Here is a 72,089-nt window from a genome sequence, read left to right on the forward strand (position 1 = left end):
AGATAAAGTTATTTGAGCACAAAATATCATTTTTATATGTTGCTGGATTAATTCTGCTAGTATCTTGTTTAGGATTTTTGCATCTATATTCATAAGTAAGATTTGCTATAATTTTTCTTTCTGATATTGTTCTTGTCAAGTTTGTGTATCAAACTAATTCTAGTTCCTTACTTCTATTGTCTCTTAGCCAATCTAGTTTCTTCCAAAGCACATGTCACTTTACAATATACTATGGAGCTAGTTTACTCTTAGCTTGTATGCTACAACTGTTTTTTAATGTTAACTTTTCTCCAGAAAAATCTGAACGCTTTGAGGACAGGGATTTTTGATTTATGCATTGATATATCTCAAGCAACCAAGTTCCTGGCATATCATAGATTCTCAATAATATTTTACATGATCATTTTGCAATATATAAGTATACCAAACCATTACTTTGTACACCTTAAACTTACATAATGTTATATGTCAATTATATCTCAATAAAGCTGGAAAAAATATTGTTAAACAAACAAGTTGAAAACAGAGATTGTAGTACAAATTACCTTATGGTCAATTTTTGCAAATGTTCCATGTGCACTTGAAAAGGGTATGTGTAAATAAATTTGTAACATGGATTTGACTTTACACAATTGTGGGAGCTGGCTTAACAATCTCTGAAAGGTTATCTTCTCATCTGATGTTAGAGCTTGAAGTCTGCAGGGCAGACATTTGGGAAGGAAAGATGGATGTAAAGTGGGAGAGAGCAGAAACAAGCTGAAATCCACTAACATGAGCTGGAACCGAGGAGGACAGATGGGAACCCACATCAGTTCTCATTGCTCCAATCATAACATAGGTGTCCTGCCAGAGAAAATAGTGCCCTTTGTCCTGAAGCTGAACATACACCTGGCTCAGTAGTTGGAGAACCTGAAGGAGGATCCAGTGGAAGGTGAAAGAGCTGCAGGACTGGCTGCTGCCCCCCACCAACAAGGTGAGCCAGCAAATATGCGACATCTGATGACTCTGCCCCGAACTTGTAAGTATAAAAACACAATATGACTGCTGCTTCACTACAATCCTCCAAATCTCACGCAGAAATGTCCCTTGTGGCCCATCATAACCAGAAACACGCAGAACAGGGAATTCTGGGAAACGTAGTTCAGCTTTGACAAGTTGAACAAAGACACAACAGGATTATACAAATTTAAAGTTTTATGTTTTTCTTATAAATTGAAAGTTTTATCTGTATAAAATGACCCTCTGCATTTCTATAAGTGCTATTTGCCTTGAAATCTATTTAATATAGCATGACTGGCTTTCTCTTGATTAGTGCTTACAAGACATTTTTCCATCTGTTCACTTTGTCTCAATATCTTTATGTTTTAGATCTATCTCTTGTAAACAGCACATAGCGGAATTTATTTTTTTAAACAGCCTGGCAAGTGTTGTCTTTCTACAGGTGTGTTAGAATATCTACGTTATTTATAATTACTAAGATATTAGTATTTATGTTGATCATGTTATTATTGCTTTCCATTTTCTACCTTTCAATATTTCCTTGTTTCTTTTCGTATTCCCTTGAACTGATTCATTTTTATCTCTTTTTTTTTTGGTTTCTCTACTAATTTGGAGTCATATATGCTGTTTCTCTGCTTTTAATGTTTACTCTAGTTAGTGTAACATGCATATTTAACCTTATAAGTCTAAAGTTAATTAATATCTTTATCTTCTTTCTAAATAATAAAATTACCTTTAAGCACTTTAAGTCCACTTACCACCTTTCCTGTATCTATGACAGTCTCAACTTGACAAGACGTTATTATTGTTTATAAAGTCAAAATGTGTTTAGATTACCCATATAATTGTCATGTTACTGGTTCTTCATTTTTTTCTGGTATTTCAGACTTCCTATGTGGAATCACTTTTCTTCTGCCTAAAGTACATATTTTAGAATTTCCTTCACTAAGGATTTGCTCTTGGTAAATATATTCAGTTTTTGTTTTTCTGATAAGGTCTTCATTTTACCTATATTTTTGGAAAGTGTTTACCACTATGTATAAAGTGTTATGTTGACATTTATTTTCACCTACCACATCAAAGATATACTTCTGTTATCAAAGATATGCAAAAATGTGCTTGTTGAGAAGACAGCTAATAGTCTGTTGCTTTTTTGAAGGTAGTCTTTTCATTCTCTTTGCTTTTATTTTTAAAAACTTTTAAAAATTGTGAAATATAACATATAGAGAAATGAATAACACTTATATGTACAATTTAACACATGGTGGTTAAGGAAACATTGGCCTTGTATACAACACTAAGATCAAGAATGGAATATTGCTGGCATCCCAGGAGCCCCTTGTATATTCCTTCACAATCACAAAGAGCTCTCTTTCTCCACAGGTAGCCACTATCCTGACTTTAAATAGTACTTTCCTTCCTTTTCTTTGTTTTTCTCTTTAATCTTGTAATATGTTAATTTCATTGATTTTTAGCGTTTACCTTATTCCTAAGATAAATTCATTTTGGTCATGATATATTTTCATTATTATATATTTCTGGATTTTGCCATTTTCTTTTCTAGGATATTTGCATCTATATTTATAGCTTGTAATTTTCTTCTGTAATATTTTCTTTGTTCAGTTTTGGTATCAATGTTATGCTAATCTCACAGTTGAGGTAAGGCATGTTTCCTCTACTTCTGTTCCCTAGAAGAGTTTGTGTAAGATTGCAAAAGTTTCTTCCCTTAATATTTGGTGGAACTTAACAGTGAAGCCATTTGGCCTGATGTGTTCAAGAATAGATTTTTAATCATTGACTCACTTATAAGTGACTTTATAATTATAAGTTTATAAGATTATGTGTCTATTCAGTTTTTTAAATCTTTCTTGAGCCAATTTTTGTTAGGTACATTTTCCAGAATTTATTTATTTTACCTAAATATTTAGATTGATTGGCATAATTTGTTTATAATATTTTCTCTGGTAGTCATTAGAGCTGTTTGCCAAATATATATGGTTCTTTAAACTGCCTGATACGTGATAGAATTGTACTTTCTGCCCCTTTTGTGGTTGGATGCGGCCATGTGACTAGTTTGGGCCAATGAATTGTGAGCTAAGTGATGTAAGTCACTTCTGGGCTGGAGCATTTAATTAATGCAAGACCCTCCAGAGCTCCTCCTTTCCTTTGTAAAATAAATAGTAACATTTTATATGATATCTTCTCTGTTAGCCAGGATCTCTGAATGACTTCCATGAGAAGAGGCCCTCTACCAACAATAGACATGTAATACAAGCAGGAAATAAATCTTTATTGTTTTCTGTTACTGTTGCATCATCTAGCTTATTCTGATAGATGATGCTCTTATCTGTTTAATGTCATTGCAGCATCTGTAATGTGTCCCCCTCTTCATTCCTGATATTTGCTATTCAATCTGTTTCTCTTTCTCCCCTCATCCCCCAGTCTCACCATAATAGATATGTCAATTTTTTTAGTCTTTTCCAAGAAGACACTTTGGGTTTTGCTTATGTTTGTTTTCTATTTTTTTAACTTCTGCTCTCTACCTTCTACTTTTTAAAAAATGTTTAGGTTTTTATTTATTTATTCTTTTGCTGTTCTTTATTTAATTTCTTGAGATGTTAGCTCATTAATTTTCATTCTTTCTTTTTCCTAATATGTGCATTTAAGGCTATAAATTCCTTCAAGATTCAGCTGCCTCCCATAGATCTTGTTTTTTTTTTTTTTTATAATTTTATTTATTTTTTTTCCCCCAAAGCCCCAGTAGATAGTTTATGTCATAGCTGCACATCCTTCTAGTTGCCGTATGTGGGACGCGGCCTCAGCATGGCCGGAGAGGCGGTGCATCAGTGCGCTCCCAGGATCCAAACCCAGGCCGCCAGCAGTGGAGTGCGTGTACCTAACCGCTAAGCCACGGGGCCGGCCCCCTCCCATAGATCTTGATACATAGTATTTGTGTTATCATTCAGTTCAAAATATTTTCTAATTTCTATTATGATTTTTTCTCTGATCCATGGGTCTCTAGGAAGTGTATTTCCTAACGTCTAAATAAATGAAGATGTTTTTGTTACTTTTTTTAGTAAATTTCTGTTCTAAATGAACTATAAATGAAAAGACATATGCTATATATTTTCAATCCTTTGAAAGTTTATATAGTTCTTTTGTAAACTATATATAGTTTGACTTATTTTTTTAATCCAGTGTGATAATTTTTGTCTTTTGACTAGTTAATATAGTCTATTTACATTCAATTTAATTACTGATGTTAGGCTTTCTTTCTACTCTCTTATTTTGTTCTTTACATTTATCATATATGTTCACACTTTTTCTTTCCTTTCTTGATTTTTCTTTCACTGACTAATATTATTTTATCATTATTTTATTCTATTGGAAGTTTTAAACTTTTCTTTCTCTTATTGTGGTGCCTACCCTAGAAATTATAACACATACACTTTATTTATCAAAGTCTGAATTTAAAGAATATTTACCAACTGCTTAGATATACAATGAACATTTTAACTCCATTTATCCTCTTGTTGACTTGTTGTTCAGTATTTTAAATCTATCTCTTTGTTTTTACCCTAACAATACATTATAATTGTTTTATAGAATCAATTGTCATTTCCATTTTGCCAGCTATTTACTACAGTTTTTTCCCCTTGATTTTTCTTGTATTTCAGATTTTCCATCCGGGATCACTTTCTTTATCCCTGAAATTTATCCTTTAGAATTTTCTTTAGTGAATGTCTGCTGATGACAAATTCTCTTGGCTGTTATTTCTTTAAGAACATTATTATTTCAACTTAAGCACTTTGAAGTCCACTGTCGTCTGGAAAGTATTAGTACTGATAAGTCAATGGTCAATCTAACTGTCATTTCTTCAAAGATAATCTTTCTTTTCCCTACGGTGGCTTTAAAGATTTTTTTCTGTCTTTGGTTGTCCTCAGTTTTCCTATGATGCTTATGAGTGTGGATTTATTTTTATTTATCCTTCTTGAGGTTAAGTGGACCTTTTGAATCAATGCATTGAGGTCTTTCCTCAATTCTCAGTCATATTCTCTTCAAATATGCCTTTGGCCCATTTATTCTCTCCATTCCTTCTAGGACTCTAATCAAATGGATTCAAAATGTATTTTCTACATCTCTCACCCTCTCTACATTTTCTACACTTTTTTATCTGTGTTGAATTCTCAATATTTATTTCTGTTCTATCTTCTAGATCACAAACTGTCTTTTGTTTGTATTTAATCTGTTGCTAAACACATCTATCGAGATTTTTAATTCCAGTTATTGCTTTTTTCATTTCTAGATGTTATTTGGTTCTTTTAAAGTCTGTGATTTTTTTATGGCTTCCTATTCATTGTAGAAGTTTTAAAGTTTGCAATTTACTTTTATAACATATTAAGCATAGCTGATTTAAAACATGTGTCTCGGGGCCGGCCCTGTGGCTTAGCGGTTTAAGTGCACTCGCTCCGCTACTGGCAGCCCGGGTTTGGATCCCAGGCACGTACCAAAGCACCCCTTCTTTGGCCATGCTGAGGCTGTGTCCCACATACGGCAACTAGAAGGATGTGCAACTATGACATACAACTATCTACTGGGGCTTTGTGGGGAAAAAAAAAACGGAGGAAGATTGGCAATAGATGTTAGCTCAGAGCCAGTCTTCCTCAGCAAAAAGAGGAGGATTAGCATAGCATGGATGTTAGCTCAGGGCTGATCTTCCTCACACACACACAAAAAATGTGTCTTCACAGATCAATGGAATAGAATCGAAAGCCCAGAAATAAACCCACACATCTATGGACAGCTAGTCTTCGACAAAGGAGCCAAGAACATACAATGGAGAAAGGAAAGTCTCTTCAACAAGTGGTATTGGGAAAACTGGACAGCCACATGCCAAAAAATGAAAGTAGAACATTACATTACACCATACACAAAAATTAACTCAAAATGGATTAAAGACTTGAATTTTCGACCTGAAACTATGAAACTTCTAGAAGAAAACATAGGTAGTAAGCTTTTTGACATAGGTCTTAACAATGTATTTTCAAGCACCATGTCTGACTGGGCAAGAGGAACAATAGAAAAAATAAACAAATGGGACTACATCAAACTAAAAATCTTCTGCACAGCAAAGGAAACCATCAACAAAACGAAAAGACAACCTAACAATTGGCAGAAGATATTTGCAAACCATACATCTGATAAGGGGTTAATCTCCAAAATATATAAAGAACACATGCATTTCAACAACAAAAAATCTAACAACACAATTAAAAAATCGGCAAAAGACCTGAACAGACATTTCTCCAAAGAAGATATACAGATGGCCAATGGGCACGTGAAAAGATGTTCAACATCGTTAACTATCAGGGAAATGCAAATCAAAACTACAATGAGCTATCACCTCACACCCGTCAGAATGGCTATAATTAACAAGACAGGAAACAACAAGTGTTGGAGAGGATGTGGAGAGAAGGGAACTCTCATACACTGCTGGTGGGAGTGCAAACTGGTGCAGACACTATGGAAAACAGTGTGGAGATTCCTCAAAAATTTAAGGATAGAACTACCATACAATCCAGCTATTCCACTGCTGAGTATTTATCCAAAGAACATGAAAACACCAATGCATAAAGATACATGCACCCCTGTGTTCATTGCAGCATTATTCACAATAGCCAAGATGTGGAAGCAACCTAAGTGCCCATCAAGGGATGAATGGATAAAGAAGATGTGGTATATATACACAATGGAATACTACTCAGCCATAAGAAACGATGAAATCCAACCATTTGTGACAACATGGATGGACATTGAGGGTATTATACCAAGTGAAATAAGTCAGAGGGAGAAGGTCAAATACCATATTATCTCACTCATTAAGTAGTAGATAATAACAACAACAAACACATAGAGACAGAGATTGGATTGGTGGTTACCAGAGGAGAAGGGGGGAGGAAGGAGGGTAAAAGGGATAATTAGGCACATGTGTGTGGTGATGGATTGTAATTAGTATTTGGGTGGTGAACATGAGAACATGATGTAATTCATGCAGAAATAAAAGTATAATGATGTACACCTGAAATTTATACAATGTTATAAACCAATGTTACCACAATAAACAAAAAATTAAAAAAATATTAAAAAAATAAAATAGAACATGTGTCTTAAAAGTCCAATATCTGAAGTCTGTGCAGGTCTGTCTCTGCTGACTGTTGTTTATGTTGGTTCTTGCTCATATTATATTGTTGTTTTCTTTTATGGCTCATAAGCTTTGATTGCTTGCTGACCATTGTCCTTAAAAAATTATTTTTGGGCATTTCCTAAGCATAAGATGGATTTTCTGTCCTCCAGGGAAGTTTTGAGTTTGCTTCTCTCAGGTCTCTGGGGCATGTTTAGTTGGAATGACTTCAAACCAAATTTAAATTGAGAGTCACTGGTCCACCTAGGCCTTGCTTACCTGGTGTGCAGAGACATGGGAAACTTGGTCTATCGTCATAACCACATAAAGAGGTTTCTTTTTGCTTTTCCTATTTTTTTCTACTCCTACCTAGTTCAAAGCCACAGAAGCCCATTCTGCAGTTCACAGAGTTTGAAGGAAGTATAATGGGTCAAGCTCTGGTTTGTTCTGACTCTGAGGGTGGGGCTCAATACGAAGACCTCCCATCTGATTCCCCCCACTCCCATAATGGTGGATTCTGTCAAGGAATCAAAACACAAGTATTTGTGATAATAGTTCATACCTTCTGGGCATAGGCAACTTTGGTGCTCTAATATTCCACTTCTGTTTGCCCATTACTAGAACCACAACTTCTAGGGCTGTTTTTAAATTGTTTCCTTTGTTTTTACCCAGGTTGACCATAATATGTCTAAGTGTGATTTTCTTTTTTCCCTCATGAAAGTAATTCATTGGGCTTCTTATTTGTGGATTGAACCATTCATCAACTTGGGAATATTCTCAGCCATTATAACTTCAAATGTTGTGTCTACTATGCTTTGTATCTCCTCTTTCTGAAACTCCAGTTACACTTATGTTAAACTTTCTAACTCTGTCCTCATTGTTTCTAAACCTCACTTTCATATTTTCCACTCTTTCTACGTGCTACTGTTTCATTAGTTTTCAGAGCTGCTTTAACAAATTACACCAAGAAATTCAGAGGTTTCAAACAATAAAAATTTATTCTTTCACAGTTCTGAAGGTTAGAAGTCCAAAATCAAGGTGTCTTCAAAGTTGTTTCCTTCTGGATGCTCTGAAAAAGAATCTGTTCCATGTTACTCTCTTACCTTCTGGTGGTTGTCAGCAATTCTTGGTATTCCTTGACTTGTAGACACATCAGTCCCTTCTCTGCCTCTGTCTTTGTATGACTTTCCTCTATGGGTCTTTTCCTCTGTATCTGTGTTTCAAATATCCCTGCCCTTCCTTTTATAAGGACAACAGGCACTGGATTTAGGGCCAACCCTAAATCTAGAATGATCTCATCTCAAGACCGTTAACTTAATCACATCAACAAAGACCCTATTTCTAAATAAGGTCATATTCAATGGTACTAGGGGTTAGGATTTGGATATATCTTTTTAGGGGACACAGTTCAACACACTATAGCTACCTTCTGATTAATTTTCTCATATAAATCTTCCTGTTTATTAATCTCACTTTAGTTGTATCAAATTTGCTGTTAAACATATTTATTTAAGTTTTTAAAATTTCAATTATTATATTTTCATTTTTCAAAATGCTTAGTCTTTTTTTAGTTTTCGCCTCTGCACATCTTTTAAAGCTGTTCCTTATTTTCTTAGATATAGAAAAATATGGCTATTTATATTTTGTGTCAAATAGGTCCAATATCTGAAGTTTTGTGGGTCCATTCCTATTGTTTGTTGTTTCTCTTGGTTCATAGTGCCTTGTTTTCTCATGTGTTTAGTGAATTTTTACTGTGAGTAGTTTAATTTCATTGAAAATTTGCTTTTTGAGATTCATGGAGACATGGTATTAATGTGGGTTCCTTCAGAAAGTGTGTGCATTTTGCTTCTGCCAGAGCCTGGGATAACTTCATGTTTAAGATTACTTTAAACTTAATTTTTAGTTTTAGAGTTTGGGGAGTGTGTTATGGAGCTACACACAAGAGATATTGTGTCAAGATTTAAATGGGAAGATGTATGTAAAACTCTTAGCACACCGTCTCATAATTGGAAAGACCTCAATAGACATTAAACTTTGTAGTATCAGGGAAACTTCCTTAGAGACAGGAGAGGGTAGAAATTATCCAAACAAAAGGGATCACTGGACGAGTGGGAAAAATTTATTAGCATTGATAAAGCCTGGAGCAACTAAATAAACTTTAATATAAGTAAATCATAGAATAAAAGAGTGAGAATGGAAAAAGGTGATGCTGGAGAGCTGAGAGTGGGACATATCAGGTAGGACCTGGTAGACGTAATAAGGAATCTGAACTTTATCCTAAGACAAATGTAGTTATTGAAGGGTTTCAAGCAGAAAATTATCCTGATTATATTTATGTTTTAGAAATATTTTGGCTGCTGTATGGATAATACGTTAGACGGGGCCAATAGTGGATACTAGGAGAACAGAGAGTGGACTATTGAAGGAATACAGGCAAGAAATGAAATGGGGAGAATGAATGAATTTGATAGTATTTGGTAGATGAAGCCTTAGAATTTCATGACTGACTGGATGTTGGAAGTGAAGGCAGGTTAGAGTTAAGGACAAAGCCCAGGTTTCTGACCAGGGCAACTCTGTTGGTGGTATCACTCACTGATATGAGGAATAAAGAAGAGGAGCAGGCCTGGAAGATATAATGATAAGTTTTATTTTGCACATGTTGAATGTGTGATATTTTAGATGCTTATGATACTCAAGAGAATGTCTCCTCTGCTCTTTCTTTGTGTTAGGGAAATGCAAAAGATGTAGGTTTTGCTATAGACTCCTGCTAAAATGACCAATTTTCCTTTAAGGGAAGTGGGAGATCCTGCACAAAACTTCAAGAACAGAAACTAATTCTTCCATCCCTTTCTCTGATGACTATACATGTTGTTCTGTATTAGATATGTTCTGATTTTTTGCTTTACAAAACATGGTTATCATATAGACGATTTAATTTAGCTTACAGATAATTCAATTTAGCTTCTCCTGACTCAATAAACATGGTGTGGTTGGCCACTTGTAAGATAGCCCCCAATGATCTCCACCTCTTAGTATACACGTCCTTGTGTAATCTTCTCCCCTTCAGTGTGGGCTGAACTTTTTGACTCACTACTGAGGAATAGAATTTGGCAGAACTGACGTGATAGCACTTTTGAGTTAGCTTATAAAAAAACTGTAGCTTGTTTGGAGTGCTTTATTTTATGTTTTCTATTGGATGTCTCGCTATGGGAGAAACCAGCTGCCATGGCATAAGCCAGCCCTGTGGAAAGGTGCTCGTGGCAAAGAACTGAGGCCTACCAAGAGCCATGTGAGAGAGCTTGAAAGTGGATCCTCTTCCAGTCAAGCCTTGAGATGACTGCAGCTCTGGCTGACATCTTGCTTGTAGTCACATGAGAGACCATTAGCCAGAACCCAGCTAAGCTGCTCCCAGATTCAAGACCCACAAAAACTGTGAGATAATAAATGTTGTTCTCAGACACTTAAGTTTTGGAGTAAATTGGTATGCAGCAATAGATAACTAATATACCTGGCTTGCTGGCAGGGCAATCAGACTGAGTCATGCAAAGTGAGTTTGATATAGGAATGAGAATGTAGTGATTGAGATTATAAGCTTTTTTATTTATTGAAGAGTTAAAAGAGTACATTAACAAAACTTTATCTGATAGAGAAATAACACCAGAACTCTCATGAATGTAACTATCACCACCAGAGATACTGGTTCTGCTGAGTTTCTCCATAGTTATGTAATTCAAAGGCTGAAAGATTGGCTGAAGTCAGGATATGAATCTCTAGATTGTTTCTTCTGAAAAGACTTAGAATGAATCAATAAAGTCCTTTAATAAGGAAATTGAAATGAAACTTCACCTTTGAAGAAAGAGTACTCTCATTCCTGTAGCCAAGGCCTCCAGTCAAAAGGAAACAGAGGGTTGTGACAGTGATCCAGTGAGTCTGGTCCCAAAGCTCCCTTCAGCTTGTTTCTTGCTTGACTTTGGAGAGTGGACTGGGCATGATTTAGAGGCTAGAGACTTGTTTGACAATGGGAATATGCAAAAATTCGAGTCCCGGACCCATCCTTTGACCATTAGTCAAAGCCATTAGTGCTACAGATTCTTTTGGCGTCTCATGTTTGAAGAATTCTCAGGTATCAGTGTCATCACTTTGAGGGACACAGCTGCTGCCATGAGTGGGTGAATGCTTGTCTTGCTGCCTGAGATGGGACATGCCTGCCAACATCCTCTTCTATGGTCATGTGAGACAGGAGCCAAAATATGGAAGAGATGGGAGGGGAACAAAGATGCCAGTCCAAGAGGTGATCATTTAGGCTTCATGCTATAAGTGGTTTGGGATTTCCACAGATGAAACAAGTCTCTCCAGCATAAGGTAGCAGCAGGTCACAGCCCTAGGACCTGGCTGGTTTTATCAATCTGGCAGTTCAGGGTCAGTGCAAAGGACATCCCCAACACCTGAGAAAAGAGTTGGGCAAATGTGAGGTCCGTTGTAGGAGGAGCTTTCTTTTCCCACAACCCCTGGGATCAGCCTCAGAGAAAAAGAAAGCATCTGTCACACTGAAGCCACCTTTCCTGCCATCACTTCCAATTCCTTCACAGGAGTTCTCTCCTTTAGCTTTAGAATGGCAGCAGGGAGATAAGTTGGGTGGTATTGGCAAGAAAGGAGAGTATAAAGTGTTGGGACATTTTTTGTCTCCTTATGAAGTCATAGAAGCTCTGCTGCTGGTATAGTCAAGGTCTGCACAAGTCAAAACTTCATGCAATGAGTCATCTCTACCCATGGCCTAGGCCTCCTTGGTTTCTAAGCAGAGAAAAATCATTTCTCTCTTAGCTTCTTGATTAAGTCTTAGCTAATCTGTGATATACCCAAAACATTTGGGTGTAAAAATGGTAGAAATATTGCATAATAAAAAAGCACAAAACTATCCCCAATTCACTCTTGACTTTTTAAACTAAAGCAGAGAAACAAGGCAAAAATTTATCATAATTGACACCATCAACTCCTGCTTAACCTACAAGGCCAATTTTTCAAGTTGAATGTTTCATCCAACACAAGCTTTTCCAGACCAGTGAATGAAGGACCAAACTAGGGATCTGCTTGGTGGCTTTCAATTTGACTATGAAGCACTCATCTCTTTTAGGGATAAGGTGACCAGATAGATCTTACAGAATATTTTCTATAAGACTTGAATTGGTAATAACATCATTTGATACTTGAGTGGGGGAACTCATATTCATTGAGCACACACTATGTGCCTGGTACTGCTCTAAAACCTTACATGACTTAACTCATTTATTCTTCACAATTGTCCTGTGATTAAGCTCTTACCTGGACCACACACACACAGATAGTGATGATTCCGATATACAGGAAATTGGAGTAAAACCACTGTTCTGCTTTTACATAGCAACCCTAGAACAAATTACAAGTACAAATGATACTACTATATTATTCAACCTTATCAGGAAGCTTATTTGGGAAGATAGTTTGTGTTTTGCCTTACGCCAAGAGACTTAGACCATGTATTATATTTTTATTTTCTTTATATGGATGAATAAACAGACATCAAGTAGAGAATATTAAACTAGAGACTTTTCTGGTGTTGTTATCATTACAGTGGCATCTAATGTAGAAGTCCTCGATCCTTACACACTGAGTTAAACTAGCTCCCAGGAGGCATGTAAGTAACAGATGTCTTTATGTTCTTTGAACATTCACTACTGACTTGGGATTAGCAAATGGGAATATAGGCTATAAATCCTAGCATTGGTTGCATTTCAGTTTTGCTTCAACAACTAGTAAACTTTTTATGGCCCTACCAAGCTCCAGGACAGTTACTGGTTGATGGGTGTCCCAGAATTTCATCACAGACCTAAAAAATTGGGGATATTTCCAAACAATCCCAAGAATGGATAACCTGGGTAACAGGATCTTAGGGATTTGGTCCATAAGATGATTTTGGCTTCTTCTCTGGGCCTAGTCTGGAGGTCCAAATTAAGTAGGAAGGTTGTTTCAGCAGTTCCACCAACTCTCTCTCCCCCAGCTCCTCACTCCTTCACATATGATTCATTTTATTAAGGGGCTGGATGCTGCCATCTCCAAGGGGAGAGAGCAGAAAAACAGATAGAGAGAGAAGCTTTTCTACCTCAACATTACAAATTTCACTTTCAACCATAAGAAGACTTATGTCTTGCTGAAGAAAAATCTTGACATAATCCTCTGCCACTATCACACAAACTTCTCCCCTCTAATGTAATAGTTTAGGGTAGCAAGATTCCTAATGGTGTCTCTAGTCTAAATGAGCTTGTTTCCTTTTTTTTCTGATGTGTCTAGTTACCTGGGTTGTCTCCCTGGTCTCTATTTTGTTCAAGATTCTCTGTTTGTGGTTGGGAAGACTAAGTCCTGAATGACTGGAGTTTGTAAGGTAATTAAGTTTAACTAAAGAGGACAATGACAGAAAAGTTGCCCCAAAAGTTACCTTAACTAGTTGATCTTGAGGGCAAGATGATGGTACGCCATGGGTCCAATCACTTCTGTTATTTACACCACAACATTGCAGCTAAAAACCAAACTCAAAAAAATGTGATAGAAAGTCAACATAAAGAAAACTGTCGGTCTTGGAGAAAAGGTGGGCTCTTCAAATCTGACTCTATAGCAGAAAATCCAGCATTGGCCTGACTACTATGGCTCTTCAGAAAAAAATACTTTCAATTCCATTATACCATTTCATCCACATAAGACTCCTTGAAGTAGAGAGGGCATGTTTAATTTATTAAAATTTTACATATCAAAAATTAGACACACAGGGGACTTTTATAATGGAGGGATCAGGCTGACTATACCTAGACCCACCAACCAGTCTTAAGGTCACAGGAAGTAGGACAATCCAACATTATATATCTGCTTGCATGATGCAATAGGAAATATGAGCTATGTTAGTTTCACTACAAATGGAACCTGCATCAAGCCTCCAGATTCATGAGTATGGGAGATAAAGACTCACTGACACTAAAATACCTTAAAGAAACCACTAGCCATATCCAGAAAATGGGGAATTCTATAGGACAAACAACTAATTTCTTTCCACAAATAAATAGCATGAACAAAAAGGGATACTGTTATAGATTAAAACAGATTTAGAGAGACACATCATCCAAATGTAACATCTGGACCTTATTTGGATCTTGTTTTGAAGAAACCAATTAAAACTAATTTTTTGAAGTAATTAGGTAAATTTGATTATAGACCATTTATTAGTATTATTAAGGAATTATTGTAAATTTTCAGGTGTGTCAAAAAGAAGTTATTTTACATGAAGATTAAAATACACACATCTAAATAACAAATGATCAAAGAAGAAATCTCAAGAGAAATTTAAATATATTTTGAATTAAATGAAAATTAAAACACGACAAAAAATTTAGGGGATGCAGCAAAGCAGCACTGAGAGGGAAATTTATAGCATTGAATTTATAGAATTGAAGTTCTTGCTAATGCAAGAAAAGGTAAGAAAAAGAAATAAAAGGTATACAGATTGGGAAGGAAGACATAAAACTGTTTTTGTTCCTAGATGACATGACCGTCTACGAAGAAAATTCTAAAGAATTGACCAAAAAAAAACCTTCCTATAACTAATAATTGATTATACCAAGGTTGCAGGATACAAGGTTAATATACAAAATTCAATTGCTTTCCTATATTCCAATAATGAATATGTGGAATTTGAAATTAAAAACACTACCATTTACATTAGCACCTCCAAAAATGAAATACTTAGGTATAAATCTAACAAAATATGTACAAGATCTATATGAGGAAAACTACAAAATTCTGATGAGAAAAATCAAAAAAGAACTAAACAAATGGAGAGATAGTCCATGTTCATGGATAGGAAGATTCAATATTGTCAAGATGTCACTTCTTCCCAACTTGACCTATTGAATATAGATTCAATGCATCCCAATAAAAAATCCCAGCAAGTTGTTTTATGGATATCAACCAACTGATTCTAAATTTTATATTAAGAGGCAAAAGACCCAGAATAGCCAACACAATATTGAAGGAGAAGAACAAAGTTGGAGGACTAATGCTACTCAACTTCAAGACTTACTATATATATATATATATAAAGCTACAGTAATCAGGACAGTATAGTATTGGTGAAAGAATAGATCAATGGATCAATGGAACAGAATAGAGAGCCTAGGAGCCAGCCTGGTGGCGCAGCAGTTAAGTGTGTGCGCTCTGCTTCGGCAGCCCAGGGTTCGCAGGTTCGGATCCCGGGTGCGCACCAATGCACCACTTGTTAAGCCATGCTGTGGCGGTGTCCCATGTAAAGTGGAGGAAGATGGGCACGGATGTTAGCCCAGGGCCAATCTTCCTCAGCAAAAAAGAGGAGGAGTGGCATCAGATGTTAGCTCAGGGCTAGTCCTCCTCACACACACACAAAAAAGAATAGAGAGCCTAGAAATAAAGCCACATAAATATAGTCAACTGATCCTTGACAAAGGTGCAAAGGCAATATAATGTAGAAAAGATAGTCTCTTCAACAAATGGTGCTGGAACAACTGGACATCCACATGCAAAAAAATGCATCTATACATAGACCTAATGCCCATCACAAAAAAATACCACAAAATGGATCATAGACCTAAATGTAAAACACCAAACTATAAAAGTCCTAGAAGATAATATAGGAGAGAACGTAAATGACCTCGGTTATGGTGATACCTTTTAATAACAACACGAAAGGAACGATCCATGAAAAAAATAAATCGATAAGCTGGATTTCATTAAAATTAAAAACATCTGCTCTGCAAAAGACAATATTGAGAGAATTAGAAGACAAGCTATTTGCAGAATATATTTGGAGAAAATATTTGCAAAAGACACATCTGATAAAGGATTGTTACCAAAATATACAAAGAACTCTTAAAACTCAAGGATAAGAAAACAAACAACCTGATAAAAAATGAGCCACACTTTGACAGACACCTCACCAAAGAAGACATACAGATGGCAAATAAGCATATGAACCGATGCTCCACATCATACGTCATCAGGGAATCAAAAATTAAAACAACAATGAGATACCACTACACACCTATTAGAATGGTCAAAATCTGGAATACTGACACTAAACACTGATGAGGATGTGGAGCACCAGGAGCTCTCATACATCACTGGTGGGAATGAGAAATGGTACAGCCACTTGGGAAGACAGTTTGGTGTTTTCTTACAAAACTGAACATACTCTTACCATATGATCCAGCAGTTATGCTCCTGGTATTTATCCAAAGGAGTTGAAAACTTATGCCCACACAAAAAAAACCATACGTGGATGTTTACAGCAGCTTTATTCATAATTGCCAAAACTTGGAAGCAACCAAGATGTCCTTCAGCAGGTGAATGGATAAATAAACTGTGGTACATCCAGACAATGGAATATTATTCAGCACTAAAGAGAAATGAGCTACCAAGCTATAAAAAGATAGGGAAGAACCTTAAATGCATATTATTAAGTGAAAGAAGCCAATTTGAAAAGGCTACATACTGTGTGATGCCAACTATATGACATTCCGGAAAAGGCAAAACTATGGAGACAATAAAAAGATCAGTGGTTGCCAGGGATGGGAGTAGGAGAAGAGATGAATAGGCAGAGCATAGAGATTTTTAGGGTAGTGAAAATACTCTGTATGATATTATAATGATGGATATATATTATACATTTGTTCAAATGCATAGAATGTGCAACACCAAGAGTGAATCTTGATGTAAACTATAGACTTGGGGGGTGATAATTATGTGTAAATGTAGGTTCATCCTTGGTAAAAGAATGTACTGTTCTGGTGACTGACGTTGAAAACTGGGGAGACTATGCAAGTGTGGGGGCAGAGCGTATATGGGAATTCTCTGTACCTACCTCTTAGTTCTATTGTAACCTAAAATTGCTCTAAAAAAATAAACATTTTCTAAAAAAAGAAGTTATTATCTTTATATTTAATGGGTAAAAATGATATAATGTCTAATATTTGCTTTAACATATTCTAGCAAAAAAAGCATAGGGGCTTAGCTGAAATGATATTGGCAAAATGTCAACTGTTGAAGCTGGGTGATATGTAGCTGGAGATTCATTTTGCTGTTATACTCTTTACTTTCATATATATCCGAAAATGATATAATTAAAAGGCTTCTAAACTGAATTGAAAAAAAAGAAAAGGAAAGAATTGTGGATCTAGAGAGGTTAAGCAACTTTCCCAAGGCCACGTCATCCTGGTCTCTAGACTCTTATTCCTGTGCTAGTTCTTCCACTCCACACTAAGCAGATAGGGCAGGGCCACAGGTGGCTTCATGTGGTCATAGTGGTATCGTCTGAGACACAGACTATGCCAGTGCCAGGCTGGCTTCCTGACCCTTCTTTATCTCCCAACACACCAAGGCAGGAATGCAGAGATAATGTATGTTTGTGGGTGGGGAAAGGGCATGAGGAATGGGGTGCTGGTGGGCTAGGTAACAAGCATGATTTGGGCTCCTCAGGATTTCAAGAGATTTCTTATATTATACAACTTCTGTTTTCAGAAAAATTTTGGAAAATACATAAATTAATCCAGTATGACATGTTTGGGTCTTCCTTACATCTTAGCAGGGCTTAAACAATGAGCCTATCTGAGTTGGTGAAGGATGAAAGAAAGAATGTAGACAACTTTGTACCAATCAGACTGATTCCTATGCTTTCCTGTTTGTGACAGCCAAGCATTATTCTGGACCTCGGGGCCGTGGACCTTAGACTCTGAAACTTTTAGGAAAGGAATTCCCTTCTAGCCCCCAGAGACGAGGCTGAGCTGAGGAAGATCCCCTCTACACTCACAAATGACTGGATGGAGTCCCACGCTGCCTTGGTGCTGTTGTCTGTGTGGTATCGCCGGATGCTGTCCTTCAGGTCTTCAGCCACATACTTACTCAGCTGGGTGGAGCACATTCCAGCGGAAGAGACATTTTAAAAAACAGGTGATTTCAAGGAACAAGGAATTTCTAGTATAGGCTAGTGGTACCATTTGCTCCTCCCTTCCAAATGGCCTACTCAGAGCTAAGGAAGTGAGGAGAGGGAGTTTATATACAGGAAGAAGTGCTGAGGGTGAGATGGCATTGACAGAACAGTGGTCTCTTGTCCTTCCAGAACTCTGGTTTTACAAAGAAGGAAAAGGGACAATCAAAGCACGGGCTCTCTTAGGCACTGAGACAGACATTGTCTACTGCCAAACGCTTGGAGAAAACTACGTAGGAGGAAGATAAACCTGTTTTTACTGTTCTTCCCATTCATCCTTCAAAGGATCTTCCCATTCACCACTCAAATGCAATCTCCTCCATGACTTTTTTTTTTCTCCCCGATTACAATTAATCTCTCTTTCCTCCATCCCTCCAATTTGCTTCTACCTCCATTATAGGACTTATTTTGTGCCAACTTCTTCTCCACTGTCAACAATACAACGAGTTGTGTTCTTTATAACTTACCTTCTGTTCATACACGAAGAGCAGGATGGCCAAGGTCACCTCAGCAAGGAGGATAATCAGCAGCAGGACAAAAAACTGGGGCAAAGGAAAGACATGCTCACAGTACTTATCCTAGTTCTTCCCTCACTCCCACTCCATCCTAGGAGCATCCAGCCGTATCTCTGCAACTGTACAGAAGTTCCTGCTCCTGCCTGCTCAGGCCTTCGTGAGCCTTCTCTTGTTTTGTGAGGAATATGTTCTGTTTTCCTTCAACTAGAATCCAAGACTCTAGAGAGCAGATCAGCTGTCTTCTACTTTGCTCCCTCCTTTCCATTGTGCCTATTGAGCTCCATGGGCATAATGCATATGCAATACCATTTTTTGAATCAATGAAGCAATTTTAGCATCTGCCTATTGAAACAGTTGAGCAAAAGACCAGTAAGCTAAACTATGTGTCTTTAGAGTCCAGGGCCTAGTCCTTTCTGCAAGATCAGGGCTAGGTTGGAATGGGGGACAGGTGATGGTGGAGATTGAGAGGAGCCCTGTACAGATAGGGAGAAGAAGTGCTCTAATCATGGTCCTAATTCATATTTATCTCCAACTTTAGATGCTTACTCTCCTTATGCTAATCACATACAACAGAAAACACACTTTCACTTGTTCCCTCTCCTTCACCTTTTTACCCAGCACTAATTTTGACTGCTTAAAACCTTTCCCTGTGTCTATTATCTTCCATCTTTTGCCATTAGTCTGGGAACTAACCTGAGGTGCCAATACCATGTTCCCAAGATTTCCCTGTGCCTGTAGGTGAGCTGCCAAGAAACATCTTGCCTGAGACTTACGGCATCATGTCCCCCGAGTTAGGGCCCACATCTGCTGCTAGGGACTCACCGACATAAGCAGGCACTTGTTCTCCTTGATGGAGCCCATGCAGCCCAGGAAGGCAACCACCATGATAATGGAGCCCACGATGATAAGCACATTGCCCAGCGTGAGGGAGGGGAGATTATGGAAGAGCACTCCAAAGTTCTTGTGGATCAGGAAGTAGATCCCAAAGCCCAAAACGCAGCAGCCACAGAACTGAAAGAAAGAATCCCACAACATTCTGAGATAAACATGGTTCTTCAACATTTTCTTATATTCTCACTTACTTGAGATCAGAATCATCTTTTTCCATTGGCTCTATCAAGACTCTTGTGAACAATCTTTATCCAGATTTCCCCATGAACCTGGAAAAGAGGCGATCCCAGCTTCCTCCTTGTGATGTCCCATTCACGCCCCTCCTGCCCATATCAGATACTAGGGGAATCTCACTCCTGTGAATAATACAGTCTCTTCATACTTCAGATCCCATACTCCTTGTTTCCTTAACTGCTTACACATGGTTTTCCCTTTGGAAAACACAACCATGTAGAGGGGATTCCTGGTTGAGGAAGTTCATCTTGCTAGGCAAAAAACTAAAGAAGCCAAACTTTTGAGAATTTTCTCATAGGCACATGAGTACCATCTCATCCTATATCTGAAATTCAATTGCTGAATTTGGTACAGTGAAACCTCCTCAGAAAATGTGACTTCCTTTTTAACCAGCTATTCTTCCAAGGGGCCTAAAGGGGGGGAAAAGCTGGAAAAAAAAAGAGGCACTCAATACACAGCACATAGAATCTCAGTTTCTCACCCATAGATATCAGCAGTGAGCAGTAGTAGCCTAATGTCCCCCAAGAGAGAAAGAGCATCCCCATAAATAACTGCACTGGTACTTTTCAGTTTTGCAGGCTTATATTGCGGCAGGAAGGGAAGAGGGGAGGAAATAATTATTTCCTTGTTCTTAGGGTGGGTATGCTGCACATGATGTAGGTATGCGTGGGTTGCAATCCATACCAGACTCTTCATTAGAGGAGACAAGTAGTGTGTAGCTGGGAGGAGGTAGGCTCAGCCATGCTCAGAAAAGACACACTTACCCAAAAGAGCAAGTTGAAGAAAAACAGGACATATTTCAGCAGTTTCAAGCTACTCACGCCCATGTTGGGATGGTCTTGCCCTAAAAAGTGAAAGGAAGAAGAGAGGAACTAAGTGACCTGGCTCTGCAAGGTGGCACCAGAGATCAAAAAGCACCAATGTTCAGGGTTCAAGGATCTCCAGCATCACCTTAGGTTTGAGCTGTGACTCTCCTCTGGAAAGTTTGCCCAAACTCTCTTGTTTAGTCTCTGAACTGAGGTACAAATTGGCTCATTTTGGACACTTGGTTTTGCTTTAATTCAACAAGCCAAAAATGCTTAACATTGAATTAAGCACTGTAGAAGAAAACACTGGAGCCGTTTTTAGAGGGTGAATCACAGTGACACACACCAGGCCAATGCTCAGGGACCAGTGCCTGGGCACTTACTCAGGGGGCAGCCCTGGGGTCAGGGTTAGGCTGGTCAATCAGCTGTGGAAAAAGCCAGTGGCCTTCACCAGCTAGTTCCTTAAATGTCCTGAGATACATATACATACTACATTTGGTCTATAAACCTCTCCACATGAAAGTGGGGGAACATATTTACGTCTTGTTCATTCTTTTACTGAAGAAACATTTATGTTTCTACATGCTGTGGGAGATGCAACCATGACTAAGTAGTAGCTATCCTCCAGAAGATGGCAATCTTACGGCAGAGATAAAGCTAGCCAACAAATATCCAATGGGGAAATGAAAAAATATAGCAGTGAAAGCTTGATTTCTTAAAAAATAGAATTTCATTTTCTTGGTGAGGACACCAATGTCCAAAGTCTTGTCCTCAAGTCTAGAGATATAGATACACAATTTTGAATTTTCTTTAAGAAATAATGAGGTTCTACAGAGTGACTCATATTTAAAGCTGCACGTGAGACTGATATATAAAGCAGAATGTCAATTTATTGTTTTTTTCTCCATTAGGACTATGCCTTTTCTAGTGCATAGGTTGCTTGTACAATCCATCATACCATCTTTGCAGTGTCAAGGTACCCATAAATCAGATGTTCTTGAGGGACATTTCATTCAGGCTGTAGATAAGCCTGATGAGCTACTTCTGTTCCACACTGGAGTAATCTTCTCTGTTGAAAAGACTAAATACTTATATCTGTCTCATATCATTTTCCTTTTCCTTTACTTTGTCCTTCTCTTTCCCCTTTTCTTTCTTGTCTTCAGTTTCAGGATTATTCTTTCTTTCTTTCTTTTTTTTTGTTTTGTGAGGAAGATCAGCCCTGAGCTAACATCCATGCCAATCCTCCTCTTTCTTTTTTGACTGAGGAAGACTGGCCCTGGGCTAACATCTGTGCCAATCTTCTTCCACTTTCTGTGGGACGCTGCCACAGCATGGCCTGACAAGCAGTGCATCGGTGCATGCCTGGGATCCGAACCTGGGCCGCCAGCGGTGGAGCACGCGCACTTAACTGCTACGCCACGGGGCCAGCCCCTCTCAGGATTATTCTTAATTATTCATTACTTTAACCAGTTAAAATAACATTAATTAGATTATAAGTGTATTTCGATACACTTGAGAGAGAAAAAAAATATGATGATTTACTATATAGGGTTTGAGGTCAAACTTGAACTCAACTCCCGTATATGCTACTAGATAGCTATGTGAGATTTAGAAACCTACTTAACATTTCGAGTCAGAATTTATTCCTATGTTAAATGGGGTTAATACTTATGTCTCAAGGGTAGATGTGAAGATTAAATGATCTTATGGCAGAGACTGGAATGTGACAAATACTCAGTAAATGAAACCCATGATCATTTAGTCGTAAAGCACCACGCTTGTTTGTCAGGAGAGGATGATGGATTTGTGTGTTTCCCAGGCTTCTACACATTGACCAAGTATCTCATAGACTAAGACGCATCTATGGCTAAACAATCTTATTCATTTTATCTATAATTTTAAAAATTAACTCTTAGGATGTGACATTTACAGTTCTCATCTCCAAATTCTTGAGAATCCTTACTGTAACCCTTTGCACAGGCTATATCAAGTAATAAAAAATGAATACATCAAGTCTCAAAGAACAATACCGAATGCCATGGAAATTCAAAGATTTTCAGCTGGGTTGATCAAGGAGGTGACATTCAAATTGACACATTCAAATGAGTGTAGTTCCTTTGAGCAGCTAAACATTGACTATCATGATTCTCTATACCTTAGAGCTCTGCTTGGCTACTGAGCACTTGAAATCTGGCTAGTCTGAATTAAGATGTGCTATAAGTCTAAAATATACACTTAGTACAAAAAAGGTCATATTAATAATTTTTTATTGATTACATGTTGAAATAATATTTTGCATAAAACAAGGTTACTAAAATATATTATTAAAATTAATTTCACTTTTTTCATTTTAGTTTTTTTAATGTGAAAATATAAAGTCACATATTTGGGATATGTGTCTCTGGCCAAGAGGGATTGACAGGGACCAGATTTACCCTTTCACCTAAAACCATAAAAAAATATACAAATCATAAAACAATGGCTTGCAAGACACTGAATATCAGACAACAAAGGACAGTGATCCCTGAGAGATAGAAATAAATGACGTGAGCCCTTTGATTGCCCCAGCTTACTGCAGTGACACAGTTTCCAGAATATGGGGCAGAAAGGAGGAGCCTGGCAGACTTTCTGAGTTGAGGAGACAGAAGATCCACAGAGGATGCCTATATTAGTTTCCTATTGCTTCCGTAACAAATTACCACAAACTTAGTGGCTCAAAACAATATAAATTTATCCTCTTATAGTTCTGAAGGTCAGAAGTCCAAATTCAAGGTGTTGGCAGGGCTGCATTCTGTCTGAAGAGTTCAGAGAGAGAGTCTGTTTCCTTACCTTTGTCAGCTTCTGGAAGTCATTTGCATCCCTTGGCCCCTTCCTCACAGTGCTCCAACCTCTTGCTTTTGTCAAACACATCTGCTACTTCCCACTCTGATCTCCTGCCTCTTTCTTATAAGGACACATATGATTAAATGGGGCCTACTCGGATAATCCAAGATAATCTCCTCAGCTCAAAATGTTTAATTTAATTCCCTATAAAAGTTCCCTTTGTCCTACAAGGTACATGAACATATTTGAGGGCACATTATTCAGCTTACCATAGTGTCCATCAACAAGTCAGTTGAATAATGATTAACACATGCATTTGGAGAAACTACCCAAGACAGAGTATCATATGAACAGTGCCTGGCAATCACACAGAGCTGCCATTAGTGCCTGTTTGTACCAGCCAGAGAAGAAAACCTCAAGAGTCACAGGATAGATTACACAGAAGGGTCTTGCCTCACTTAGTGGGGAATAAATAGCTCTAGACTGAACACTGCTCCAGATCCACCTAACAAATCTTAAAAGCAAGGCCCAAAAGTATCAAACACTTTCCAAGTAACTTAAATGCATCCCAGAACAAAGCTTAATAATAGTTGTAGGAATATAAATATATCCAGAACTCAACAAGGTAAAATTTGCAATGTCTGGATTCACTCAAAATATCAGGCATGCAAGAAACAGAAAAGTATAACCCATAATGTTGAGATATATTCATCAATTAAAACTTACTCAGATGTTAGACTAGTAAACCAGTATCTGGTTTAAGATATTAAACCAGATATTATATCTTCAAAAAATTAAGTAGAGACATGGAAAATATTTTTAAAAAAGATGAATCAAACTTTTAAAGATGAAAACTGTAGTGTATGAGGCAAAAAACCACTGGATTGATTAATGGAAGATTAGACATTGCAGAAGAAAAGACTAATGAACTTTTTGAAGACAGCAAGAGAAAGTATCTCAAAAGAAATACAGAAAATAAAAATTTTTTAAATGAATAGAGCTCAGGAGTTGAGAATTTCAAGTGGCTTAACATATACGTAATCTCCTCAAAAGATAGGAGAGATGGGGTGAAGAGAAAAGATATTTAAAGAAATAACAAATGAAAAAATCCTATATCTGATTTTAAAAATACATCCCCAGATCTAAGAAGCTCAATGAACAATGAGCACAAGAAAAAGGAAGAAAACTACATTAAGACACTTTATAATGAAATTACTCAAAACCAGAGATAAAAAGAAAATCTCACAACAGCTAAAGAAAAAAAATCTTAGGTACACAAGAACAAATATAAAGATCAGATCAGACTTCTCATTGGGAAACCAGCAAGCCAGAAGACAATGGAGCAGCATGCTTAAAGAGATGAAAGAAAAAATGTTGTCAACCTAGAATTCTATACCCAGTAAATATATATTTCAAAAACTAAGAAAAAAATACTTTCAGACATACAAAAGCTGAAAGAATTCCTCACCAGTAGATTGATACTATAAGAAATGTTAAAGGGTGGCCAGCCTGGTGGTGCAGCAGTTAAGTGCACACTCTCTGCTTTGGCAGCCAGGGGTTTGCAGGTTCAGATCCTGAGCACACACCAACGCATCGCTTGTCAAGCCATGCTGTGGCGGCAACCCATATAATGTAGAGGAAGAGGGGCATGGATGTTAGCCCAGGGCCAATCTTCCTCAGCAAAAAGAGGATGATTGGCAATGGATGTTAGCTCAGGGCTGATCTTCCTCACAAAAAAAAAAAAAGAAATGTTAAAGGAAATCCTCGAGGCAGAAGAAAAATGAGAACAGATGGAAATACAGAACTACACAAACAAATGAAGAGCACTAGAATTAGTAACTATATGGATAGATATATAAGATTTTTCTTGTTATTTAAATAACTTTATGGCTGGCCCCACGGCACAGTGGTTAAGTTTGGTGCATTCTGCTTTGACAGCCCGAGTTCGCAAGTTTGGATCCCAGGCACAGGCCTACACCACTTGTCAGCCATGCTGTGGCAGTGACCCACGTATAAAGTAGAGGAAGATTGGCACGGATGTTAGCTCAATGCTAATCTTCCTCAAGCAAACAAAAACAAAAACAAGGAAGATTGGCAATGGATGTCAGCTCAGGGCTAATCTTCCTCAGCAAAAAAAAAAAGAAGAAGAAAATAAATAAATGAATAAATAACTTTAAAAGATACTGGGCTGTTTAAGCAAAAATAATAACAATGTTGTGTGTGGTTAATAACAAATGCAAAAGTAAAATTTATGATGACAATAACATAGAGGCTGGGAAAGGAGAAATGGAAGTGTACTATTGAAAGGTTCTTATATGTGAAATGGTAATATCACTTGAAGATAGACTATGATGAGTTAAAGATGTTTGCTATAATCCATAAGGCAATGACTATAATAACAAAACAAAGAATTATGACTAATAAGCCAGCAAAGGAGATAAAAATAAAAAATACTGCATTAACTGGGGGGGAAAAGCCAGAAAAAAAGAGGAAAAGGAAAACTGGTATGGTCTGAATGTTTGTGGCCCCCCCAAATTCACATGTTGAAATCCTAATGCCCAATATAACACAAAATCTCGATATTAGAAAGAAGAATGGTCTCAAATAAATGACTTCAGCTTCCATCTTGAGGAACTAGAAAAAGGAGAGCAAATTAAATCCAAAATACATAGAAGAAAGAAAATAATGAAGATAAGAGATAAAATCCATAAATAAAGATCAGAAAAACAATCAAGAAAATTAATGAAGTCAGAAGCTGATTCTTTTAGAAGATCAATAAAATTAATAAACTTCTACCCAGATAATCAATTTAAAAAATAGAGAGGACAAAAATTATCAACATTAGAAATGAGAAGTAACAACACTAGATTCTACAGATATCAAAATGATAATAATTGAATATGATGAACAACTTCTTGCCAATAAATTCAACAACTTAGATGAAATGGATAAATTCCTTAAAAGATGCAAATTACCTAACCTCACTCCAGAAGAAAGAAATAATCTGAATAGTATTGTATCAAATAAAAAAAAAAAGGAAACTGAATTTGGAGTTAAAAAATACTTCCCATAAAATTCTTAATTAAAAGACATAGAATGGCCTAATGGATAAAATAACAAGACCCAAATATATGCTGCCTAGAAGAGGCTCATTTCAGCTTTAAGGACACACACAGACTGAAAGTGAAGGGATGGAAAAAGATATTCCATTTAAATGGAAACCTAAGAAAGCATGGGTAACTATATTTATATCAAACAAAATAGACAATAAGCCAAGACTGTAATAAGAGACAAAGAAGATCATTATATAATGATAAAGGGGTCAATTCAACAGGAAGATATAACATTCGTAAATATTTATGTATGCAACATAGGAGCACATAAACATATAAAGCATATCTTAACAGACCTGAAGGGAGAAATAGGAATACAATAATAGTATAGGGGACTTCAACACACCACTTTCAACAGTGTGTAGATCATCCAGACAGAAAATCAGCATGGAACTATTGGACATAAATTACATGTTAGACTAGATAGACTTAACATTTACAGAACATTTCATCCAACAGCAGCACAATACACATTCTTCTCAAGTGCATATGGAACATTCTCCAGGAAAGATTATATGTTAGACCACAAAACAAGTCTTAATAAATTTAAGAAGATTGAAATCATATCAAGCATCTTTTCTGACCACAAGAGTAAGAAACTAAAAATCAATTAAAAGAAGAAAACTGGAAAATTCAAAAATATGTGGAGATTAAACAACATGCTCCTGAACAACAAATGGGTCAGAGGAGAAATCTAAAAATACCTTGAGACAAATAAAAATGGAAATATACCAAAACTTTTGGGATGTAGCAAAAGCAGTTCTAAGAGGGAACTTTATAGCAATAAAGGCTTTCATTAAGTAAAGAGGAATATCTCAAATAAACAACCTAACTTTACACCTCAAGTAACTAGAAAAGGAAGAACAAACTAAGTCCTAAGTGAGTAGCAGGAAGGAAATAACAAAAATCAGAGTGGAAATAAATGAAATAGAAACTAAAAAGACAATAGAAAAGATCAATGAAAATAAGATCTGATTTTTATAAAAGATAAAATAGACAAACCTTTATCTAGATTTACCGAGAAAAAAAGAGAAAGGACTCAACTAAATATCTGAAGGAAATGAAATCACTATCTCAAAGAGATATCTGCACCCCCAGATTCATTGTAGCATTATTTACAATAGCCAAGACATGGAAACAGCCTAAGTGTCCACTGACAGATGAATGGATAAAGAAAATGTGATATATATATCATTATGTTGTATACCTTAAACTAATACCACGTTGTCAATTATATTTCAATAAAACTGGAAAAATATATAAATTTTAAAAATAAAATAAGTGAATAAAAAGCTTCCCGTAGAGAAAATGCCTGACCCAGATGCCTTACTGATGATTTTTGCTAAACATGTAAGGAAGAACTAACAAACACTAAACATATACAAACTCTTGCAGAAAATAGAAAAGCAATGTAAACTTCCCAACTCATCCTTTGATACCAGAGCCACCAGATACTGAAAACAGAGAAAGACGTTACTAGAGGTATAACCACAGACCAATATTACTCATGAATATAATATGAAAATTATAAACAAAATTTTAATAAACAAAATGTAACGATATAGAAAAAGGACAAGAAATTTCGATTAACTGGGGTTAATTACAGGAATGCAAGGTTATTTTAACATTTGAAAAATCTATTTAATTAACGACATTAATGGATTAAAAAAAATGATCATCTCAATAGATGCAGAAAACACATTTGACAAAATTCAACATCTATTTCTGATAAAAACTCTCAGCAAAATAGGAATAGAAAGGCACCTAACCTTATAAAGAGTGTCTATGAAAAAGCTAGAATTAACATCATACTTAATGGTAAAAGACCTAATGTCTTTCCTTGTATTAGGAAGAAGACAAGGTTGTCCACTCTTACCAATTCTATTTAGCTTTTATACTGGAGTTTCTAGCCAGTGGAATAAAGCATGAAAAGAATGGCATCCAAGTTGGAAAGGAAAAAGTAAAACTGACGTTATTCATAGATGACATGATGGTCTTTGTAGAAATTCTAAAGAAATCTGCAAAAAAGTCTATTAACAAACTAACAAATGAGTGTAGCAAGATTGCTGGATACAAGATTCAATATATGAAAATCAATAGTATTTCTATACGTTAGCCACAAATAATCAGAAATCAATTTTTAAATACATTTACAATGGCATTAAAATATGAAATACTTAGGGATAAATCTGACAAAAGATGTGAAAGGCCCATATACCGAAACTAAAAAAAAAACAAACAACAAAAAAAACCAAACATGGCTGAGAGAAATTTAAAAAGATGTAAATAAATGGAGAGATATACCATGTATATGGGCTGGGAGACAATACTGTTTAGATGTCAGTTCTTTCCAAATTTATATATAGATTCATCGTAATCCCAATCAATATCATGACAGACTTCTTTGTAGACATTGGCAAATTGATTCCAAAATTCATTTGGGAATGCAAAGGTCTTAGAAGAGCAAAAACAAATTTGATAAAGAACAAAGTTGGAGCACAAACACTACCTGATTTCATTACTTTCTATAAAGCTACAACAATCAAGACAGTGTAGTATTGGCATTAAGATAAACAAAAAGATCAAAGGTAGTATTGGCATTAAGATAAATGGATCAATGGAACAGAATAGAGAGACCAGATATATATGGACAACTGACTTTCAACAAAGATGTAAAGTCAATAGAATAGAGAAAGGATACTCATTTCAACATGATGCTGAAACAATTGGATGTCAATAAGCAAAAAGAAAAATTAACTTGGATCTGTGTCTCTCACTATATCAAAAACACAACTTAAAAAACTGATCGTAGATCTAAACGTTAAACCTAAAGCTCTTAGGAGAAAATATTTACCACCTTGGTTTGGCAAAGAATTCTCAGATAAGACACCAAAAACACGGTCCATACAGGAATTGATAAATTGGACTTTTTTAAAATTAAAAACTTCAGCTCTTCAGCCGGTGGCATAGAGGTTGAGTGCCCTCGCTCTGCTTCGGTGGCCAGGGGTTTGCAGGTTCAGCTCTCGGGCGCGCCCCAATGCATTGCTTGTCAAGCCATGCTGTGGCGGCGTCCCATATAAAGTAGAGGAAGCTGGGCATGCATGTTAGCCCAGGGCCAGTCTTCCTCAGCAAAAAGAGGAGGATTGGCATCAGATGTTAGCTCAGGGCTAATCCTCCTCACACACACACAAAAAACTTCAGCTCTTCAAAAGACACTGTTAAGAAAATGAAAAGACAAGCCACAAGAGGAGACAATATTTTCAAATCACATGTGAGATAAAGGGCTTATATCTAGAGTACAAAAAGAACTCTCAAATCTCAGTGGGAAGAAAACAAACAATTTCACTTAAAAATGGGCAAAAAAATTGAACAAATACTTCACCAAAGCAGGTACATGGACAGCAAATAAGGACATGAAAAAGTACTCTACTTCATTAGCCATTAGGGAAATGTAAATTAAAACAATGAGGGGGCCGGCCCCGTGGTATAGTGGTTAAGTTCGCACCTTCCAATTTGGCAGCCCGATGTTCACCAGTTCGGATCCTGGGCACGGACATTTGCACCGCTCATCGAGCCATGCTGAGGCAGCGTCCCACATAGAAGAACTACAGCTCTACAACTATGATGCACAACTATGTGCTGGGGCTTTGGGGAGAAAAAAGAAAAAGAAGAAGATTGGCAACAGATGTTAGCACAGGGCCAGTCTTCCTCAAAAAAAAAAAATTTGATGTCTTTCCCTTTAAAAAAAAAAACAATGAGAGACCACTACTCAACTCCTAAAATGGCTAAACCTTTGAAAAACTGATCATACCAAGGGTTGATGAGGATGTGGTGGAAGTGGAGCTCTCACACACTGTTGGTGAGAATGTAAAATGGTATATTCACTTTGAAAAACAGTTTTCCAGTTTTGGAAAAAGTTAACATACACTTATCATATGATCCAGGCATTCCACACCCAGGTATTTATCCAAGAGAAATGAAAGCATATGTCCATATAAAGAAAGGCTTGTAGGAATGTTCATAGAAGCTTTATTTGTAATAACCCAAAACTGCAAACAACCCCAATGTTCATCAATAGGTGAATGGATAAATAAACTGTGGTATAACTAGTAATGGTATACTACTCAGGAATAAAAAGGAATGATACACACTACAGCATAGATGAATCTCAAAATAATTATGGTGAGTGAAAGAAGCTAGATGAAAAAAAGAAAAAAGTTTATATAACTGTATGATTCCAGTTATATAAAATTTTACAAAATGAAAACTATAACAACAAAGCAGATCGATGATTGCCTGGGGGTGCGGGCAGGGGGAAGTAGGGGGAGGGGATAAATGGAGGGAGAGCAGGGAAGGTCAGGAGAAAGAAATTACAAAAGGCCACAAATAATCTTCTGGGAGTGTTGAATACAACATTACCTGTCTTACACTTTAAAATCTAGCAAGCAATATTGAATACTTGTCTTAATGCCTCCTTCCTTACCATTGTTCATGGGGTTCTTTGCAGGAATTTGCCCCTTTCCCTCCCTCTGAGCCCTTAATTTGGTTAGCTACTAATCATCCTGAGACTCAGCTCAAGTGTCACTTTTTCCTGGAGGCCTTCTGTGATGGTGTCTAATTCTTTACACCCAATCCCCACTCCCCCCAGGGAGTGCCTGTAATACCTCTGCATCTCTGTTATTATATTAACCACTTTGTTTTATAATTATCCTTCCCTTCACAAGGATCTGAGCTTCTTGAGGGTAGGAGCTAGTTTATTAATCTTTGAATGCTTGAGACCTAGCACAGTACCTAATTATACTAAAAAAATGTAAGTTTGAACACGTGACTGGACCTTTGCTCATTAACTCGAAATAATCAGTGTAGTGGAATGAACATGACGTTGCAGAGTCAGGAGCCTTGGGCTTGAGATTCATTCTCTGAATAAACTAATCTGTTGGACATGGGTAGATATCTTAGACAGAAGGATACTGGGCCAGATGCCTCCCAGAGTCATCTCAGCCCGAATATCCTGGGATTCTGTGACAGCTGCTTCAGGCCCTTTTAATCTAATTGTCCACAGAACACCAACTAATGAGGTGCCCACAAACCTGCGAATATGCCCCTGATTCTTTCCTTCACAGACAGGAAGAAGAATCTCTACTTTCTCCTTCTCTGCTTTTCCACTTACTCAGACTCACACCAAATTGAAGGAGAAAAGCTGCCCGTTTGGTGAAGATTGTCACTACTTTTACCACATGCAATGATGGCCCCAGTCTTCATATAAACTCAGAGAGAATGCCACTCTGTTTCCCCTTCCCTTTCTTCACTGTGACTGGCCAGTTTTTGAGCCCCCACCTCTTCTACCCACGGTCTGAGAGAACTGACACCCCTCCACAGTCGAAGTCTGCAACTCCCAGCCCTATGATTCATGGCTCTGTAAAGAAAGTCCCTGACGTCAGCTTCCAGGAAACCTCCATGATGAACTGCACTTAGCTGTGGCTACCTCCCACGGCCCAAAGTGGAGGCCAGGGATGAAGTTCGCCCTTTAGTTTCCTCTAGGCAAAGAGCTTGGGCTTGTAAACTCTTGTATATTTCTAGTTCAATCCCTCTGTTTTCTTTGACCCACATTTGCAGCACTGTCTAATCTAGTCTTCAATTTAATCAAGTTTAGAAGTGGCTAAATTTGGACAGAAGCTTCAAGAAACTATCAGTTTTCAATCTCAAGCCTTACTTATCTGATCCAATCTTAGAGACCAATCTGGAACCACAGCAAGACAGCTTTGGTGTTACACAGACTATTATATTTATGAGATGTTAATAAGTGTTCCTCAAACAAAAACAAGCAAACAAACAACAATAGAGAGCCAGAGGAATCCACAGTCAAATAATTTTGGAAGTAAACGGGATTAAATAAAAATAAAGTACAAAACAATGAACAGTTTTTTTAATGAATGACTTCTGAGAAACTTGTTTTTTGCTAATGTATATTGTGGATCTCTAAGAGAAAAGTCTACTTATGTAACTACAAACCTATTCTGATATTGAAAATTACTTAAGTCCTCAGAGAACGTAGTGTTCCATGGAACACAGTTTGATAAACACCAGTAATGGAATCAGACAGGTCTAGTTTTGAATTCTGGCTGGTGCTACCCACCAGAAGTGTGACCTCAGGCAACTTGCTTAAACTTTCTAACTCACAATTTCTTCCTCTTTAAAATGGTCATATTAATATGTACTTCATAGGTTATTCTGAGTGTTAAATGAGATAATATTTCCTGGATGGCTCAATACCAGAGTGCCTGGTTCAGTAAATACAGTTGTCCCCTCTTATCTGCAGAAAATACGTTCCAAGACCCTCAGTGGATGCCTGAAACCATGGATAGTACCAAACTCTAAACATACTTTGTTTTTTCCTATACATACATACATATCTACGATAAAGTTTAATTTATAAACTAGACACAGTAAAAGATTAACAACAATAACCAATAATAAAACAGAACAATTATAACAATATCCTGTAATAAAAGTTACCCTAGATCTTAGTAACTTCAGCATATGATGTTTTTCCTTTGCTTTTTGTCAACTTTCACCTTTTCACTTAAAGGAAGCACTTTATGGCTTCTCTTTGGCATATCTGAATTGCCAGTTTCACTGATTTTGTGCTTTGGGGCCATTATTAAGTAAAATAAGGGTTACTTAAACACAAGCGAAAGTTGATCTGATAACCAAGATAGCTACTAAGTGACTAACCAGTGGGTAGTATATACAGTGTGGATTGGCTGGACAAAGGGATGACTCATCCTGTGTGGGAGGGAGCAGGACTGCACACAATTTCATCATGCTACTCAGAAAGATGCGCAATTTAAAACTTATGAATTGTTTATTTCTGGAATTTTCCATTTAATATTCTCAGATTGTGGTTGACCGCATGTAGCTGAAACTATAGAAAGCGAAACCCTGGATAAGGGTGAACTACTGTGCTGACTAAGGGATCAAGTTCAGGGGCTGGCCCCATGGAGCAAGTGGTTAAGTGCACGCGCTCCACTTCGGCGGCCCGGGGTTCACAGTTTCCGACCCCGGGCGTGCACCGACGCACCGCTTGTTAAGCCATGCTGTGGTGGTGTCCCATATAAAGTAGAGGAAGATGGGCATGGATGTTAGCTCAGGGCCAATCTTCCTCAAGAAAAAAGGGGAGGATTGGCATCAGATGTTAGCTCAGGGCCTAGTCCTCCTCACACACACACAAAAAAAGGATCAAGTTCAAAGCTTTCCTACCAGTCCATTCCTAAGGGTGACCCTGAGCTTCCTGCTAGATTTTTAGGAATAAAATACATTAGGGGCTAGAAGGCCTTTAATAATCTTTCACTTGTTTCACTTTTTGTAAATATCTTTTAAAAAATATTTGTGTACCTTTTGTAAAAAAAATACAGGGGCTGGCCCGGTGGCATAGTGGTTGAGTTTACACACTCCACCTCTGCGGCCCAGGGTTCACAGGTTTGGATCCCCCTCGCGCTACGCATGGCTTATCAAGCCATGCTGTGGCAGGCATCCCCACATATAAAATAGAGGAAAATGGGCACAGATGTTAGCCCAGGGCCGATCTTCCTTAGCAAAAAGAGGAGGATTGGCAACAGACGTTAGCCCAGGGCTAATCTTCCTCACCAAAACAAAACAAAACAAAAAATAAAGTACAAAGAAGAAAGCATAAAATCTTCTGAAACCCCACCTCCCAGAGACAACCACCATTCACATTTTTGGTGAACATCTTCTAGACATTTCTCCACATAGATTTCTCTATGTACAGATCTACTTACCAATTTACACAGAAAAGCATGGTATTCAGCAAGGTAGTCGTTGGCTTCCTACCCCTTCCTCCACAGAGCCTGTGGAGGTCTTTAGTTCATCAGTGAAGAATGTTAGGGCCTTGATTAATGAAAGTTTTTTCTGAATAGGAAAGAAATTCTGTTCTCCAAGAAGGTCCTCAAATTAAGGCATGCTGGCCAAAATAAATTTAGGTAGATGGTAGAGTTCACTGAACCCTGCAAAATGCCAAGTTCTTCATAAACATATCTTATTTATAATCCTCATATCAGCCCTGCAATTTAGGTGTCAATAGCCCCACTTTGCAAACAAGAAGTCTAAGACCCAGACGGCCTCCGTAACCGGCACAAGATCACCCAGCTAATAATCAGCAAAGACAGGGCACAGGCCAACGTCTTTCAGCCTCCAGAGCCCACGCCCCTTCCACTGTCCCAGGCTCCCGTTTTGTGCCTCCCACTTCCCAACTCAACTCACTTGCTGCAGTGTGATGAGCCTCCAGGAGGACTCCTTCTGTCTTCCAGTTTGAACCCCTGTGAGCAGTGGCTGAGAAGGGATGGGGCTATGTATGTATGTCTTTTCGAGGGAGCAGTTGTAAGGGGAGAGGTGAAAGTAACAAAAAACAAAACAAAACCATCAACTTATAAGTATTAGTTTCCTCTCATCTCTCTGTCACTTTGTCAAAGAGATGTGTCTGTTATCTTATTCCTCCTTGAAATTGTAGTCTGGTGAAAATTTTTTAATTTCAAGGCTGCTCTCAGGGGAGAGAAATTGATGATTTGTAAAAGAGAGAAAGAAGAAAGAAGCCAAGAAGAGAGAAAAAATGAGAAAAAGCAAATCCAGGTGCTCTTGGAGGCTCATTTCCTTCTGTTTGGAAGCTTAGCAAGATAATAGCTCAACAGAATAATTATAGATGTTACCAGTAGCTGAGCTGAGACAGGAACCTTTATAACAAGGCCACTCTCTAAATCAGAAACAGTTACATAAAACAGTTATCGCCATTGCCAAGTCAGTAGACTAGAGGTTCTCTGTCCTTACCCTAAAGCTATGTAGAACTTGGCGGCTGAGGGTCCCTGTCTGAGAGGCCTCTCTCCATAGTGCACGAAGGCAAGCTATGCCCAGTGTGAACAAGGCTCTCTATGGGATAATGAAAGCCACTTCTGTGGTATTCCTATCAAAAATTTGAATAACCTGAATCTGGTCATGAGAAAACATCAGACAAGCACAAATAGAGGGACCTTTTAGAAAATAACTCGCCTGTACTCTTCAAAAATACCAATGTCATGAAACACGAAGACTCAGGAACTGTTCCCAACTAGACAAAAGGAGACTAAAGAGACATGACAATTAAAAGCAATGTATGATCAGAGATTTCCTTTTGCTATAATGAATACTAATAGGGCAATTGGTGGAATCTGAATCAAATGTATAGTGTTAATAGTATTGTACCAGTGCTAATTTCCTGATTTTGATCTTTGTAACATAGTAATGTGAGAGAATTTTTTTGTTTGTAGAAAATACACACTGAAGCACTTAGAGGAAAGGATATCATGTCAGCAATTACTCTCAAAGGAGAAAGCCAGAGAAGGATAAAGAGAATGTGGTAAAATGTTAATATTTGGGAAATCTGGGTGAAGGGGATTCAGAAATTCTTGGTCCTATGTTTGCAACTTTTCGGTAAGTCTGAATTTTTGTTCAAATAAGAAGTAAAATAAAAAAGAAAAAGAGTTGAACATGAGTAAATGATCTAAGGGATTCTAATCTCGAAATTATTACAACTCAAGTCTCTGATAGTGTAAATACTGAGATTCTACAATAGCTAATTTTAGAAGAACAAACCATGGGGTAATCCTTTAATGCTTCTATTTGTTCCTGATACAGGGTAAATATTAAGCCATGAGTTCAAAATTACTTGAACAAATTTTAAAAGATGTTAAGTATCAAAATCATTTCTCACCCCTATTCCTCAATCTAGTTCTTCCAAAATATAAAATGTCAAACAAAAGTGTGACAAATATATGATTTGCTAGCATATTGATTTCAGATCAATTGGATTTATAATTAAGTTATATTTTTATGTTTGCTTATGTTAAAATGCACTGGAAGTTTCTTTATACCAACAAAGAACACAGTCTATTTAATAAGAAGTCTGCTTATTTAATAAGATGTCTGTAAGAAAAGGGAGTTGAGTCTAGTGGGGAGGAAAGAGCTTCCATAGAGAATCAGGAAACATTCTCAACAACCTGTTAAGTAATTTTACGACTTTGGATAAGTCACCTTACCTGAAAAATAATCCTATTAAAATGTCATAATAACTAATATTTATTGGGCTCTCCCTGTGAGTTGGACACTTTATTTGAACCTAAATAATCTCTTCTAAGTTCCCTTTAAGGAAAAACATTTTATCACTTGGAATATAGTGCTCTTATTTTAAATGATTATAGAAATGTATCCTTGTGGTATCTTTCCTTTTGCAACAATTCTTGGCCATAGCTATAATGTATCAATGCTACTGCTTGGGTAGGAACTCTACCGTGTGCTGGTGAAATGGGAAATAAGTAGAGGGTTTGCCTCTATATCCCAACACAGAGATCCCTGGCTTCCACTCTAAGGGCTCAACCCACTGGCTTTGGAAATCCATTATCTTCCTATTTCCCAGAGCCTACTTACAGACATCCTTTCCAAACTGACCACCCAACCTCCAGCGGTAATCCTCTCCTTCTCTGCCCCCACAGCCACCCCAGAGGCCTGCTCTGCACAGCTGTTTGGTTTCTCTGTGTTTCTTTGCTTCAGCTCTCTGCACCTGCAGTGGCAGCTGGGTCCTGGAGCTTCCTGAGGGCAGGTGCCCAGTCTCTGGGCCCAGGGTGACTTGCATACATTGAATGTTCACTTAGTACAGGAAGTGCTGTTGGCTGACTAGTGTAGGAATACAAACAACACCACTGCAACTAAACCAACACAGCATTTCCTGGAACAGAAGCTGAGAGAAAATGGCTGTAATCTTGCAGAAAGCTCCACCCTTCAATCTAATCCAGGGGAAAATGTAGGTTGAGGCCTCTTCACCCTCATTTCAGGCCACATCCCATCAATTCTGTCATGTGGACGTCTCAGGTGTAGCCCCGCCCAGGGCTAGGCCTAGGACCTGCCTGGTTAGTGATCTCGCCATCCACTTTCAGGTGCTGGGGTTCTAGAGCCAAGTAGGAAAAAGGGATTTCCACTTCTGGTCCCGCAACCACGGCTTGTTATACTTCAGTCTCACTTGCTTACTCTCATTTCTAACACACCTGGGGGTTCACCCTTCTTTGAGTTTGCATATACTGGCGCCCTGTCTGGAATGCCATTATTTACAGTCTCCTTAGCAAACTCACACCTCTTTGAAAATGAAGCCAAGCAGTCACCTCATCTCTCAGGGAGTCTTTGGCACACTCCTAAACTCCTCCAACATTTTGTGCACACTCTTCCTCTGTTATAGAAAAGATCACATTGTCTTATATTTGTGTATTGCTGTGTCTGTCCTCCATGTTAGACTCCACAAACACTTTGAGATTCATAGCCACATCAGTTATCCTTGTGTCTCCAGCACTTAGCACAATGCCTAGCCCCTAGTATGTTTCGGGGTGGGAGTGAGAAAGAGGAACAGGCCTCAGGTTCGGAGTCTGAAGCCCTCTGGACAGTCAGAGGTCAACCTGAGGACATAAGAAACTAAAGACCAACAGGGTTGGACCTTTCCAGTTTGTGCCTCTCGTCAGTTACCAAAGGTGAGATCACTAAGGCGGTGGAAGCTGTGAAGGGATGGGCTTTGAATCCTTCCCTGTGGGTATAAAGCTACCTAATCCTATCATTTAAATGCTAAATACTCTTAACTGGCTCACACAGGAAACATCACAGGAAATCATGCTTCAGCTCCAGTTCAACCGCAATTTCAAAACAGTGCAGACTCTGGTGGAGATTGAGAAAGCAAAACTTATTTGTTCAGCCAGCAGCTAAGATTCTGCTTTTGCTCAGCTCTCTTCCAAATCATTTGCATATATATCCAATGCCTCTTATCTCCCATGGGAGTTCCTTAAGGGCAGGGCTATTTGATGGACAAATATCCTTCTACCTTGCCACTCTCCTGCCCCACTAGTATTTTCCAAAGCACAGTGCCTGGCCCCAGGAGGCGCTTAACACCTGATCATTAAATTAATTCATTAAAAAGTCTAGTCTTTATTTTTAAATTCAAGGCTTAATAGCCCCTGAGGTGCTTTGGGAACATAGATCCCTGCGGTGCATTCCCATCCCTCATTGTTAGGTAGGTGAGTGTGGTCCTAGGGTACTTTCCTCTCCCCTTCAGGGCATAATCAGCTGAGATTCTTGGAGGTCTTGGAAAAAGAAAGCTCTGATCTAGAGTTTCCTGTGGTGACCTGATCTCCAATAACTATGGTGGTCACAGAAAGCCAGGACAAAAGCTTGGCTATCACCTTCTGAGTCCATGAGACCTCAATCGTTAGTTATGTGACATGAATTAGAAATCTTTGTAATATGAAGTTTTGTTGCTTGGTGCATGTCACATTATATTTATCAATATTCATGTTTTGTACACCAAGGATAGGTTTATTTGAGGGAACCCTGAGGACCACAATGCTCTTCCTGCCCTTTGAAAACAATCAATCTAAGCACCTCTTAGAGGTATCTAGTTTTTACCTCTCAAAATACAGGTACTGGGCATGTCCTGAGCTGGGACTCTGAGCCCCAGCTGAGAGTCAAGTTGTGATTTGTAGTTATCCTTATATTTAGTGGCTGTGAGGAAACACAGTGAGAGTCACTAACTTTACTTTTGAAAATTTCTCAAATGAAAAAGACCTGTATCTCTCAGCTGCCTTTCTAAATGGCTCTGGCTATTGGTTCTCTCCTCACTTTAAAATCACAAGACCCATCTTCTAAAGACCGGAACATGTAGGAAATCTCCCCAACTTCATCTCCCATAGAAAACTCCAGGCATCAGAAATGACCATACACAGAAATTCAAGTTCTGAAGCAATTTAAGCACATGAATGCCCTGACCCAAAGAGATATCAGATACTTTAATGGGAACCTGATTAGTTACAAGTTTTTCTGGCCTGATTGCCTGTTGAGGGTTACTAGGATCTTACTGATCTTTTTACTTCCTGCACTAAATATTCATGAAACAGAAGTTGCAGGAGCTTTCAGTGTTACTAGAGAGGAGTCTATGGAGATTCCTAAGAAGATACTCTATCCCACATAATATCACTCAGGTCTTTGCTCTCAAACAGATTAAAAATGTCACCAGTCTTACCTTTTGCAGGCACGTCTCCTCAGTCCCTTAGGCAGAATTGGTGATTACTCTTGAGGTGGCTGCGACAAGGCTGGTAACACGGATGTCCAGGGCTATTTGTGTAAAAGGAGAAATGAAAGAGGAATAAATGTGATCACACTGTGACGACAGAAAGCCCAGAAAAGGAAAGGGAGGAAGTTAGGCTGCGCCCGCCCTCTGTAGCCTCAGTTACAATCTTTCCCCTGTGGTTTTTTAGAAGCTTACTCCCACGACCCACCCAAATACCTAAACTGGTTTCTATGAAACAGAGGAACATTCAAAAACCAGTTGGTTCAGGGGCTAATCTGTGAGCCCTGGTGGGTTCTGGGGTGATTTTGGCATTGACTTTTGTTCAGGAAAGGATAGTGCTTCTCAATCAAGGCGGCACCTCAGAATTACCTGGATCTGTTCAAAAATACGTATACCTGGCCCTACCGCCCGAGTTTCCCATTCAATATTTTAAAAAGTTTTCTAGGATTGAAACTTAGGAATGTCTCTTAAGCCACTCCATTTTCTCCCTACATTCCCTTCAGCTGCCTTCTGGAAGATCTCCTGTCTCCAGTTTGATTAGGCCACTATCTTCAGACTTCTGTGTCTCAGAAGCTGGACTGTCCAAATGTAAGGGTATTGTCAAGGGCAAACCGCAAGGCACAATCCAAGCGACACTGGTAGAATGATTTGGTTGGTAGAGGGAGCCCCAGACTTAGAGCCCAAAGATATGGGTTTCAGTCCCAGCTTTATCTCTGTTAGATGTGAGATACTGAGCAAATGTCTACCTTTCAGCTTCAGTTTATTAATAATAACATCTAATAATAATCCTACTAGATAGTTACTCTTATATCCCCATTTACAGATGATAAAACAGAGGCTCAAAGAGGTCAGATAATTTGCCCAAGATTATACAACTAGGAAGTACCAGAGCTGGGACTCCAATTCAAGATCATAGAGAATGCTATTTTAGAAATACTATAAGCAGTAGATTTTGAAAAATATCTTTCTATTTTTCACTCTGCTGTATCTATTGGGATTTTCTTAGATTGAAAGGGTCAAAGGACTAGCTGATAACCCCTGTGTATTCCTAGCCAGCTATGAAATGTGGAACCAATCACTGAGCCACAATATTTTCATCTGATAAATGAAGAAATGGATACTCTCCCCAGTGCTTGTCTTAGGCATGCTCTGGGAAAGCTGGTGCTCTCTCCTCCTTCACCTTGAGACATTCAGATTCTGGAATAACTCCGACCAGGGCTGACTCATGGGGAAAGCTGAGTTAAAGAAAGAAGAAAAGGATTTTTATTATAGAGTTTGTCCATCCTTAATATTCTCTGAGTGGAGAGTATACAGTACATAGTACGCGGATTTTCCCAAACATATTTGATCATGGAACAATGTGTGTGTATACGTGCATGGTTTTTCTCAGGGAACAATTTTTCACCATAACTGCACCTTAGGAAATGCTGTTATGAACTCTCCTCTTATCTGCTGGCATCAGTCTGAGGAATCGTTTTCCCTCACTTGGAGCTGCAGTTATGCTGACAGTCCCCTGAAGTGGAGGAGCTGAGGAAAAACTTCTCGCTTGACTCACATCTTCTGTTATCTCGCACATCCTGATGGCTTCAATTACTATCGCTCTTGTGCCAAAGATTCATAAATCTGTATGTACCACTTGATCTCTCATTTGAGCTCCACATCTGCACCTTAAATCCAGTATCCAAAATTCAGTTTAGTAAACTTGGAAGCCTCCCACTCAGGCCTGCTCCTCCCCGGTGTTTACCATATCAGGGAAAGGCCTGACGAACCTCCCAGTTGCCCAAGTCAGAAACCAGGCATCCTCTTAGACTACTCTCTCTCCCATACCACCATATATTATCAACCACAAAGTCCTATAAATCATACCTTTGCCTAAATATGTCTCAAATCAGGCCACTTCTGTCCAACTCTAATTCTTATCTCTCACCTGGGTTACTGGATTCCAGCCTACTTCATGATCAGCTTGGAGGTTTTCTCACTCAGCCCCAGAGAGGAGAGCCTTCTAAAATGCAAATTTAATCATGTCACTTCCCAGCTTAAAACTCTTCAGTGGCTTCCCATAGGTTTTAAGCAGCTCCGATTAACTCCCAACACTCTCAGCTGGCTACTCCTTCCCCATCCCCACCACCATGGTCTCTGCTACATTGAACTGAATTCCTTTAAGTTGCTAGAACAAATCAATCTAGTCTTCTCTCTCTCTCTCTCTCTCTCTCCCTGCTGTCTCTGGAATATCCTCTCATCTCTTCACCTGACTAGTTTCTACACATTCTCTACATCTTAGTTCCTCCAGGAAGCCCTCCAAACAGGACCAGATACTCCTGCTACGTGCTCCCATTGCCTACAGGTATCCATCTATCATTCATGTTTCTATAATTATCTGTCTTCCCTATAGACTCAAAACTCTGTAGGTAGGTTCTGTGTTGCTCTGAGTACGTTGAATGATTGTGTCTGGCATATAAGAGGTGCTCTATAAACATTTAAATAGCTTCAGGTAGTGTGAGGCCTGAAAGTTGTGGGAACTGGAGATTTGGGAAGAGGAGAGAGAGTAGGAGAAAGAGGGATAAGCAGAGTGAACATCTATGGGGGGAGAAGTGGTTACTAGACAGGGGATCTTAGGAATATCAGGAATAATATCTCAAGATAAGAATTGCTCACAGCAGAAATGGATGATCATTTTAATGGAGAAAACTTTTCCTTTGATGTACTCTTCTCCATTATGCCACTAGGAAGGGCTGGTCCTAGTACTTGACAACCAGAGCTGCCTATGGGAATCAAGGAAGAGTAAAGAATTATATGTTCACTTAGCCCCAAACCTTCAAGATTTTATTGAGAGCTAATGCTGTTTCTGACCACTATGTTTACAATCCATTTGGAGGGACAAGAACCAAAACAAATGGAGAATAAGACAATGTCAGGGCAGCCTAAGTTGTTGAATAATCTAGAAGAATACTCAAAAACTTTGAAAAAACTAAATTAGAAAAGAGATTTAGCAGAAGCTCAGACTCATGTTTTGGTTTTCCCTGCATGGTATATAGATGAAGCATCATAGGTGATAATGGAACGTGGGAGTTTAGGAGACTTAAAGTTGGCCAGACAAGGAGTGGGAATACAAATTATTGATGCTCCAAGATCATGCAATATTACCTGCCAAAATGCATCCTGAATGGACAAAACACACATGAAGACATCATTGGGTCCCCATTTAGGCCGTTTGCTTTTTAGGCCTTCTATGGGAGTGAGTCTGTTTCTGTTATTGGGAAATAGTCACTACTGAAATACAAGAAAAATACACATAGAATTCCCAAGCTTTTTTCAGCAAGTTACTCAAATATGTAAAAATATTAGAGTTCAGAAGGCATAGATGTTTGGGTAAATTAAATTTAATCTCTCAAATCAGAGATTAAAGTAACTAGTACCACCTTGGATTTTGCTTCAAGTTAGAGTTTTGAAGAGAGTACAACAGGACATCATTTTTAAATAGAAAATTCTTCATGCAATTTGAATGTCATTATAGGTTGTATCTTAGAAATAAATATGAGTGCTTAAAATTCTAACATTTGGCTTCATATCATTTGGATATTTCTGGGGTTTCAAAAAACCATTAATATTGAGAAACGAATTAAAAATCTGGGTTTCAGAAATTGGATATATATTGTCTAGAGCCCATATCATTCCCAGGGCCTAAATCAAGTAGCTATAATCTATTACAGACATTATGTTAAAAAGTGCCAAACTGTTTGGTGGATGGCATCTGGGATGATATTGCCAGTGAGAGGCTGCGTGAAGGCAAGTTTGCCAATCCACATCACATTGGATTAAGTCCCAAAGGCAAGGCAGTATCATTGTTGGTTATTATAGCTGTAAAAAAAAAAAAAATACTGTCTTAGTCCATTCAGCTGCTGTAACAAAAATACTATAGACTGGGTAGTTTATACACAGTGGAAATTTATTTCTCACAGTTCTGAAAGCTGGGAAGTTCTACATCAAGGCACCAGCAGATTCAGTGCCTGGTGAGAAGCCACTTCCTGGTTCACAGACAGCATCTTCTCTCTGTGTCTTCACATAGTGGAAGGGGTCTAGGGAGCTCTCTGGGGTCTCTTTTATAAGGGTAATAATCTCATTCATGAGGGCTCCAGCCTCATGACCTAATTATCTCTAAAATGTCCCACCCACTGATACATCACACTGGGGATTAGGTTTCAACATACGAATTTGGGAGACACAAATATTTAGTGTATAGCACACATCCAGAAGAGAAACACTGAATTATGGAAACTTAGAGCTAGGAGCACAATATAATGGAAATAACAGAGGGTTGGAAACCAGAAGACATTCACAGAGATACTTTGAGGAAGTCATTTAACATCTTTGAGTCATAGTTTCTTCATCTGTACTGTGGGGATAATTTCTACTTTATAGCTAAATGAGGACCAAATGAGAAACTATGTGGAAAAGCTTTATAAAGTTCAAAGTACAATATGAATGTTAGTTACTATTCTCAGTACAGTATATTTCTTAGAAAACACCTAGCCAATCTTCCAGATTTTTTAGATTCAGAGCCTGAGACCTAAAGCGCTTAAGAGACTTGCCCCAGGTCTCTCAGCTAGATAGGAACTAAGCAATATCACAACCCTCAGCTCATTCAGTGGTTATGGGAATAGTCAGACCCCAGGAGGATCTGGGGATCCCCTTGTTGTCCCCCAATGGAGTGGTCCCCTTGTGCTTCAGACTCTTGATTTTTACATGAAAGTTGTGACTGTGTCTTATTAAGGTCCCATCTTCTTTCAGCTCAAGTGGGTGTGGACCAGTGAGAAGACACCAAGATTGTACGACACATAGCCCAGACTAGATGGACTTTCTTGCCCTTCCGCCTGAGCTCAGAAACAGCAGGGTAACAGGTCTCTCTGCAAACACAGCTACTGCCTGTGATGGCAGGAGTGGCTATGTCCTCTTTTCCTGAACCCCATTCAGATTTGTCTGTACGTCTATCTCCCCTCCTATCCATCAGCAAAGGACAGCACAGCTCTGGGACAAGAAGCAGAAACTTATCGGTCATTATGTAGCATTCCCTTCACTTCTCCTCAGAAGGTGTCTAAGTCTGTGGATGACAAAAGCTCCTTTTGTAGGCCAACTCACTTCTGAGCCTCAAAGAATAAATATGGCAGAGTATGGCCATGCTAACCGGGAGTATCCAGTGCCCCACAAGGACAGGCATCCTTGATAAGCCCAGAAAATTCACTGGCAAATGTTGCCTTGAGACTCAACTTTAGAAGAGAAGCCAGTTACAGAGATTCAGAGGCTTAAAAAAGACAGTGCAATAACTGCGACATACAAAATCATCTACAGAAGCTTGTCATCCTAGAAGCTGTGGCCTTCTCTAAATACCCTCTCCTTGTTTCCCTCTCAGTCAGGGCACACCAACCGTCCTTGACCTCACTGGGCATAAATTTATCCAAACATGACCTCCGTGTTTTTGTATATTTTTTCAGCAGAAAAAATAAGGGAAGCTATAATGAAAGGAAATTGTATGTGTGTGTATGTGTGTATTTACGTATATAGCAGCAAAAGTCTTTATTCAAATGAAGTTTTAAATGGAACAGCAATAAATAAAATAGATAAAAGCAGAACTGCTCAGGGAGCACAGGGGTGAGGCTCAGAGACCACTCACCCTCTTCCCCACTCTGGTGGCTTCTTAGGCGCCTTTTCCCAACTTGAAGGATAGAAAATCACTGATCCAGGTGGTCAGATCCCGGAGTCCCTTGCCAGTGCTGGGGTTTATTTTTAGTTATGGGACCAGAGCTGTGGCTCCTCCAGTCCTTCAGCCCTCACTAAGTTGGAAAGGGACTCCCCAGGCTTCTTGTTTCATGACCATGTCTCACTGGCAATGGGAAGTCAGTTCTACACCCAACATCTTCCATTTCCCATTTGGGAGGCTGAGAGTTGTGGCTTCTTGCAGAAGGAATAGTGGGGAAATGTTCCCCCCAGCTGATAGCAATTGTGCCAGCCACAAATATTCTGAAGCTCTGTTACCCAATTCAAGGCTGTAAACTTGTAGGAGATGTAGTGGGGGTCTTGGGGCTGACGGGGGATGTCAAGGGCTCTGGCATGTGCTGTGATAACACTACACTCTCTCCTACCCAAGTATAACGAAACCGTGATCCTGCAGGCAATTCTGGCATATGCAAGGGGAATTCCTTATGTCTTCCTGGGCAAGGAGAAAAGCCACTGAGTTTGTGGATGGTATGGTATAGGGGAGAGAGCACTCAGAAACAGAAGTTCTGGGTTCTAGTCTTTGTTCTATAAATACTGAGGGAAAGTCCACTTAATCCCTTAGGGGATCACTTCTCTCTCTGTGAAAGAAGATAGACTAGGCAATCCATACATTCTCTCTGGGCCTTAAAAATTCTGAATATTACTTTATAGTATCAAAAATGAATTCCTACAACATAGTAATTTTGGCTAGGATTTGGTGCAGAAAGTGGAACCTGGAAGAAGAGTTACAAGAGCAACTGTTTACTGAGCTCTTCCTATGGGTCAGACAGTACACTCTGCATGTTCTCACTTAGTGGCAGTGCGAGGTACACACAGCATTTCCTCCTTTACTAGAGAAAGGCTAAGATCAGTAACTTGCTCAAAGCACACTGCTAGAAAGTGGCAGAGCCCGAATTAAACACTTGCCCATGATACAAAAGCCTGCTCTCATATCCAGCTATCCAGCTTCCCCCAGAGCTAATCTGACATTAACGCTTGCTGCTGACATAACGCTATCTGCAGGTGAGCCACCTGCAGATAATTGTCAGCTGACAACTTTTACTGTCACCAGGAGTACCCTAAGATAATCTCACAATGTTTGCCTAGTTTACAAGAGGAGCAAGAAGAGGCAATTCTCTCTTCATAAAGCAAAGCCTGAGAATGTTTTCAGATACTGAGAACAGTCTCATATGTGTTGTTTCCCAGCCAGGGTTTTGAGTAACTTCCATGAACGGCAAACATAATCTCTTTGTTTAACTCAAAAAAAGAAGAAAGCTTCAAGAGAAAAGTTTAGACAAGAGATGTTCCCATCCTCAGCACTGGGGGAGCATAATTGGAGGAGCAAGATAAGGAGGCAGGCAGCACATCTGAGTGTGCAATGCTGACTTCAGCTTTTCTACTCTAAAGTCAACTCAGCTCTTTAGAGTTGCACAGAGCAAAGAACAAACACAGGCCCACCACACCCTATGTTCTAACCATGGAGAGCATGTGCCAGCAGGAAGGAGAGTGAGTACAGGCAATTGGCTGGCAGAAGGAGGTGGCACCAAAATTGAGTGGAAAGTACTGAGAGTTCTCATATATCCCCTGCCCCCAACACTTGCACAGTCTCCCCCACTATCAATATCCCACACCAGAGTGGTATATTCGTTATAATCAATGAACCTACCTTGACACATCATTATCACCCAAAGTCCATAACTTACATTGGAATTCACTCTTCATGTTGTATGTTCTATTGGTTTTGACAAATCTATAATGGCGTATATCTACCATTGTAGTATCATACAGAATAGTATCACTGCCCTAAAATCCTCTGTGCTTTGCCTATTCATCCCTCCCCCGACCCAAACCTCTGGCAACCACTGATCTTTTTACTGTCTCCATTGTTTTGCCTTTTCCAGAATGTCACACAGTTGGGATCATACAGTATGTAGCCTTTTCAGATTGGCTTCTTTCACTTAGTAATATGCATTTAAGGTCCCTCCATATCTTTCATATTTTGATAGGTCATTTCTTTTTAGTGCTGAATAATATTCTGTTACTTGGATGTACCACAGTTTATTTTTCCACTCATCTACTGAATGATATCTTGGTTGCTTCCAAGTTTTGGCAATTATGAATAAAGCTGCCGTAAACATCCATGTGTAGTTTTTTGTGTGAACACGTTTTCAACTTATTTGGGTAAATATCAAGGAGTGCAACTGCTGAATCATGTGGTAAACGTATATTTAGTTTTATAAGAAACTTCCAAACTATCTTCCAAAGTAGCTGTACCATTTTGCATTCCTACCAGCAATGGATGAGAGTTCTTGTTGCTCTGCATCCTTGCCAGCGTTTGGTGTCATCAGTGTTCTGGATTTTGGCCATTCTAATAGGTGTGTGGTGGTTATCTTATTATTTTTAACTGTGAATCACAAGTGTAATTTTATATTTATATATGTAGTTTTAGTTATTTTATTAATGTTTGTATTCCCTCTGTAGACTGTGACTTCAGTAAGGGCAGGGACTGTCTGTTTTTGTTAATTTTATCACTTATATGTAGTACAGTGCCTTGAACACAGTAGAGTCTCAATGAATATTTTAATGAGTGAGTGACCAGCCTCATCCACTCATTTTGAAGGTGAGCTTTTACACAAGGATACAGGTCTACTGAAGATAACGGAGCAGAATCTGAGCTGCTTAGACCATTCCTGAGACACTAGCTCATCTGAGGCTGTCAGAACTTAGCAGCCTCCATAGCCATACTCAGAGGCATCTGGTCATCTGACTTCGGTAGCTCCTGGTTTAGGCAGTTGCCTTGATGTAAAATCTAAATTTCTCAAACCGGTTCACCATCACTTGGACAAATACAGCTCTTTTCCTTTTTGCTTCATCTGAGGAAACCTGGCTTCTTACTCAAGCACTTCTTTAGGGCTTCATGGATGTCTTTGTTTCTCAAGCTGTAGATGATGGGGTTGAACATGGGCGTCAGGATGGTGTAGAGCAGAGAGAACCCTTTGTGCAAGAGTTGGGATGAGTTGGCTGAGGGCACGAGGTATGTGCCAATCAATGTCCCATAAAATACCCTGACCATGGTGAGGTGAGAGGAGCAGGTGGAGAAGGCCTTTTGCCAGCCCGTGCCAGAAGGAATTCTTAGGATAGCAACAAGAATGCAGGAGTAGGAGGCTGTGATGAGGAGAAATGGGACCACAGTCACTGCAGAAGAGGTGGCATAGGCAATGTTCTTGGTCAGTGAGGTGTCCATGCAGGAGAGGTGGACCAGAGGGTTGAAGTCACAAAAGAAGTGGTCAATTTCATTGGGTCCACAGAAGGTTAGTCTAGATAGCAGGACTATGGTGATTGCTGTGAGGAAGAAGCAGCAGAGCCAAGAGCTGGCAGCTAGCCTAAAGCAGAGGGGGCCAGTCGTGAGGATGGGATACTGGAGAGGTTGGCAGATGGCCAGGTATCGGTCATAGGACATCACAGCCAGCAAGAGGCACTCTGTTGCAGCCAGGGATCCAAAAAAGTAGAATTGTGCCAAGCACCCAGCTACAGAGATAGTCTTCTGTCCAGCTGTGATAATCAGCAACATCTTGGGGACAATGTTGGAGGTATACCAGATCTCCAGAAAGGACAAATTCACTAGGAAGAAGTACATGGGGGTGTGGAGGTGATAGCTGAACAAAACTAGCAGGATAACGAGGATGTTTCCAGAAACAATTAAGATGTAGAAAACTAAAAACATCATAAAGAGGAAAATATTTAGCTGTCGGATGGAAGAGAATCCTCGAAGCACAAATTCCACTATGGTTGTCCGGTTTTCCCAGGGTGAGATCACCATGCCTTGGCTTCCCTACAACACCCAGTGGTAAAACGTGCAAAATGCAGAAAGTTCTAGCTTACACATAGAGCACGGGCTGACAGTGGATGATTTTCATTCCCCACTTAGGTTTTTGGAAGTATTTTATTTGAGTGGAGGAGTATCTTCTTTTCTTTTTCAAGGCCTGAAGTAGAAAAGAAAAGAATTTGCGATAAGAACTTGTGAGCACTTCCATTCCCCTTCTTCTCCTATCTATATCTCCACTTCATCAAGAGCAATGTCAGTCCTCAGGGAAAGCAGGAAACAAAGGAAAGGGGAAGAGGAGGAGGAGGAAGGACAAGGAAAAAAGAAAGGGAAGAATCAAGTGTTCTATGCCCCATCCTGAATGTATTACGGTAGCCTGGGGAGTTATGGAAAGAAATGAAGCAGATCCAAAATGAAGGTGAACACACATTCTAGAGTGTTTTTGAGCTCTCATAGAGGATCTATCGAATCAAGGATCCAGGACAAAGAACCCCCTCTCCCACCTCAAGCACTGTTCATTTTTAGAGAAATGGCCCCTATCATAGCTGTTGTGTATTCCTCTCCTTTCCACTTCTTAGTGAGTTGAGAAGCAAGTTTCTTATTTCCTTTTTGGTTTTCATGGTAGTAACAAGAGAAAACCATGTGAGTGTGAGGTTTGAGATTCCCCGATTCTGAGGTCAGTGCCCATGTTGGCGTAACTCAGAGGCAGGAGTGCTTTCTCTTACAATTTTAAATAGGTAAAATCAGGCCATTAAAAAGCTTTTATTTAAGGCTATAGCAAATGGGAAAAGAAAACTTGAAACCAGGTGGCCTAAGGCACTGTGTGCAACCAACTGAGTATAAGATAGCCTCAGGTTCTTTTGAGCGAGATAAGGAAATCTCCTCCTAAATTCCATCTTGGTCCACGCCATACACCCCACCACAAGGTTCAGGACAGGCAGAGAACTGCCCCAAATACACTGCTGTCCACAGAGGGTCTGAGACTGAAACTACTTTACTATTCTCAACCCATTGTACTAGATCTGTACCTCCTTAAGATAGTTGTGGAGGGACCAGATTACTGCAAGTAAGCAAGTGGAGGTGGGAAAACCGAGGTGCAGGTACAGGAAGCACTGTGTGAGTATAATAATGAGGTAGTTATCATGAGTAGACAGAGAGCCCTAAACAAAGCCAGGGGCTCCGCTTTATAAGAGACATCCTGAACAAGTTAACTTCTCTGAGAACAGTTTTTCATCTGTTAAATAAGATACAGGGTAGGAGAAGAATTTAACATGTGCCTAGCATGTGCAAAAAGCATATAAATACAAAGACTGGGAAATCACTGGCCATTCAGGGCAGCCAATATTACTTAAATCTACCAAGGAATTGCCCTTACTTTGAAGGGGGTATTGACAACAAATCTTAGTTTCTGTTGCTGCATCCTGCAGTGTACGTGCATGTAATTGTGTGAGTAATTAAGCTCTACCTGCTGTTTTTTTATTATACTAACGGCCTTTGGAAATACATTACTCCCATTTTAAAATTGATCCAGTGTCAGGTACCTACCATTCTGTGGATCCCTAGTTCCAGCTTTTCAAGTTGCTCACAGAACTAACCTGGAATCTGCTGTGCTAACCGACAGTCCTGGTGCCCAGAGGATGCTCAGCAACTGGTGATTCAGACTCTGAGCTCATTGCGTGGAGCATGGGGAAGGCACTAAGAGAGAGCTTCACTCTATCCCCTGCAAAGCACAGATAAGGATCTGAGACCTCAGAGAGACGGCTTTGGTTTTGACAGAACACAGCCAGATTCCTGGATCCTGCTGCGGTTGCTGCTAATGATGATGTTATTAGTCGATCCCAGGCACTGTCCTAAGTGCTGAAAAGGTATAACTTAATCATCACAATAATCCTATGTGGTGGGTACTCTTATTTTCCTTCCTTTCCAGATGGAGTCACAGAGAAGTTAAATAATTTACCCGTGGTCATCAGCTAGAAAGTGGCAGAGATGAGATTCAGACTTGCTCTGGATCTCTCGCTCCTAATCACTAACAATGCCTCCCTTGGGGCCTGGGTACAAAGGCTAGCTTGTATTATCACAGAGATGGGAAGAGGAAAGGTTCTGCAAGGCAGCTTCTCATCCATGTTTTAACTTCAGGGCAAGTGAGGCCTGCTTTGTTGGTTGACGAGGGAGCAACCCCATAAAGGGTCACAAACTCTGACAAGACAAGGTCTCTACCTGTCTGCTGGACTTGCTTTCACACTGCCACTTTTATGTCCCTTCTTTATAATCTTAAAAAACAGTCAGGTCAGCCTATTACCTTAAAAAAGATTTCTAAGAATACTTTTTGAGAATGTGCACAGGGAATTAGCACTTCCTCCTACAAGGCAATTACACTTCCGCTGCAGGACTGCTGCACCACCCAGATGCAGTGCAGAAAGGCATGATGGAGAATGAAAAGCCAGTGAAAGGTAGGAGAGAATGGACAAGAAAGGCAGTGAAGCCTGCTTAAGAGCACAGGTTCTAAAACTAAACAGGCCTGGATTCAAATCCCTGCTCACCCACGAAGATATGTGAGCAAAGGCATCTTATAACATTTAAGGGAAGAGCAACTTTACTGCCTCCAGGTCTGTGCAAATGTGGCTTTCGGGGGCAACAGAGAGGTTGATGATACTGACTTCCATACACTAGCATGCAGCCATTATCTGTTCCTCTATCTCCTTAGCAGAAGTGAGAAAATCGGAAAAGGCTATTACTGAAAAGGCTAAAGATGTGGACTCTGCTAATAGGCTCCTACATTAATTCTTCTCTTGTATGCTGCTTGACTCTAGAGCCAGATGCCCAAATCACACAATATGTCTGTAATTCGTGTTGGCACAGGGCTGGGTCCAGAGTAAGTGCGCAACAAATGGTAGAGCTTTCTCCCCCCTCCTCTCTTCTCCTCTTCCTCTTTTTCTCTTCTACTTCCTCTTTTCCTCCCAATTATGCCAGCACAGTTAGTGCTGTCTGTAGGTAGATGAGCTCTTTTAAGAAAGCATCTGCTTCCCTTCACTGGAGATATTCAACAAGAACAACTTACGAAGACAATTAAAGGAGACTAAAGCACTGGAAAATTGCTTGGATTTGATGATTTTTAACATCCCTTCCAAACTCGAAACTTTTTTCTATTTGGGAAGCATTCTGTTCCCCCAGGACACACACATAAAGCAGGCTGGTGGCAAAGAGAAGAGGCTTGTCGCAAAGCAAAGTAAAAACACAAATACTCAGTGAATAATCACAGGTTTTGTTGCTTCCACTAACAAAAAGCAAGGGAGGACATGAAGTGACTCAGCTGCTATCTGAACAGGATTCATTCTCTTAACTGAATTAAGTGGTCAATGAATTAACCAATCAATTCAGCCAACATTTGGCTTATTGATAAGTACTGTTGACTCTTGCCAGCTGTTACTTACTTCAGGTGAACAGTTGGCCAACCAGATAGACAGTCTGATTTTTGTCACAAAACTGATAATTGATTTAGTATGCAAGGGAATTGTACCCCTGGCCTCATCTAGCAAAGGACAGGCTCAGAACAGGAAAAACTGAAGTATACCCCAGCAGAATAGATGAGCTTTACCTGTCAGTGCCTCAGAGGGGTCCACTCCTACTTTGGGGAGCCAGGCCACAGAGACAAGGGCATGTCCACCTCTTCTGGATTTGGAGAACTGGGCTAGACATCTGGAATCCTGCTTTTATTTATCCAGAAATACACCTCCCTCTGCATTTGACAAAAGCGAAGTTGATGCCGTCTTTCCACATGAACCTAGGATGCCAGTTGAGTTTGGCCCCATCTCTCAACCTCCTTCCTCTGTGTAAACTTGAGACCCTCTGTGGGCAAAGCCATCACCTCCCCTGACACTGGTGCTCACGGGCATTTCCCAAGTGACTCTGGTGGGGAGTTGCTGTTTATTTTGCAGATTATACGAAACCAAGTTACCTCCACCTTAGAGGAAATCTCTTTTTCCCTTGCTTTGTGTTAAGCTTCTACTTTAGCAATAACTCTTTTGTATTTATATGACCTTTATAGAGCTTTAACTTGATTTAAAATGCATGGTTATGTTATGCTTTGGGAGAATGGATTAAAATCATATTTTGAGGAAGTATTCAATTTTTTATCCTCTGGAAAAAAAATTACTATGCACTTCCTTACTGTGTAGGTTTGGTAGGAAACAGAAATAAGTATCTATGACAGTAAACATTTATTATCAACACCATTAATTGGGATTATAAAGAACTTATGTCCTCTTGGATTCTTGTTATTGATTATAAATTGTAACTAAGGCTAGTCCTATTCTAGGAAATGTAGGTTTGTGAGTGGCAACCTTACGGAATTAAAGTTATCATTTACTGACAGGCATTAACAAACTGGAGAGATATTTGCTCAAACTAAGAAATTAATACAGCTGGCCAATAAGTATAACAAATGAAACGATGATAAAATAACCAAGGAATTGAAACTACCTCATTTGTTCTTTAGAACTGAAGAATTTTCTCTATGAACTAGTACCCAGACTTCCTGAAACCTTGGTATTTGCCAGTGTTTGAACTCATGAATGAACAAATATTTGAATACATGAGGCTTCTGGGTAGAATGTCCTTACTGAAATCTACTGAGTAACTGCTGTAGGCCAGGCATCGTGCTTAGCCTGTATTATCTGTAATCTTCTCAACGCCTCTGCATACTGTCAATTTTACAAATGAGGAAATCCAGGCTTTGAGAGAGAAAGTGACATGTTTAAAGTTACCCAGGCAGAATGTGAGGGAGCTGGAATCCAACTTAAAGCTCCATGAGGACAGAGCTTGTCTATTTTAGTCACTACTACTGATTTAGTAGATTCAGTCTATCTACTGCAGAGCCTGGCACATAGCAAGATTTTTAATAAATATTTATAAGTCAAATGAATGGATAAATGTGTGAGCAAATGTCTGCCTTCAACTCCAATGTTCTTTCCATTTGAGCAAGCCCCTTCCTCCAACCTTCACAAATTGGTACTGTTACCAGGTCAAGTTAAAGGAAGGGCTCTAGAACCTGAGTTGAGGCTGAATAGCTCACGGAAGCAGTTAATGATGCTGAAACTTTTTTTTTAAATGGCAAATTATACCTAAAAAGTCAAAGACCACTGATAAAAACTGCCAAGATTATTTTATTTAGAGCAAGACCATTTAGGAGAAGCCTGCTTCAGTATTTAACCCAATTAATTATTTTGCAAAAAGGCTACATTGCAATTTCGAAGAGGTTGTGAAACCATTTTCTACTCTTAAAAAGAAGCGATACTTATTTTTTGGAAACCAAGCCACTGATACAAATTTATTCAAGAATACAAGCTTCAAATACGTTCCCCAGCTGATACAGACTCAGCTAAATATTTCAGACTCTCAACCCACGTAGCACAGCACAAGAAACAATTATAACTCTGATCTTTTGATTTTAAGAAGGATTTAAATTATAATGTCCATATACTGCAAGTCTAAAAAAAGGTAAAAAATTCTAAAAAACATAAAAAGGGTTAAAATAAAAGCACTTTTGAGGCTAATGTGTTAATTTCAGATATTCAACATGACTGGGAATGTGGCTTTGCGGATATAATGGAAAGTTAACCTTGTTTGGCTGCCTATTACTTTTTTTTCTCCCTTGTCCTCATCCCTTAAGAATCCCAAGCTCCTTTCTATCTCACAGAATTTGTAACTGTTGACTCTGCCTAGACTATGCCCTGTTTTTATTTCTATGTGTCAGGTATCTTTATTTCAGTTCATTTTATTTGTTTACTTGGTTATTGACCACCTATCCCCCAAGACTGTAATCCAACAAGAGCAGGGAACTCTTCTGTCTTGTTTGCTGCTTTATCCCAGTGTACATACTATGTGTATCTGCACACAGTAGATAATAACTGGCACGTAGTAGACAGTAACCATTAGCAGGAAATATTGAAAACAAAAAATCTACAGTATTACCACAAAATTTGTACTTAGCCTCAGTGATTGGATTCTCAAGGCCAGCCCTCTGGAGGCTAGTTATTTTTTAGGGACTTTCTCCTCAGGGGAAATACGATACTTGTGTGACTGTGACTTTGTTAAATTAACATCTGTTAAGTAGAGCCATGGGGTGTCAGTTGTTGAGCCACAGTTCAACAGAAGACTGAAAGGAAGTTGAAACAGAGAAGTTTATTACTCACAGGTTCTGGAGGAGGTCCACTACATGCCTTGAGAGGCCATGCAGTGAGGTCGAGGCAGGGTGCAGGCAGATGGAGTGTGACAGAAGCCGGGGCACTTGCCTTTATTAGGGTCCACAGTAGAGTGCTTTGGGGTTCCCGAGCTAAGTCTGGATTGGTCAATTCAAGCCAAAAAGTGCAGGATTTTAGTCAGCTTTTCAAGGGGTCTTATCTGAAGGTGCAGAAGGGAAAGTCTTGGGAGACAAGGGAGAATGCTTATCACAAAGGCATTGGGGGAGTCATTTCAGGATCTTACATTTACCTGTGACTTTGCAGGCTGTTATCTAGGGCATATACTCATAGGAGGAGCTAGAGTCGGTTAAAGGCCCCTGCAGGCTGCTTGATCACACAAAATGGATGCCAAGGCAGCAATATTATGGAGTAATTTAGCTAAACTCCCAACAACGACTAACCGGCCAAGCTGTCCTCACATGCAGATCACAGACAGAGGAAATGTGGACCACATAATCCCACTCCTTAGCCTTTCTAGAAAGCATACTTCAAAAAAGATATGTAAATATTAAAGAAGTAAATTGCCTGTATAGTACAAAATTTGTGAAGATAAAGATTTAAAACATATATATATGTATATATATACCAGTTACAAACTAGTTCCTCATAGGTTATTTTATTTAATGTCTGGGCCTCAGTAGCAAAGTTAACCTGAATCTTTGTTTGAGGCCAGAAGCACTGTGGGGAGCTGTGGATTGCTCTAGCACTTGGGCTTCAGGATCTGTTGATACGTGGCTGGGTCCAACCTAACTTTCCTGTTCATAACCTATGACAGAGAAGAGAAGGTACTAGTTTACCTCTTTAGGACTTTTAAGTAACTTGTGAGCAATAGTTAAAAGAATGGGGAGATAATCTCTTTTTGCTTTGTAAGGCTTTATTTCAAAGTTCCTCTTCATCTTTATTTCTTGCTATTTTCCTTGTGACATGGAAGAAGGAACAGAACTATTTCTCGAGGTGACTCCTTGAGCCTACCTAAATTGTTTGGTGGTTTCCTTCCAATCAGAAAAGATTTTCCTTGCAACTATGGCTCTAATTCACTCATTCTAAGTTTATCTTGCTAAACCTGTTTTCCAGACATTTGTGCTTGAAGGTTCAGAGGGAAGGGACCTACTTATCTACACAATTACTAGGCATTCTGATTCCATTTGGTTTACGTCTTCATTCATTTATTGACTATGGACATTGTGCTAATTTGGGTCTAAAGACAGAAAATTATGAAGGTGCATTCCTTGCCCTCATGTTATTTATAGTCTGATTAGGGAAGTTGAGTACAAACAAATAATGTCAATAATATGAGATACAAGTACAACTATTTTAAAAGAAGGCTGGGGGGGGCGTCAACCAAGATGGCAACATGGGAGGTTTCTAAACTCCTCTCCTCCCATGGACATACTGAACATACAACTACACACAGAGAAATTACCTCAGAGAAATCCAGAAGGAAGCTGAGTGACTCCTACATATTAGGTGAATGAGAAAATACCCACATCAAAATGAGTAGGGAAGCTGATTGAGACACATGTTCACCATAAACCCCACTTCTAGTACAGTGTCATACAATTGGGAGGGAAGCCCCAACTCCAAACTTCTCCCTGAGGAGTAAAGAGTTTGGACCTCACATGTAGGGCCCCAAATTTTAAGACTCTCACCCAAGGAACAGGTCCCCAAAACACCTTGCTCTGAAAGCCAACCAGGCTTGCATTCACAAGACCAACAAAACTATAGGAAATGAAGAAGTAGTTGTTAACATGCGTGAGCACTCATCACGGCTATATCCCCAGGGCTCAGTGCAGAGAAAGCTGGCAAAATCGTCCACCTCCCAGTCTTTCCCTGAAAGAGTTCCATCTGAATACTTTAAAAGCTGCTGCCTGAGGGTCACTCTTCTAATATAGCATGAATCTAGGGGCTGGCTATGATCCTTCCCAGAGACTGGGGAAGATGGTAGACACCTTCCCTGCCTTCTTCCTCTAGCCCACTCCAAGTCACCAGTATCTCTCTGGAAAGAGCTTGTACACATGTATGGCACCCCAGCTCTTGTGGCTGCTGCCCAAGGGATGCGTCTCTGGATTGCCTGGCTCTGTTAGCTAATGGGGCTTGCATTCACAAATCCCAAGGTATTGTAGCAAACAAACAAGCAGTTCTTAACAGGTACAAGAGCACCCCTCTGCAGCTTGGCCCAGTGCAGAGAAAACAGACAAAAACACCCATCTCCTAGTTTCTTCTCCCTTGGAAGGGGTTAACTACATACTTTCCTAGCTGCTGCCAGAGGGTCTGGCTTACCGATCATAAAGATGCTCACTGAGGTCAGGAAAGCAATGCATGTACAAAGCGAGAATTTCAATAAAGATATCAAAAAAAGATATTAAAAAGTACCAAACAGAAATCACAGAGTTGAAAAATATAATAACTCAATTGAAAAATTCAACAGAGGGGTTCAGTAGCTAAAAAATACAACTGAATTGAAAAATTCAATAGAGGGGTTCAAAGCAAAAGAAATGATCAGTGAACTTGAAGACAGAGAGGTGGAATTATTCAATCTGAGGAGCAAAAAGAAAAAAGAATAAAAAAAAGTGAAGACAGCTTTCAACAATACATAGATCATCTAGACATAAAATCAGTAAGAAAACATTAGACTTAAAACTACACATTAGATCAGATGGACTTAAAGACATTTACAGAACATTCCATCCAGCACCAGCAGAATACACATTTTTCTCAAGTGCACATGGAACATTTTCCAGGATAGATCATATGTTAGGCCACAAAATAAGTCTTAATGGATTTAAGAAGATTGATATCATATCCAGCATCTTTTCCAATCACAATGGTATGAAACTGGAAATCAATTACAAGGAAAAAACCGGAAAATTCACAAACGTGTGGGGATTAAACAATGTGCTCCTGAACAACAAATGGGTCAAAGAAGAAATCAAAGAGCAACTAAAAATATCTCAAGACAAATGAAAATGGAAACACAACATACCAAAGTAGCAAAAGAGGGATGTTTATAGTGACAAATGCCTACTTTAAGAAAATGGAAAGATCTGAAATAAACGACCTAACTTTATACCTCAAGGAAATAGAAAAAGCAGAACAAACTAAGCCCAAAGTTAGTATCAGGAAGGAAATAACAATGATCAGAGTGGAAATAAATGAAATAGAAACTAAAAAGATAATAGAAAAGATCAAGGAAACTAAGTGCTGGTTTTTTGAAAAGATAAACAAAATGGGCAAACCTTTAGCTAGACTTATGAAGAAAAAAAGAGAGAAGACTCAAATAAATAAAATTAGAAATAAAATTACAAATAAAAGAGTTATTACTGCACAAATTGATACCACACAAATTCAAAGATCATAGAGACCACCTGAACAATTATACACTAACAAATTGGACAACCAAGAAGAAACGGATAAATTCTTGGAGAGATACAACCTACTAAGACTAACTCTCGAAGAAACGGAAAATCTGAATAGTCCGATTACTAGCAAGGATATTGAGTCAGTAATCAAAACATCCCAACACAGAAAAGTCCATGACCAGATGGCTTCACTGGTGAATTCTACCAAAAATTTAAAGAAGAATAAACACTAATCCTTCCCAAACTCCTCTAAAAAATTGAAGAGGAGAGAACACTTCCAAACTCATTTTACAAGGCCAGCATTACCCTAATACCAAAGCCAGACTACAAGAAAAGAAAGTTATAGGCCAATATCTCTGATGAACATAGATGCAAAAAATCTGCAAAATATTAGCAAACTAAATTAAACAATACTTAAAAGTACCATACACCGTGATCAAGTGAGATTTATTCCAGAAATGCACAGATGGTTCAACATTTGCAAATCAATTGACGTGATACACCACATTAAAAAATGAAGGATGAAAATTATATGATCATCTCAATAGATGCAGAGAAAGCACTTGACAAAATTCAACATCCATTCATGACAAAAACTATCAACAAACTGGGTACAGAGGGAATGTACCTCAACATAATAAAGGACATATATGAGAAGTTCACAGCTAACATCATGCTCAATGGTGAAAACCTGAAAGCTTTTCCTCTAAAAACAGAAACCAGACAAGGATATCCACTCTTGCCACCTTTATTCACCATAGTACTAGAAGTCTTAGCCAGAGCAATCAGGTAAGCAAAAGAAATAAAGACATCCAAATTGGAAAGAAAGAAATAAAACTGCCTCTGTTTGCAGATGACATGACATTACATATAGAAAACCTTAAAGACTCCACCAAAAAACTGTTGGAACTAATAAATGAATTTAGTAAAGTTACAAAATCGATATATAAAAACAGCTGAGTTTCTATACACTAAAAAAGAACTATCAGAAAGAGAAAATAAAAAAGAATTCCATTTACAATTGCATCAAAAAGAATAAAATACCTAGGAATAAATTTAACCAAAGAAGTGAAAGATCTATACACTGAAAACTGTAAGACATTGCTGAAAGAAATTGAAGGCACCAGTAAATGGAAAGATATTCCCTGCTCTTTGGATTAGAAGAATTAATATTGTTAAAAGGTCTATACTACCCAAAGTGATCTATGGATTGAATGCAATCCTTATAAAAATTCCAATAGTATTTTTCCACAGATATAGAAAAAACAATCCTAAAATTTGTGTGAAACCACAAAAGACCCTGAGGAGCCAAAACAATCTTGAGAAAGAACAAAGCTGGAGACATCACGCTTCCTGATTTCAAACTATATTACAAAGCTATGGTAATGAAAACAGTATGATATTGTCTTAAAAACAGACACATAGATCAGTGAAACAGAGTAAAGAGCCCAGAAATAAACACATGTATACATATGGTCAATTAATTTTTGATGAAGCAGCTAAGAACATGGAGAAAGTGTAGTCTCTTCAATAAATGGTGTTGGGAAAACTGGATTGCCACAAGCAAAAGAAGGAATCTGGACCACTGGACCATACATAAAAATCAACTTAAAATGGACTAAAAACTTGAATGTAAGTCCTGAAACTATAAAACTCCTAGAAAACATAGGGGGTAAACTTCTTGCCATCAGTCTTGGCAATGATTTTTTGGATTTGGCACCAAAAAAAGGCAATAAAAGCAAAAATAAACAAGTGTATTACATCAAACTAAAAATCTTCTCCTTGTCAAAGGAAACTATCAACAAAATAAAAGACAACCTATGGAACGGGAGAAAATATTTGCAAAGCACATATCTGATAAGAAGTTAATATCCAAAATATACAAGGAACTCATCAACTGAAAAAAAAAAAACAAACAGAAATAACCAGATTAAAAAATGGCAAACCACCTGAATAGACATTTTTCCAAAGAAGATGTACAAATGGCTGACAGGTACATGAAAAGGTGCTTAACAAAGTAATCATCAGAGAAATGCAAATCAAAACCTCACACCTGTATCACCTCACACCTGTTAGGATGGCTACTATAAAAAAGACAAGAGATAACAAATGAGGATGAGGATATAGAGTAAAGGGGACTGTTGTACACTGTTAATGGGAATGTAAACTATGGAAAACAGTATGAAGGTTCCTCAAGAAATTAAAAATAAAACTACCACATGAAGGGGCTGGCCCGGTGGTGTAGTGGTTAAGTTCACATGCTCCGCTTTGGCCGCCCAGGGTTTGCAGGTTCGAATCCTGAGCACAGACCTAGGCACCCCTCATCAAGCCATGCTGTGGCAGCATCCCACATACAAACAGAGGAGGATGGGCAGAGATGTTAGCTCAGGGCCAATCTTGCTCAGCAAAAAGAGGAAGATTGGCAACAGACGTTATCTCAGGGCAAATCTTCCTCACCAAAAAGAAAAAAACAAAAAACAAACTACCATATGATCCAGCAATCCTAATTCTGGGTATATAATCAAAGGAAATGAAACCATTATCTCTAAGAGGTATCTGTACTCCATGTTCATGGCAGCATTATTCACAATAACCAAGGTATAGAAACAACCTAAATATCTGTCAATGAGTGAATGGATTGTGAAAATATGGTATGGAATATGATTCAGCCTTAATAAAAAAGGAAATCCTGTCATTTGCAACAAAAAGAGTGAACCTGGAGGGCGTCTTGGGAAGTGAAATAAGCCAAACACTGCATGGTATCACCTATACGTGGAATCTAAATTAAAAAGTTGAGCTTATAGAAACAGAGAGTAGAAAGGTGGCTGCCAGAGGTGGGGGGGTGGTGGGTAGGGGAAATCAGCGGAGGTTGGTAGAAAGGTACAAACTTTAAGTTATAAGATTACTAAGGTCTGAGGATTGAATGTATAATATCGTGATTATAGTTGATAGCACTGTATTGTATAACTGAAATTTGCTAGGAGAGTGGAACTTAAATGTTCTCACCAAAAATAAATACATAAATAAACAAAGGGCAAATATTGAGGTGATAGTTGTGTTAATTAACTAGATGTGAGGAATCCTTTCACAATATATATGTGTATCAAATCATCACGTTGTACCCTTTAAATATCTCACAATTTTATTGTCAATTATATCTCAATAAAGCTGGAAAAAATATAACCAAAACAAATATGATTAGCCTGATGGATAAAATTTATAAAATTGTATTATTATTAAAAACAAAAAGGAAAAGATGACTGAAACTCAGAAAAATTAAAAAATACTTGCCTGAGGTCCACTGGTTCATCATCAGCAGAACTGCTAAACCCAGTTCTCAGAACTCCAGCTTCTGTATGGTAGACAAGAGATCACAAATAACCAAAGAACTGATTATCCTTTTCATAAAACTCTGTCATCAGTTTCCTTTCCCTGAAGTTGTAGAAATCTTTGCCACAGGGAGACTGTAAAATGCTCTCCCCCTATTTGGTAGCCAGAGACAGAAGGCAGAGTGGAGTAGACAGAGACCCAGGAGGTCCTCCAACTCTTGCCACCTCTAGGTCACCCTTCTCGAGTGCTGTGTCCTGGTGGGACCATGAGGCCATAGTGCTCATGACTTCCTTGGCTAGTTTGATCTCCATGGCTTAAATCCAGCAAGGTCTTTCACCCTCAAGGTCACCACCAGATAATAAAGACTTTGCCAGAAGAGCAAATCAGATTTCTTTTTTTTAAAGTTTATTTATCTTGAGATAATTGTAGATTCACACACATTTGTAAGAAATAAGATAGAGAGATCCTATGTACCTTTTCCCTAATTTCTTCCCAATGAACACATCTTGCAAAACTATAGCACAATATCAGAACTATAATATTGCCACTGATAGTCAAAATAAAGAATATTTACATCACCACAAGGATCAGTAATGTTGCCTTTTTACAGCCATACGCACATCCCTCTCACCTCCATCCCCTCCTTAATCCTGGCAACCACCAACCTGTTCTACAATTCTATAATTTTATCTCCATTTCTGTAATTTCAAGAATGTTATATAAATGGAATCATACAGTATCTAATCTTTTGGAATTGGCTTTCTCACTAGTTTTCTGGAGATTCATCTAGAGAAGAATCCATGGCATGTAAGTAACAGTTTGTTTAACCATTCACCAGTGGATGGACATCTGAGTTTTTACCAGTTTTTGGCTATTACTATAAAGTTGTTATAAACATTTGAGTACAAGTTTCTGTGTAAATGTAACTTTTCACTTCTCTAGGGTAACTACACAGGAGTATGATTGCTGGGTAGAATGATGGTTGCGAGTTTAGTGAAACTGCAAAACTGTTTTCCAGAGCGCTGTACCATTTTATATTCCCATCAACAATGTATGAGTGATTCAGTTCCTCTGCATCTTTGCCTGCATTTGATGTTACCACTATTTTAAAAAAAATTTTTACCAAGGTAAAATTCACATAAAAAATTCAGTATTCTTACCATTTCAAAGTGTACAATACAATAGTTTTTAATATATTCATGATGTTGTGCAACCATCATCACTGCCAATCCCAGGATATTTTCAACACTCCAAAAAGAAACTCTATACTGATTAAGTGGTCCCTCTCCATTGCCTCCCTACCACTAGTCCCTGGCAACCACTAATCTACTTTCTGTCTCTATGGATTTGCCTATTCTGGACACTTCATATAAATGAAATCACAAATTACGTGACCTTTGTGTCTGATTTCTTTCACTTAGCATTATGTTTTAAAGGTTTATCCATGTTGTAGCATGTATCAGTATTTCATTCTTTTTATGGTTGAATAATATTCCATTGTATGTACATAGCACAATTTGTTTCACCAGTTAATGGAAATTTGGGTGGCTTTAATTTTTTAATTTTAATTTTTTGGCTGTTATGAATAATGCTGCTGTGATCATTCATGTACAAGTTTTTGTTTTGTTTTTAATTCTCTGAAATTGCTGAGTAATATGGTAATTCTATGTTTAACGTTTTGAGAAACCACTAACCTGTTTTTGACAATTACTGTACCATTTTACATCTTCAGTAGCAATGTATGAGAGTTCCAATTTCTTCACATTCTCCTCAACAAATTATTTTCTTTTTCTTTTTATAGCCATCCTATTGGGTGTGAAGCAATATATCATTGTGGTTGTTATTTGCAATTCCCTAATGATTAATGATGTTGAGCATCTTTTTATGAGTTTATTGGCCATTTGTATATCCTCTTTGGAGAAATGTGTATTCAAGTTCTTTGTCCATTTTTAAAATTGAATTATCTTTTTGTTATTAAGGTGTTAGAATTACTTACATGTTGCGTATACTAGATTCTTATTGGATATATGAGTTACAAATATTTTCTATATGATTTTAAAATATTATCTCTCATTCTGTGAGTTGTCTCACTTTCTTGATGAAGTGTTTTGATGCAGGAAAGTTTTTAATTTTTATTAAACTCAATTTATCTTATTTGTTAATCCTTTGCTTTTGGTGTCATACCTAAGAATCCACTGAAAAATCTAAGGTCATGGAGATTTATCCCTGTTTTCTTCAAAGAGTTTTTATAGTTTTAGCTCTTACATTTAGATCTTTGAACAATTTTGAGTTAATTTTTGTGTATGGCATGAGATAAAGATCCAAGCTCATTCTTTTGTGTGTAAATATCCAGTTATTCCATCATCAATTGTTGAAAAGAATATTTCTTTCCCCATTGAATGGCGTTGGCACTCTCGTCAAAAATCAATTAACCGTAGGGACCAGCTCAGTGGCATAGTGGTCGTTTGCACACTCCACTTTGGCAGCCCCGGGTTCACAGGTTCAGATCCCGGGTGCCGACCTATGCACCGCTCATCAAGCCATGCTGTAGCAGGCATCTCACATATAAAGTAGAGGAAGATGGGCACGGATGTTAGCACAGAGCCAATCTTCCTCAGCAAAAAGAGGAGGATTGGCAGTAGGTGTTAGCTCAGGACTAATCTTCCTCACTAAAAAAAAAAAAATCAACTAACCATAGATGTAAGGGTTTATATCTGCACTCTCAATTCTATCCTATTGGAGTTTATTCTTATGCCAGTACCACACTATTTTGATTACTATCACTTTGTAATAACTTTTGAAATTGAGAAGTGTGTGTCCTTCAACTTTATTATTCTTTTTCAAAATTGTTTTGACTCTTCTGGGTCTGTTGTAATTTTATATAAATTTTAGGATAAACTTTTCAATTTCTACAAAAACACCATTGGAATTTTGATAGAATTTGTTGTGAATCTGTAAATGTCTTTGGGAAGTATTGTCTTCTTAACAGTATTAAGTGTTCTAATCCATGAACATGGATATCTTTTCATTTATCTAGGTCTTTAATTTCTTTTGGTAATGTTTGTAGTTTCCATTATACAAGTCTTGTACTTCCTTGGTTAAATTTATTCCTAAATATTTTATTCTTTTTGATAGTATTGTAAATAGAATTGTTTTCTTAATTTCATTTTCAGATTTCATTGCCTGTGTGTGGAAATATAACTGATTTTTGTATGTTTATCTGGTATCCTGCAACTTTGCTAAATTTTTTATTAACTCTAATAGTTATTTTGTGTGTGGGCACTTTAGGATTTTCTTTATATAAGATCATGTCATTTGCAAATAGAAATAGTTTTACTTCTTCATTTCCAATTTTGATGCTTTTTTTTTTTTTTTTGCCTAGTTGTCCTGGCTACAACTTCCAGTACGATATTGAATAGAAGTGGCAATGTGGACATCCATGTCTTGTTCCTAATCTAAAGGGAAACTTGCAGACTTTCACAATTGAATATAATGTTAGCTATGGGGTTTTCATATATGGCCTTTACCATGTTGAGTGTTTTCCTTTTTTAATCATGAAAGGGTGTTGGATTTTGTCAAATGCCTTTTTATACCTGAATTGGACAATCATATGGTGTTTTTCCTTCATTCTGTTAATGTAGTGTATTACACTGATTGATTTTCATATGTGGAACCACACTTGCATTACTGACGTAAATTCCACTTGGTCATGGTATATATGTATTATATATACCATATATTCTTTTAATATGCTACTGGATTTGGTTTGCTAGTATTTTGTTGAGAATTTTGCATCTATAGTCATAAGGAATATTGGTCTGTAGTTTTCTCTTCTTTTGATGTCCTTGTCTGGCATTGATATCAGAGTAATACTGGCTTTATAGAATGAGTTAGGAAGTGTTTCCTCCTCTGTTTTTGAAGGAGTTTGTGAAGAATTGGTGTTAATTCCACAAACATTTGATAAAATTCACCAGTGAAGCCATCTTGCCCTGAGCATTTTTTTGTTTGTTTCTTCTTTGTCTTTTTATTTTGTTTTTGCAGGGGAAGATTCACCCTAAGCTAACATCTGTTGCCAATCTTCCTCCTTTTTTTTTCCTTTTCCCCCTAAAACCCCAGTACATAGTTGTGTATAGTTGTAAGTTCTTCTCGTTCTTCTGTGTGAGCCACCACCACAGCATGGCTGCTGACAGATGAGTGGTGTGGTTCCACAACTAGGAACGGAACCCGGGCCACCAAAGTGGAGTGCCCTGAACTTTAACCACTAGGCCATCAGGGCTGGCTCACCCTGGGCTTTTTTTGGTGGAAGTTTTTAAATTACTGACTCAATATCTTTCCTCATTATAGTTCTATTCAGAATTTTTTACTTCTTCTTGAGCCAGTCTTGGAGGTTTCTGTAATTCTAGAATTTCTCCACGTCATCTAGGCTATATCTAATTTGTTGGCAAATGATTGTTCATAGTATTCTCTTATAATATTTTTTTTTGTAAGATTAGTAGTAATGTCCCCACATATATTTTTATTTTAAAAATTTGAGTCTTTGCTTGTTTTTCTTTTTTGGTCAGTGTAACTAAAGGCTTGTCAATTTTGTTGATCTTTTCAAAGAGCCATTATTTCTTCATTCTCTACTTTGTTTATCCATGCTCTATTCTTTATTATTTCCTTCCTTCTGCTAGCTTTGGGTTTGTTCACTTTTCTTTTTCTATTTCCTTAAGATAAAGTTTAGGTTATTGATTTGAGATTTTTCTCTTCTTTACTGTAGGCATTTACAGCTATAAATTTCTCTTTGAGTCCTTCTTTTGCTGCATCATATATATTTTGGTATGTTGTTTTTGTTTTTATTCATTTCAGAGTTTTTCCTAATTTCCCCTGTGATTTCCTGTTTGACTCATTGTTTATTCGGGAGTACGATGTTTAATTACCACATATTTATGACTTTCCCAGTTTTTCCTGCTATTGATTTCTTATTTTTTTCTCTTGATTTGGAGAAAATATTTTGTGTAATTTAAATCTTTTAAAATTTATTGTGACATTTTTGTGGCCTAACATATGGTCTATCCTGGAGAATGTTCCATGTGCACTTGAGAATAATGTGTATTTTACTGTTGTTGAGTGAAGAGTTTTGTGATATTTGTTAAGTCTAGTCAGTTTATGGTGTTTTTCAAGGCTTCTATTTCCTTGTTTATCTTTTGCCTAGTTGTACTACACATTATTGAAAGTGAGGTGTTGAAGTCAACAACTATTATTGTTGAGTGTCTCTTTCTCCCTTCAATTCTGTCAGTTTTTATTTCAGATATTTTGGGGCTCTCTTTTTTCTTTTGTGAGGAAGATTAGCCCTGAGCTAATATCCATTGCCAATCCTCTTCTTTTTGCTGAGGAAGATTGGCCCTGGGCTAATATCTGTGCCCATCTTCCTCTACTTTATATGTGGGATGCCTGCCACAGTGTGGCTTGACAAGCGGTGCATAGGTCCATGCCCGGGATCTGAACCTGCAAACCCCGGGCCTCAGAAGCAGAGCATGCAAACTTAACCACTATGCCACCAGGCTGGCCCCTGGGGCTCTGTTGTTAGGTGCATACGTGTTTATAATTTTTACATCTTCTTGATGAATTGACCCTTTTGTCAATATATAATGTCCTTATATGTCTCTTGAGACAATTTTTGTCTTAATGGCCATTTTCTCTGATATTAATATAAGCACCCCAATTCTCTTTTGGTTACTGTTTGCATGGAATATATTTTCTGTCCTTTCACTTTTAACTTGTTCATATCTTTAGATCTATGGTGAATCTCTTATAGATAGCATATAGTTGGATCATTTTTTTAATCTATTCTTGTAACTTCTGCATTTTAATTGGAGAGGTTAAACCATTTACATGTTTAGTGATTACTTCCCAGACTTCTACCATTTTACTATTTGTTTTCTATATTTCTTATATATTTTTTGGCACTCTATTCCTTCATTATTGTCTTCTTTTGTGTTAGATAGATATTTTCTAGTGTACCAATTTTGTTGCCCTCTTGTTTCTTTTGCTATATATTTTCAAGTTATTTTCTTGGTGATTGCCCTATGGATTACAATTAACATCTTTTTTATAACAATGTAGTTCAAATAATACCAACTTTGTTTCAATAGTATGCAAAAACTTTGCTCCTATTTAGCTACAGTTCCCCCTTTACATTGTTATCATCACAAATTACATTTTATACATTGTATACCCACCAACTTGTTTATAATAATTTTTATGTAGTTTTTTTCCTAAATCATATAGAAAAAAGAGGAGTTATAAACTAAAAATACATTAATACTTATTTTTTTATTTACCTATGTAATTACTTCTGCTGGTGTTCTTTATTTCTTCATACGGATTTGAGTTATTGTCTTTTCAGCCTGAAGGATTCCTTTAAGCATTTCCTGTAGGGTGGGTTACCAGTCACAAATTCTTTCAGTTTTTGTTTATTTGGGAATGCCTTAATTTCTCTTCAATTTTCAAAGGATATAGAATTCTTGGTCAACAATTTTTTTCTTTCAGTATTTTGAGTATGTTATCTGGATTTGTTTTAATCAGTGTGGTAAGATACATAGTCACAGAAATGACTGTCATAAAGGAAGAATATTTTACTACAGTTCCCTAGAAACAGGAGGCATGGCATGCCATGCAGGACCAACCAGGAAAAGTGAGCCTTTATTGTGGTTTTTGCAGGAAGAAATGGACAAGGCAGGGTAAGCAGGCTAAGCAACCTTAAGATTGGCTGGTTGAATAATTTCAGTGGGCTTTGGGGTGTAGAGGCTGCCTCTAGCTGTATAGTACCCGAGCCTGGGGTGATTAGAGCAGGGGGAGTAAAGGCTTGTAGTATAACAGCTCAATAAAGGAGGTTGTTGCGGGGTATGGGCTTTGGATTGGTTGGTTTGCATATCAAAGATTTGCTCACAGGCAAGTCATTTACCATCTGTGGGAATTAGCTAACACTGAGAGGGGCAGTCCCTCCCTGAGTTTACAAGACCCCAGATGCCAGAGCATCAAGAATACAGAAAATAAGAAAATATGGTTAATACATCATCCCACTCCTTTATGGCCTCAATGGTTTCTGATGAAGAATGAGCTGTTAATCTTATTGAAGACAGCTTACATGTGATGAGTCACTTCTCTCTTGCCACTTTCAGGCTTCCTTCTTTCTCTTTGGTTTTCAACAGTTTGATTATAATGTGTCTTGGTGTGGCTCTCTTTGAGTTTATCCTACTTGTGTACCTTGGTGCACTTCCTGGTGTTCCATAGGTTTCTTAGATTGTGTTCATTTTTCTTAATTTCTTTACTTTCTCTTCCTCAGACAGGGTAATATCAATTGACCTATCTTCAAGTTCACTAATTCTTTCTTCTTTCTGCTCAAATCTGCTGTTGATCCCCTGTAGTGAATTTTCCATATCAATTATTAAACTTTTCACCTCCAAAATTTCTATTTGGTTCCTTTTTAGAATTTCTATATTTTTGTTGATATTCTGTATTCAGTAGACTTTATTCTTCTGGTTCCCTTTACTTTGTCTATGGTTTCCTTTAGCTCTTTGAGCATACTTAAAATAGTTGATTTAAAGTCTTTGTCTAGTATGTTCAATGTCTGCACTTCCTCAGGGATGGCTCCTGTTAATTTTCTCCTGTGCATGAGCCATACTTTCTTGTCTGTTTGCATGCCTCATAAATATTTTTGTTGTTGAAAACTGTCCTTTATAATGTGGTAACTCTGCAAGTCAGATTTTCCCCACTCCTTAGGGTTTATTTTTGCTGCTTATAGTTGTTTTTGTTTGTATGTTCAGTGACTTTTCTGAAATAATTTTGTCAAGTCTGTGTTCTTTGTCATGTGTGGGCACTGAAGTCTGTGTTCTGTTACCTTACTGGTCAGGTAGTGATTAGGCAAAGATTTCCTAAATGCCTGGAACCAAGAAATCTCCCAGTCTTTGTAGATGATCTCTGTGTGCCTTCACAGTCAGGCAGTTTACAACTCTGCCTTATCTTGTACTCTTTGTTTGCATAGAAGCTGAAAGTCAGGTAGACGTGAGTGCTTAGGGTCTTTTTAGGTCTTTTCTGAGCATGTGCCCAGCCCTGGCCATGTGCATAGACTTCTAGATTCCCAGGAATATGTGGAAGTATTCAAAGCTCTTATTTCCCAGAGAATCCCATTCCCCAGCCTTTCCTCCTAACTTTTTGGTTTGTCTGTTGTTTGCTCCAACTCTTATCTCTTGCCTCAAGCAGCAGAGGCTAATACATTTGTCTTTGCATGTTTTTGACAAAGGATCTCCAAATAACAACCTCAACCCTCAGAGAGTTCTGAGTTAGGAGAAAAAATGTAAGACCTTTGAGTAGCCTTCAGGGAACCACCAGGAAGATAAAAACAAACACAATTCTGTGAAAATAAGATATATTCGGGCCAGCCCCATGGCTTAGTGGTTAAGTGCGCACGCTACCCTGCTGGCAGCCTGGGTTCAGATCCCAGGTGCGCACTGCCACACTGCTTCTCCAGCCATGGTGAGGCAGCGTACCACATACAGCAACTAGAAGGAAGTGCAGCTATGACATACAACTATCTACTGGGGCTTTGGGGGAAAAAATAAATAAAATTAAAAAAAAAAGATGTACCCTCCTCGCTCAGGTACCTATAAATATATACAAGGAATATGGGCTATTATCTTCAAGGCTGCCCATGGAGCTGGAGCACAGGGGATGGGCTAAGTTAAGTTAAAATGCCACAAAGTGCTCCCACCATAATTCAACATTTTTCTTGATTCATCTGGTTTATGTAAACTTGTCATTAGTTTCCAGACCACTGATAAAATTGATTATGATATTTTTGACAGTTTTGTTCATTGCTTTTGTGAGGGCACAGACTTGGAGTTTCCTACTCTGCCATTTTCACCGATATCACTTATCAACATTTTATATTTTAGCCATTTTGATAGGTGTGCAGTAATGTCTCATTGTGGTTTTAATTTGCAATTCCCTAATGGATATTGATGTTGAACATCTTTTGACATGCTTATTTGCCAACTGTATATCTTCTTCAGTGAAATGTCTCTTTATGTTTTTTGCTCATCTTCTAATTAGATTGTTTGTTTTCTGGTGAGTTTTGAAAGTTCTTTATATATTCTAGATACTAGTCCTTTGTCAGACATGTGCTCTGTGAATATTTTCTCTCAGTCTGTAGCTTCTCTTTCTATTCTCTTAAAGGGCCTTTAAGAGAGCAAAAGTTTTTAATTTTTATGAAGTACAATTTATCAATTTTTCCTTTTGTGGATCATGCTTTTCATGTCAAGTCTGAGGACTCTTTGCTTAGCCCTAGGTCCTGAATATTTTCGGGTTGAAAACTTCCCTAACCTGGTGAAATAAACAGATATCCAGATCCAGGAAGCCTAGAGCCAAATAAAGCAAATAAGATGAACCCAAAGAGACCCACACCAAGACACATTATAATTAACATGTCAAAAGTTAAAGACAAAGAGAGAATATTGAAAGCAGCAAGATAAAAACAACTTTTTATGTAGAAGGGAATCCTCATAAGACTATTTTTCAGCAGAAACTTTGCAGGCCAAAAAGAAGTGGCATGATATGTTTAAAGTGCTGAAAGAAAAAAACTCCAACCAAGAATACTCTACCTGGCAGTTATTATTCAGAATTGAAGGAGAGATAAAGATGTTTCCAGACAAGAAAAAGGTAAAGGAGTTCATCACCACTAAATTGGCCTTATAAGAAATGTTAAAGGGACTTCTTCAAGCTGAGATGAATGAGTGCTGATTAGTAACAAGAAAACATATAAAACAATAAATCTCACTGGAAAGGTAGATTTTTTTGCCTGAT

General features: G+C 38.2%; 2 protein-coding genes across 3 annotated transcripts; both read right to left on the bottom strand.

The window, feature by feature from the left end:
• Positions 1 to 10,759: 10,759 nt before the first annotated feature.
• Positions 10,760 to 39,806, bottom strand: CD53 (CD53 molecule). 2 transcript variants are annotated; one of them, XM_087445771.1, is made up of 9 exons: positions 39,697 to 39,806; positions 34,878 to 34,976; positions 20,620 to 20,699; positions 19,553 to 19,741; positions 18,683 to 18,757; positions 18,039 to 18,134; positions 13,650 to 13,730; positions 12,500 to 12,583; positions 10,760 to 11,625 (listed from the first exon to the last, which is right to left on the bottom strand). In XM_087445771.1, exons 3-9 carry the CDS (start codon positions 20,680 to 20,682, stop codon positions 11,554 to 11,556), a joined length of 660 nt encoding a protein of 219 aa, XP_087301897.1. In that variant the 5' UTR covers positions 20,683 to 20,699; positions 34,878 to 34,976; positions 39,697 to 39,806; the 3' UTR covers positions 10,760 to 11,553. The 2 variants fall into 2 exon arrangements, with proteins under 2 accessions (XP_087301897.1, XP_004420746.1); XM_004420689.3 differs by lacking the exon at positions 34,878 to 34,976.
• Positions 39,807 to 48,364: 8,558 nt separating this feature from the next.
• Positions 48,365 to 49,315, bottom strand: LOC101394265 (olfactory receptor 11A1-like). The gene has a single exon (XM_004420690.3). It carries the CDS (start codon positions 49,313 to 49,315, stop codon positions 48,365 to 48,367), a length of 951 nt encoding a protein of 316 aa, XP_004420747.2.
• Positions 49,316 to 72,089: the final 22,774 nt, after the last annotated feature.

Source organism: Ceratotherium simum, chromosome 2 (genome assembly GCF_057802395.1).
Source record: "Ceratotherium simum simum isolate JZ-2026a chromosome 2, ASM5780239v1, whole genome shotgun sequence".
Lineage (NCBI taxonomy): Eukaryota > Metazoa > Chordata > Mammalia > Perissodactyla > Rhinocerotidae > Ceratotherium > Ceratotherium simum.

Bases quoted from the DNA above. Each gene is read 5' to 3' on its own strand.
- CD53 (XM_004420689.3), bottom strand. From the start codon at position 20,682: ATGGGCGTGAGTAGCTTGAAACTGCTGAAATATGTCCTGTTTTTCTTC. The intron at 13,731-18,038 runs GTGAGTGTAGAG...TTTGGTTTTTAG, and splicing joins GGGACTCCATCCAGTCATTT to CTGCAATGTTGTGGTGTAAA. The intron at 11,626-12,499 runs GTAAGAGCTTAA...CTCTTTTCTCAG, and splicing joins TCTGTGTGTGTGTGGTCCAG to GTGTTGGGGATGTCCTTTGC.
- LOC101394265 (XM_004420690.3), bottom strand. From the start codon at position 49,315: ATGGTGATCTCACCCTGGGAAAACCGGACAACCATAGTGGAATTTGTG.